The following is a 72,089-nucleotide window of genomic DNA, read 5'->3' as shown; positions in this document are numbered from 1 at the left end:
TCTGCACTTCCACGCATGCGCATGATGCATACAGCACCTCCGCGATCCTCCAGGAGCAGCTGGAGCATCGCACAGACGCTAGTACGCATGTGTGCGCCGCACGTGTGCACGAGGATGCCGCCGGCCCCGTTCCAACCGGTTGGAACGGGGCGAGAAACCTACCCCTGGTGCACACTATGTATGCATAGAAGGTGGCGCGCATGTGCAGACGAGGTACATTTGCGCTCACATTTTGAACCGGTAGGGAAGGTGAATCCCACCTCTGGTTGCCATCCTATGCTGTGTCTTTCAGTGTCATTTGGGCTAAATGAGTAATTCCAGGGCATCTTAGTTTTTGACTGCTTCATTACTGATCTTAGGAAGGTTCTGTTCTCTGTCCGCAGAGAGACTGAGATTGCTGAACAAGGTGAAAATATACATTTCCACAGTTGTTTGTTAAAAAAAAAACTTACTTCAAAAATATTTGTGCAGCAAGTGACATCAGATAAGTTGTCTTCATTAACAGTCCTTGTGCTATTATGGTGATGGTGGGTTATGAATATGCATATGTATTTCTTAGCAGCTTTAGATAGAGAGACTGGAAAAACAGTTAGAAATGCTAATATTGGTTTCACTCTTAGGCTACAGTGACAGAGACTTGCAAGGTGCCTTCCCTCCCCCCCTCCAGAGGTGGGTTCCTACCAGTTCACACCTATTCGGTAGAACCGGTTCGTCAAATCTACCAGACCGGTTAGAAGAGGTTCCACCAGTGGACCCAGAAAGCAGGCCACACCTACAGAAGAGGTTCCAAAAAAATTTGAAACCCACCACTGACACACACAGACAGACAGACAGACAGACAGACAGACAGACTGACACAGAGAGAGAGAGAGAGAAAGAGAAAGAAAGGAAGAAATAAAGAAAAAAAAAAAAGAGAGATGAAAGAAAAAAAGAAAAAAGGGACAGAGACAAAAGAAAGGAAAGAGAGAGAGAGAGAGAGAGAGAGAGAGAGAGAGAGAGAGAGAGAGAGAGAGAGAGAACACATGGCCGGCAAGCCACTCCCACAAAGGAGGCCACACCCACAGAGTAGGTTCCAAAAATTTTTGAAACCCACCCCTGACAAGAACCTATTTTGGATGAAGAACGATGGTTTGACTGAAACTTTGTAGAACAAAACCATTCTAAAATAATGTGGAAATATTTTGGATACACACCATCCGGAAACCCCTGGGAGGCAATGTGGCTTCTTTGACTAGCGTCTTTTTATGATATCTCTAGTTCTTAGGGCAAGGAAGAACATGGTCAAACTTCATTAGGAAATTCTTGCAGTATGTTATTAATTAGATTGAAAGTGTCCTTTTCTCCGCAGGGAAAAAACAAAGTGGGGGAAAATGGTTTCATGCATTACTTAAGATCAACATCTTGGCTCCTTTACAGAGTTTCCAAGTAGTTTCAGTGATATATTTTGCCTTTCAGAATATAACCCTTGGAAGGCGCAAAAACGGAAAGCGCTAAACTATTAGGAGATCGCTGGAAGTAGCGCACAAGTGACCTAATTCTTTTGATGAGGGGTTCCAACCACTTACCAAATGCATCTGGCAGAAGGAGGATAAAATCATTCTCAGACAGTTCACCATCCTCTAGACCTTTTTCCTTTTATTTTATTTTTTTTTAAAATCCCACAATTCCTGGAGCTTCAGATAAGTTGCGGTCTTTAAACAACAAGCTTAGGGCCAGACTTGAAATAGGAGAAGGAAATATCTTTGGGGGTATCTTCTTCAGCTGAAGAGATAGAATGACGTTCTGCGCACCTGCAAACCACATTCAGACTGAACGTGAAACTTTTCTGACCTTATGTATCAAAAATGTCTAGCTAGGGAAGCACGAAACATAGGAAGAAAAAGGAAGGGATCACAGGGAGAACATCCCAAAGTCTGGCTAGTTCAGTTATTAAGATGCAATTACAAATATTCTCCTTTATTGACTCAATTACCTGAAAACTAAGCATTTTCTCCCTCAAATAACATATATAGAATAATATTGCAGGGAGGCAGGGAGGGAAGCAAGGAGGGAAGGAGGGAGGGAAGGAAGGAGAGAAGGAGAGAAGAAAGGAAGGAAGGAAGGAAGGAGGGAAGAAAGGAGGGAATCTAAGAGAAAAGAAAGAAAGGAAGGAGGGAAGGAAGGAGAGAATGTATGAGAGAAAGAAGGGGGGAAGGAGAGAGGAAAGGGAGGGGGAAGGAGAAAAGGAGAAAAGAAAGGAGGGAAGGAAGGAGGGAAGAAGAGAAGGAGGGAGGGAAGGAAGGGGAGTGGCAGAGAAGAAACGAGGGAAGGAAAGAGGGAGGGAGGGAAGAAGATGCCTAACTTTTGATGTCTATAACGATTTTGTTATTATGGAAATGTCTCGAAAAGTAGTCAATTGTAAAGCAAAACAGTGGCGGATGTTGTATTGTCTTTTGCAATCTAGCTATTGGCTGTTGTAATTTTCTTTTACTAATAAAAAATAAAATGTTAAAAAAAAAGAATTATATTGCAAGATCCAGCTTAGTACTTTTAGTTTAGGCTAGAATATGCTGCTATATTCTTAACAGCTATGTTTTCAAAACAGTATTCAAAGACAGGCCTACTTACTGTGCATTACAATAAACCAACCTGGATGCAGTATACTATAGAACAGAACAGAACAGATCAGAACAGAACAATAGAGTTGGAAGGGACCTTATAGGTCATCTACTCCACCCACCCCCCAGCAGAAGACCATATACCATTTCTGACAAGTGGGTGTCCATTCACTTCTTGAAAGCCTCCAGTGATGAAGTACCCACAACCTCTGGAAGCAAGCTGTTCCATTTGTTGATTGTTTTCACTGTCAGAAAATGTGATCTTGATTAAATCCATCTGTTAATGCGATTTAGGATTGCATTGGCTGCTTGGTTGCCACCGCACACTGCTGGTGGTGCCACCGTACTATTTAATTGGTAGTCCACTAGGACTCCAAGATCCCTCTCACAGTTACTGCTATTAAGCCAGGTTGTTAAAATGGTATGTGGGAAAGATCTTAGGAGACAGAAGAAAGGACAACTTTCATGTAAAAGGTGCCTCATCTCATGGAGAGGATGGAAAAAATACTTTTAGTCTTGAAAGATCCTGTTAATGTAATCTCAAAATAAAAATTGAATTAGTACTAGTGTATTGTGCTTCTTTTAGCTTCCTCTCTGGACTACTTTGAAGGACACACATCAATCTTGCAAAGACTGAAAGCATTTCTCCCCCTTTTTCATTTTACTCTCTGGAGATCCAGGAGCAGTTCCTTCTAAAATACTTCTCAGCCCCCTCCTTTTTTGGGCTGAGATATCTTTTACATGAGTGTTGTCTAACCTAGGCTCTTCCTCCTACCCTCCCCCCCCAAAGTCATTCCCAAATACATTACAAGTGGCCAGTTTCTTAGGCTACATCCTCACGTCCCAGGAATTATATTTTTTTATACCAAGCCCTTATAATGCAGTTTGCTTCTTATTCTGACCACAGCTGAGAGGTTTCAAGTTGCCTTTAGCTATTCCAGTTTTCAAATATTGTTTCCCCCTAACTCCTCAACACAGTTTAGGATGCTTTTAGGATAGCAATAGCAGTTAGACTTATATACCGCTTCATAGGGCTTTCAGCCCTCTCTAAGTGGTTTACAGAGTCAGCATATTGCCCCCAACAACAATCCGGGTCCTCATTTTACCCACCTCGGAAGGATGGAAGGCTGAGTCAACCCTGAGCCGGTGAGATTTGAACAACCGAACTGCTGAACTGCAGTCAGCTGAAGTAGCCTGCAGTGCTGCATTTAACCACTGCGCCACCTTGGCTCTTATGATGTCCTTGATGATGCTGTCAAGAATTGGAACTTGTTCACTTCCTATGGGCCACTTTATCCTGCTGGGCCATATTCAATGTTCCCTCTAAGCTGCGTGGATGCGTGGGTGCGCACGTGGCAACAAAACACCGTATAGTGGTTTTTGTGAGACGCCTTCCACGATAATAGGAGAGGAGAGCCAGCCTGGAGACAGCAATCAGTTCTATGTCCACAAGGCAGAAAGTAGCTGAGAGAAGGGGCGTGGGGGTTGGGAGAAGGCGTGGGACGGGCTCCCAGCAGCGGCTGCTCGGATTTGCCATTTGAGAGAGAGAGGGGGGGAGGGAGAGAGGAAGGGAGAGAGGGAGGGAGAGGGTGAGCACGAGCGTGTGTATCCCTCCTTCCTTCAGCCCAACACTCTTGCTGGCATCCAGGCCAGACGAGAGGGACTGCAGAGGGTCTCCTCAAGTCTAGGGCAATGAGTCATTCGATGGGAAAGTTGCCTCTTGGAAGGAGTGACCCGGCTTGGCTCCCACTTCATCTCTCCTGCCTTGTCTCTCTTGTCTCTTTGCTTTTCCGTTCAGTCATTGGGTGGCAGATTGAAAGCAGGAGCCAAGCCAAATCATTCCTTCCAAGAGGCAAGTTTCCCATTGAATGACTCGCTACCCTAGACTCGGGGAGACCGGAAGTTCCGGAGGTCCTCCAGAGCCTGAGGGAAGCAGTTTTCACCTTCCCAGAAGCTTGAGGAAAGCCTCCAGAGGCTGGGGAAGGCGAAAATCCCCCCCTACTGTGGTGCAGGAGACCCACTAGGCCACACCCACCCAGCAACAGGGCAGACAACCCATTCCTGAAATTTTTGAAGCCCTCCCCTGGTGTGACCCATGTTTAGTCTAACAGATGCCTCTGACCTGTTAGTCAAGCAATTTGGCAAATAGCTAAGCCAATTATTCCAAGCATCTTCCTACCTTTGCCCAATTCTATCTCATTAAGGACAGCGATTGATTATTGTTTTTTTATCACCGACAGGTGATACTTTGCAAGGAAGACAACAAAGCTAGTGGAATCCAACATTTACTTTCATAACTAGTCGCACATAAAAACAGTAAAGATAGAACCATTTACCAACCTTCTTACTGAGGCAAAATAGGGGATTGGCAATGAAGAAAGCATAGTTGATGGCAGACATTTCTGTGTCCTAAGGATTGGAGGACAGAACTATAACACAGCATCTGGCTGTGTCCTTAGTCAAAAAAGGGACGCAGCAGGGAAATATCAATTCTGGCCTTAGCAATTGCTTGGAGAGAGTCCCAGAAATACTGCCAGATTGTGAGATTGTTCCTTCTGGAGGCTGGCAATTTTATTTATGAAGCTTGGAAACCTCTTGCCATAACGTATTGAAATAACAGGGAAGTTTTAAAGACTAAAACAGGAATATTTAATACTATGGGGACACTGCCTTAAGCATACTAAAAACTTTTCTCATACTAAAAACTTGCAAGATGAATTTATGTCTTATAAATGAGGCTATTAGAATTAGAGAGCGTCAGTTGCAAAATGGATCTATTACACTGTTAGGAGTTTCAGGCTAGTTTGTTACATGCTATTTTCCTGGACAAGGACCATTTCCTTCCACAAGTAGAAAAATAATTTTTAAAAGATTGCACGCTTTAAAATGTAACCCTAATATTTTCTGCCTTGAGGTGAATTACACTGGCTTATATAGTCTTATATGATTGTAACACCATATCCAGCTAGTGTTATACTAAAAAATGCAGTAAAATATTATCTCAGCTATGCTGCACTGCTTTCAGCAACTGTAAAACTATGTTGTTTTGCTTGTTTATTAAGCTTCGCAGTAGAGAAATATATTTCTGCTATTAAAATGTTAACAGAATCTTGAAATGAATCTATTGCTGTTGTCTTCGTCTTTACATGAGGTAGTTCTGTCGTGATTGTTCAGGAAATCCATGGTGCAAAAAATATAGAGTTATTGCCTTTATTATTTGCTTTGGGATTATTATTTGCTGTTAGTATTATTTGCCAAAAAGAAAGAATGGAGGAGAGAGGGAGGGAGGGAGAGAGTGGGAGGAAAAGAGGGAGGGAGGGAGGGAGGGAGGGAGGGGGAGAGGGAGAGGGAGAGGGAGAGGGAGAGGGAGAGGGAGAGGGAGAGGGAGAGAGAGAGAGAGAGAGAGAGAGAGAGAGAGAGAGAGAGAGAGAGAGAGAGAGAGAGAGAGAGAATTTTTAGCCAAATTGTAAATTGAAAAAATATAGAGTTATTGCCTTTATTATTTGCTTTGGGATTATTATTTGCTGTTAGTATTATTTACCAAAAAGAAAGAATGGAGGAGAGAGGGAGGGATGGAGAGAGCGGGAGGAAAAGAGGGAGGGAGGGAGGGAGGGAGGGAGAGAGAGAGAGAGAGAGAGAGAGAGAGAGAGAGAGAGAGAGAGAGAGAGAGAGAGAATTTTTAGCCAAATTGTAAATTGAAAAAATATAGAGTTATTGCCTTTATTATTTGCTTTGGGATTATTATTTGCTGTTAGTATTATTTACCAAAAAGAAAGAATGGAGGAGAGAGGGAGGGAGGGAGAGAGCGGGAGGAAAAGAGGGAGGGAGGGAGGGAGGGGGAGAGGGAGAGGGAGAGAGAGAGAGAGAGAAAGAGAGAGAGAGAGAGAGAGAGAGAGAGAGAGAGAGAGAGAGAGAGAGAGAGAGAGAGAGAGAGAGAGAGAGAGAGAGAGAATTTTTAGCCAAATTGTAAATTGAAAAAATATAAGTTATTGCCTTTATTATTTGCTTTGGGATTATTATTTGCTGTTAGTATTATTTGCCAAAAAGAAAGAATGGAGGAGAGAGGGAGGGAGGGAGAGAGCGGGAGGAAAAGAGGGAGGGAGGGAGGGAGGGAGGGGGAGAGGGAGAGGGAGAGGGAGAGGGAGAGAGAGAGAGAGAAAGAGAGAGAGAGAGAGAGAGAGAGAGAGAGAGAGAGAGAGAGAGAGAGAGAGAGAGAGAGAGAGAGAGAGAGAGAGAGAGAGAGAGAATTTTTAGCCAAATTGTAAATTGAAAAAATATAGAGTTATTGCCTTTATTATTTGCTTTGGGATTATTATTTGCTGTTAGTATTATTTGCCAAAAAGAAAGAATGGAGGAGAGAGGGAGGGATGAAGAGAGCGGGAGGAAAAGAGGGAGGGAGGGAGGGAGGGAGGGAGGGAGGGAGGGAGGGAGGGAGGGAGGGAGGGAGAGAGAGAGAGAGAGAGAGAGAGAGAGAGAGAGAGAGAGAGAGAGAGAGAATTTTTAGCCAAATTGTAAATTGAAAAAATATAGAGTTATTCCCTTTATTATTTGCTTTGGGATTATTATTTGCTGTTAGTATTATTTGCCAAAAAGAAAGAATGGAGGAGAGAGAGAGAGAATTTTTAGCCAAATTGTAAATTGAATGATAGATACTATACAGAAGTGGGATTCAGCCAGTTTGCACCGGTTCAGATGAATTGCCCGTTAACGTTTTGCACAGTTTGGAGAACTGGCTGCTCCCACCACTGGCTGACCCCACTTTGCCCTGCCCCACTCCTCCCAACCACTCCTTATCTCGCCTCACCTGCCTTGCCCAGTGCCTAGAGTCATGCCCTTGGCATAGCTGCTGCTGCTCTCTGACTCCCTCTCTCGCTCGCTTGCCTTAACCATGCGGCCCTGCCCACTTGCCTGTCTTCGCCATGGCCTACCACGCAGTGCCCGCTGTCCAGCTCTCTTCCTTCCCTGCCTTTCATCGCCAATTACCACTCCTCCTCATTCGCCTAGACTAAACCCACCCAGGTGCCTCGGCCTGATCCTACCCACTCCAGCAGCAATTTCTTTGGTACCTTCACCTGCTTGATCCGTGTATCACTTATATAAATTCATGGTCTGCGAACTGCTTTGGAATATATTGGAAAATAAAATAAAAACAATTTAGTATTATAGGACTGAAAGGAATTTGATGAAAAACAATCCAATGCTTTAGTGATTAAGATTTGAGTTGTGTACAGAGTCTCAGTACAGTATATACATTGTGCCTCCAATATGACTACTATATTAAAATCATAGTGAAATGCTGGTTGAGTAATAAAGTTTGGAGAAACTTGCCAATACCTCTTCCAATATCTGAAACTGTAGAAGTAATCAGGCTTTTTTATTGTGCTATTCTGTTGGATTTGAAATTCCCTTGAGTGGCACGGAGATTCCCTTGATCCATCACTGAGAGCTTTTGAACATATTTTCCAAGTTGATGTTTAAATATTATGTATAACTTAATGCTGTTTATAATTGCATCTTGATCACATCTTTTAAAATTCCCCCTGTTCTTTAAGCAGAAGAAAATGTAACATATGCCCTAACATGTTTAGGATTAGAATCTTAGCTTTAGTTGGAACATATGCTATATTTTTGTTTAGTTTGTAAAGTTTCTATATGTTTTATATCTTCTAATTGTAATTCTACTTGCATTTGACATCGTACAAGTATACTTCATTTTGATTTGTGAAGTAGCTGTTGCAAGGAAATCTGGCAAATTAGTTCTGCTCTAAGTAGTGCATTGCTTAATCATCATAGCACTGTTAGGAATTACCAGTTTAGCATTTCAAAGAAAAATATTTTCAAAATAAACAATAAGACATTGAAAAAAAAAGGATGTGGAGAACTGTAGATGAACAAAAATATTTGTAATTTACCATATTCTCATGGAGAGCTAATGGATTTTCAGTAATGAGGGAGGCTCCTGTTAATTTAATCTGACAATTGTGTGTTGGCAGATAAAAACTATTAACAAATAGCTAAATATTTTCCAGCAGAACCTTATTTTCCCTCCTTGAGTTTCATGTACTGTATGTCAATTTAATTACAGGAAACATAACAAAATAACTGTGTTTTATGGGTCTGCACAGACTTCAGTATTTGATTTCATCAAAATTTTGGTTATGACTCTATGATGGAAGATTTTACATCTTCTCAAAAATGTACTCTGCCAAGGCATCCATCATGCTTTCTCACCATTCTAAATTTGCTTTTGGGTAAAATTGGTAGTTGATATTTGGCTTGGTGTGATATGCCTGTTGATTTCCTTTCTTATTGTGCTTAATATCATGATAATAAAAATGTGTAATCAATAACCGGGTAAAATTATGAGAACACTGATATTAATCTTTAACAAATTTTTAAAGGCCTACATTTTATCTCTGTGCCCATATAGTTTCATACATGGTCATCATGTTTACATTGGCTGTTATTGAACTATGAATCTGTGGTTATTTGTCATAGCAATTATATCTCTTTTGGTGGCTTTAATCTTTTAACCTGCCATACCAACTCTGAACAATTATATTTTTGATAGGGTTGGAGCAATAAGAGGAGGAAATACAATATCACTACAGTGAACTTATTTTCTTGGGAAAAAATAAAGAAAAATAACAAAAGGAGCAGATCTGAAAGATAAAATGATTTAATTGTTTATGTTTATAATGTTAATTTTAAAGGAACATTCAAGAGCAAAACCAAGAAAAACTTTATTCTAATCAAACAGAATATGTAATTTTTTTCTAAAAAGGCAATTCAGTTTCCATATTGTTTACACGAATGTGAAAGACAGTGAATTAAGTGGTACCATTTGTACAGTAAAAGTTAAATAACCAAAATGCAGGGTGAAAGTGAGTTTTTGAAAAATAAATAAAGGACAGCTTCTGAAATAAGGCTCTGTGATTTGTAATAAAGAGCTCACTATAAGTATAACCCTTAAATCCAATCTTTTTTTTCCTGTTTTTGCTTCATCAGAATATAGCATAGCCATGCCTTTACCTAAAAAAAGGGAATACTGGGCAGAAAATATATATGAACACAGACAAAAATCTAGCACAATCTTGGTTTTCCACTTTGCAATCTGAGTTTGCTGACTTCAATTTATCAGAAATTCCTTTCTCCTTGAGGAGGAGCCAACGTCGCGACAATATGGATGTGTGGTCTCGATGCTCCAAGACCACAGCCGATACTTTTGCCGCTGGGTGGTCCAATCGGACCTAAACCATCCCGAAGAGATGGTGAAAAGGAAGAATACATCTTGCTGACCACAGGGACATCGCAAAGTCCCTGATTGATGCAAGAGAAATTCTTCAAGCCGGGGACAAAAAATCCAGCCAAGGCTGACGAAGTCAGGGCAGCTCCAAAATGGAAGGATACGGAAAGAGAAAGTGTTTCCAGCTGGTGAGGAACTTTTACCATTTTAAAAAGAGACTGCCTATTAAAAAACTTAAAATTAATTTAAATTGAAGAACAGAAGAAATAAGCAGTGGAATTAAATTTGGAATGGTTTTGGACAGGGGGTTATCTTACTTTTTAAATGCTATCTTCATGGATGGGATTTATGCAAGCCTTTTAAAACGAATGGATTAAGTTTTCTTCTTCTATTTTTTTTCTTTTATTATTCTCTGTAACCTATGGACTAAAATTTTCCTCTTTCATTACTGTTGGTGTTCTCCTAACTCATTTAAGAATTGGACTTTTTTAAAAACTTGAAATACAAAAAAGATACAAAAAACCAAAGAAAATTGCAACATAATACTGCTACTCGGAGGCTGTGTATTGGAAACAAAACATTCTTTTTTCTCTCACCGATTATTTTGGCTTGGCACTACAAAGTCTCATTGCTTGGTTATAGAGAGTGATAAGAAGGAAAGCATACACATGTCCCTTTGAAGTATATTTTTAACCAGAAAAAAAAGTGAAAACAAAACGTTATTATGAATCTATGCTTAATTTTATTAACCTTCCAAGCCAGAGCAGCTGTGTTTTTTAGTGGGAGATAATGGCAGAATTTCAACAGCAGAAAGGAATCTTAAGTCTGCAAAAGATATTCTCAGAAATACAGAAACTATGAAATACATATGAGAGGATAGAGAAGAAGCTGGAAGACTTAGAGCATCTAACACCAAAATATGATGAAGAAGTTGAGGATGTTTATCAAGTGGAAAACGTGGTGGTTAAAACCCCAAAAATTGAAGTGGAAAATGAATATAAAGAAATTAAATTTGCTGATATTTATGGCGATTGGTTTATTTCTGAAAATGGAAAGAGTGGAATACTGAAAGAGGAACTAAATGGAGGGGAAATTTATCCCAGAGGGCAAGATACAGAAGAAGAAAAAACAAAAGAATTTATGGACTTGATAGAAATTTTATTAGCAATATCACTTTCTTAAAAAAAGGTTTCATCAGAGCAAAACTCAACTGCTTGTTAAAATAAATTACACTATTTACAGAACGAATTGTTCCTCAAATATTAAATTTACAGAATGAAGTTCCTCATTTCAACTGCAATACTAACTTCAAATTCCATTTTTTAAAAGTGCTCTTCAATATTTTTAATGTTATAATGTTTTGTATCATTTTATTAAGTTAGTTAATTAACAGTTAAATAGCTGTGAATCAGGCTTGTGTATTTTTTTCCTTTAACTAAACTCTTTAATTCCCAATTTTAAAATTACTTATCTTTATTTTGTTTTGCAAAAGTCCAAGCAAATCTATTTCTCACAAGAATTTCTCACATTTATAACTTTCTAAGATCAAGGTTTTATTTAGCTTTTTGCTATTTATTTCAATTTCTAAAAATTCACTAACTCTTAACATTTTCTTTCATTCAGGATTGATGGCAAAGTTACCCAGCATGTTCAGACTTGTCAATCAAAGATCTCTAATAGCTTTAAAATAGTTAACAAGCAATTTCTGAATGTTTTTAGGAAAGGAACTTTGTGTATTTAACATCCTTTAAAAGATGCCAACTGTGGTTGCAAGCAAGAAGGCAGTTTCCGTTGTCTCCCAGTGCTCAGAACTTGCTGGGGATATGTCTTTTGGCATCCTTGCAATGAGTAACACGTGGCAATCATCTGTCTTCTTGTCCTGAGATGTTCCGATGTCTTCATTCTTCACTACTGTTGTCAGTTCTGCCTTTCTGCAGAGCTATCGTCAGCCCACCATTTTTTCCTCTGAAAGTCGCTAACATTGAAAGAGTAAACCCAGTGTTTGAATTCTCAGTCACCATGCAGTTGAATTTGCTCCACAAGCCATCGTGATACTGATACATAAGTAAGTAAGATATGAGTACGATCTTTTTTCAACAGAGTTTAATTTTAACAATATTATTCTGAGTCCTCGGGAGTGATCATCATATTAAATCAGTTAAATTATTTTCACACATAGTTCATACGATTATTAAAGCTCACTTCTACATAGGGTGCCCTGTTCCTCTCCTTCACTTCTTGTTACAATTACTTTATGTTTTGTTACTAATATAAATATTTCATTTATTTATCTATTTAGAAGATTTATTACCTACATAGTTTAGATAACTGAGTCTTTAAAAGCCCCCCCCCAAATATATTAACTACAGGTATGAAACAGTATGGAATCAAAAGAAATGACATTTCTAAGCAATGTACAGCTGGAATCAACCACAGACACGTTACCTATCCATAGCTGGCTTCATCTACCATTCTGGTTATAAAACAGATGCCTGGGGATCAGAGGTGGGTTCCTGCCAGTTGTAACCTCTTATATAGAGGAGGTTCCACAAATCTACCATGCCGTTTAGAACCCATTCCATCTCCCTCCCCCCACCCATCTGCACCATGCTTGCCCTGCCCACCGCTCACTGATTGGCTGGCTCACCAATCACCCTGCCTGCTTCTCAGAGTCCTATCTAAACCTTAAAGTCTTAACGTTGTCAATCCCTGGATTTGTTTTTTCTAAAGAGTTAGGGGTGCAAGGGTCTTGTAACTTGACAGCTTTAAGACTTGCACACTTCAATGCCAGAGTTTCTGATCCAACATGACCAGAGGAGGAATTCTGGGAGTTGAAGTCCACAAGTCGTAAAGCTGTCAAGTTTGAACACCCTGTTTTTTTTTCCTAAAGGGTTAGGGGTCTTGTAACTTGACAGCTTTAAGACTTGCGTGCTTCAAATGCCAGAGTTTCTGAGCCAACATTTTGGTTGCTAAGCAAGAGCGTTGTTCAGTGAGTTTCACCACATTGTACAAGTTGGCCATGCCCACCCAGTCACATGGCTGGCAAGCCACTCCCACAAAGCAGGCCACACCTACAGAAGAGGTTCTAAAAATTTTTGAAACCCACCACTGCTGGGGATAAAACTGATTTTTAAAACTTTCCACAAAGCTCAGAGGGCTGGGTCATTTAGTGGGTAGATATTGTCACAAAAAAGGCACACCTCTTAGGTCTCACGAAAGAGATCAAGCCACATCCTGTGAGAGCATGGGGGACAGACAGAACTATTAGGAAATAAGCCAGCACTGTGCTATATGGTAACTACTTTTATATTTTCCCATCTTTATGGCTTTGAACATTTGAACTGTCTACCTACTGCAAGAATCTTAGAATTAATACTGCATTTCCCATCTTAAGGGCACTTACGCAATGCTGACTTCTGAAGGACTTTTGACCATATTTATAAATTAATACATTTAATGGATTTATGACCAATTGTTAGCAACCATTCAAAGTGACAATTAACAATAACAAAAAAAGAGGACTTATGCCCTGGATTTGAAGTTCACATTTATTTATTTATTTATTTATTTATTTATTTATTTATTTGTTTGTTTGTTTGTTTGTTTGTTTGTTTGTTTGTTAGACTTATATACCGCTTCATAGGGCCTTCAGCCCTCTCTAAGCGGTTTACAATTTTTTTTTTAGCAAATTGAGTCAGCAACTTGCTCCCACAGTCTGGGTTCTCATTTCACCCACCTCGGAAGGATGTAAGGCTGAGTCGACCTTGAACCTGTGAGATTTGAACCGCTGAACTGCAGATCACAGTCAGCTGAAGTGGCCTGCAGTACTGCACCCTAACCACTGCGCCACCTCGGCTCTCAGCAACATGACTTCGGGCTCTCAGCAACATGGTCAAATTTATGGCCATTTTGCAGTGTCCTGCAGTTATATGACCACACAGGGTTTTACTGAAAACTGGCACTTTGTAGTGAACCATTGGTTCACTTAACAACCATAACATTTGCTTAGTGACCATGGACTCTGCTAATAGCAATAGCACATAGACTTATATACCACTTCCCAGTGCTTTACAGCCCTCTTTAAGCAGTTTACAGAGTCAGCATATTGCCCCCAACAATCTGAGTCCTCATTTTATGGACCTTGGAAGGATGGGAGGCTGAGTCAACCTCAAGCCAATCAGGATTGAGGGAATCGAACTCCTGGCAATGTGAGCAGAGTTAGCCTGCAATACTGCATTCTAACCACTATGCTACCACGGCTCTAATGACCACAGTGTTTTACTTAACAATTGCCACAAATGATAGGCTGCACCATGGTCATATATGAAGGATTATTTGTAAATGTCAATCAAGTAGATGTTCTTTGAAACCTACCTTATTGAAGATTTCTCTCCAAATTTGCATATCATGGGTTTGGCATCATTTGCAATGTGTCCTTTGTGTCCTGTATTCAAATGAAGCTCAACTTCATGTTGTACCGCTCTTGATGCATCTACATAGGTATTAATTTATGGATGACTGCAAATCACTTCCCATGTTCTCCACAAAAATAGCTTTGGAAATCTATTTAGCAAAGACTACACTATAAAGAATCTTGTTTCACTATAGACCAGTGGTGGTTTCAAAAATTGTTCGAACCTACTCTGTGGGTGTGGCCTCCTTTGTGGGAGTGGCTTGCCACCCATGTGACCGGATGGGAGTGGCTTGCCACCCATGTGACCGGATATGAAGATGCCGACGACACTTGTCAGAACCACCTTAAATTACCTCACACACAGCACTGGCATGCATAAGAATATGATGTAAACTTGTTTTTTAAAAGGCATCTTTGGTTTGCATTAAAACAACTTCAACGCACGCAATGTTCTGATTGTACCACACACGCGGTAGTCATCCTTACTTTTCACAGAGGCACTGAGTTTTATAAATATGAGCATGATAGTGTGGAATAATCATATCCAAGGACCAGTGGTGGGTTTCAAAAATTTTTGGAACCTCTTCTGTAGGTGTGGCCTGCTTTCCAAGTCCACTGGTGGAACCTCTTCTAACCGGTTTGGTAGATTTGACGAACTGGTTCTATCGAATAGGTGCGAACTGGTAGGAACCCACCTCCGCTATAGACCTTCACACTGTTTTTTCTCTTGAATATGTCATAATTGTTTTGCATTCAGCACATTAGCCATTGGGGAAAATGACTGCTACAGAATTCACACCAAAGTGTCCCATACATAAGCAAATGTCGAGACTCTGTCTACATTCATTTTCTGATGTGAGCCTTGGACAACATGATTCAGCTACTCTCTGGGGCAATTAGCTCATCTCTATGCCTCAGCAGTACACGATCCCTGATGACCCAGCCAGTCATGCACAGCTATTTTAGAAGACATTCCAATCACCTGGCTTTATTTATTTATTGGACATGAGAAAATAATAATAATAAGAGGGAAAAAATGGATCTCAGCTCCCTAAAATTATAAATGTCTCATGTACTAAACAAATGCAGACTTGAATGTAAGCATTGTCATACCATTGAATTATTAACTTTTAAGTCAGTTTATTTAAGAATGGAGAATATATAAGAAATACAACATCAATATGCAGTCCATATTTCTAAATAATTCTCTAAGTGGGTCTCTTGGCAGTAACATTTTCAGATGTTTTTAATTAGTGGAAAGTTAAATATCGTTTCCAACTTTGTCATATATATTTTTTTGGAAATTCAGAAGTGTGCAGTACTCATTTTTGTTCCTCCCCCTTTTGTTTCCTCTTAGTTCAAAGAATACATGCATATATAAAGACCAAATATGTGCAATAACGTTTGTTGAAAAGGGAGCCACTATAACTACTCATAGGAACCAACCTTGCAACCAACCATACTCCCAGTAATTTCCTGAATCCATAAACTATTCTTGAAGAATTGTATATGTGCTCCAACTGATGTGTGTGTGAACAAATTGGGAGTCTGATTGTGGGTATTCCAAAGGTTGGATGGCCTTGCCCAATCTAACTTCTTTCTAGCCTTTGATGCTCCTCTTTGTGGTTACAGACATGTTACCACAAAATAAAATAGTTAAGAGTTTCCACAGAAGTTTCATTTTTTTTACAAAGGAATCTAAAATTTCATTTCTTTTGCAAATGTTCTTAATCCTTTTATCCCCATTCACCTGAATCAGTGGGCAGGCAATTCCGGGTTCCTTTGAATTAAAGCCAACTCCTTTTGGATCAACATTTTGGATTTGCTTGACAGGGTTGTTGTGTTCACACGAAACTCTGATTGTCAATCAAGTTAAGTTTGTCATGTGAATAGGGAGCTGCATTCAGTGGGGCATATTCCTAGAAAAGTAATAGCAATAATAATAGATTTATAGATTTTTATAGATTTTAGATTTTATAGATTTTATTAACATTTGTAGGCCGCCCTTTTCCCTGAGGGGACTCAGGGCGGCTCACATAAAATCAGGGAGGGGGAATACAAACAATGACATAGACACATATAATAAAAGTAATAAGCAACATACATTCATCATTCGGGAGGGGCGGCTATCCTTGTCCCCAGGCCTGACGGGCTAGCCAGTTCTTAAGGGCTGTGCGGAAGGCCTGGACGGTGGAGAGGATACGAATCTCCACGGGGAGCTCATTCCAAAGGGTCGGGGCTACTACTGAGAAGGCCCTCCTCCTTGTAGTTGCCAGCCGGCACTGGCTGGCCGATGGAATACGGAGGAGGCCTAATCTATGAGATCTAATTGGTCGCAGGGAGGTAATTGGCAGAAGGCGGTCTCTCAATAGCAATAACAGTAGACTTATATACCGCTTCATAGGCCTTTCAGGCCTCTCTAAGCGGTTTACAGAGTCAGCATATTGCCCCCAACAACAATCTGGGTCCTCATTTTACCCACCTCGGAAGGATGGAAGGCTGAGTCAACCCTGAGCCGGTGAGATTTGAACCGCTGAACTGCTGATCTAGCAGTCAGCCTGCAGTGCTGCATTTAACCACTGTGCCACCTTGTATGCAAAGTATGCATTAATGTTAAAAATATAAATTTAACTTCACTGGGAGGTTGACATAACACAAGAGGAAATCTCAGAACGCAACAATCATTTATCCGAGATGTGGAAAAAGAATGTACCGAGCCAGGAAAATATCAACTCTTTTTGTTCTTTTTATTCCTCTGCTCTTGCTTTTGGAAATATTTACTGATCTTGCCATATCATGAAAAGCATCAGCAGGTGATGCGAGGGAGGCTTCGTGAGATCAGATAATGCTATAAATACTTTACAGGGGGATAAAGCACACAAACACAAACCATTTTAGATTTTTAAAAATGATTTACTCCAAATGTTTGACTTCTTCCCAGAATAAAGAAAGCGTAAATTTATATTACTGTAATTGAAATAAAAGAGAGGGGCTTTGAAAACAAATTGGAGGGGATTCCTAGTGTCTGCTAGGGCATTCCATGGCGAAAGACAAACACCCAACCATAAGTTTATATGAGCTGGGAATCCTGGGCATAAGGTTGAGAGCTGGCCTTCATTAGAGAAGCAGGCCATTAGTTGGAGGGAATGTTTAACACATCAGAAAAAAGGCCTAGTTTCCAAGCAAACTCTTCCTACTTAAAGCCAAAGGGACTTCAAAGCCCACATCTGCATTATGTTTTCCACATTTTTCGCTTTAGGTTCTTGCTTTCTATTTGCGTGCAACGCTGTCCAATACTTTGCTTGTAACCTTAGAGTCTGTGACACTGTGAGTTTGAATACTGTTATGATAGAGTTTTATAAGTACCTGAGTATTTCATAGCTTAAATAAAATATGGACAGTGATATAATATGCACAGATACACATTAATAGTCATGACATTTTAATGAGCCGCACTTCCTTACAAAAGGCCTGTAGTAGATTTAACATGACAACCGCAACCTCAGCAACAAATGTTGTTAAAGATTTAAATGTTCTGACTAAACTCTAGATGTAAAAACGATTGCAAGGCTACATTCATTTATTCAATAATCCTTACCTCAGAGTGAATGCAGAAAAAAATCTAGCTAAGAGAGCAGGGGTGTCAAACTCAAAACCCGAGGTGCTTAGATCTGGTCCACGGGGCCACCCTGGAAACAGCGAAGGTCTGGCCCATTGTGCCTCTGTGAGCAAAAATGGAGTTTGGGAGGTCTGCAGCCAAAAACAGAGCTCAAGAGTCCATTTTCACTAGCACAGCGCTTGGGCCACCACTAAAGTGACCAGATTTAAAATGGGTAAAGCGGGACACCATTGACGGGAGTGGGGGTAGGCTCAGAGCACCTGAGCTGTAAAAAAAAAAAGAGGGCTGTAAAAACCATGAAGCGTTACCCCTGCTGCCACCGCCACCTCCTCCACCATGCTTTTCAGGAGCTTCTGACGGCTGAGCCGCTTGGCCCGGGACCGAGCCTCCTCCTCGCCACGCTGCTGCCACCGGAAAGCCCCACCCCGCCTGAGGCCGCTGGACGGCTGTCGCAAAAACATCACGCGTTGGCGCGCGCACGCGCAGGAGGGGAGGGAGCTTCGCCCCTCATCGGGCGCTGCGAGTGAGCCGAGCAGAGGGAGGGAAACCACTGCCCTCTAAAGGCCACATTGGGAATGACACTTCAGAGAAATAAAAACTTTTTTTTTAACGGCGTCCTTTTTAATGATTCGGCGTCTTTTCTTTCTTTTGGAAAATCAGGACTTTTTGAACACGCCGCGGGACACGAGACAAATTTTGAAAAATTGTGACTGTCCCGCCAAAAGCAGGACGTCTGGTCACCTTAGCCACCACAGACACCCCCTCCCAGGAGTGAGCTGGCCACACCCACACTGGCCACACCCACACTGGCACCCTGAGGTCAAACGCAACCCTCATGGGGCCCTCAATGAAATCAAGTTTGATACCCCTGAGTTAGAGCCTGGGATGCCCTTCTCTGTAATGTTTGATCAAGAATAAGCTTCTAATGGAAGGAGCCAAGGCAATTCTTCTTCCCCCATGATAGGAGGACAGCCATGTTAGTCTACTGTAGCAAAAATTGAGGTGATGGTAGCATATTTTTTTCGACTAACAAAACATATTATAAAGCACCAGCCTTTGTGAGCTGCAGCTCACTTCATTATTTTAAGTCCCTCTGTATGTGTTTCTCTTTCTTTACTCTAATGCTTCACTGTGAATTTGATGAAGGTCAGGAAATGTTATACCTTTTAAAAAAAATCTTAGTCAAAAAAGATGCTACCAAAAGCCTTTGATTTTCTATTCTTGCTTCCGTACTATTCTGGCAAATTTCTAAGGCATACAAAAAAAAGAAAGGGTATTAAAGATTACTTCCTCCTGTCCGGGAATACCCAAGGACAGGATCCAACCTGAACCAAGTCTGCAAATGCTATGTTAAGAAACCGTGTTGCCACACTTTCTCTATTTTCTGGATTAACCTATTTTTTAGACATTGGATGTCCTGCCAGATAGGAATCTAAAACTTGCCACAATCTGGGCTTCCTCATTCCAGAGCGCCAACTCCCCTTTGAACAGCCTTATCCCTCTTCCACCAAATTTATTTTTTTCTTTAGTTCTCTTTTTGATTTACATTATTAAATTGTAGCAGAAAATGAGACAAGATCAGCTCTTTGTCAGAGGGAGAGGTTTATTTGCGCAAAGGTTCAGTAGTGATTGGTCAAACAAAATCGGAACCACGAAGGGCAGTTGTTTACAGTCTTTTATACTTTTAGCCAACATATCGATCATCCCAAAGTACCTGGCCTTCCTGTGTCACGTAGACCTCATACACAATCTCCCCAAACAGAGACAGGACATTCATTATTCATTTACCTCCCCATAGGGGGTATTGGTACCAATATCCTGTTTCATTTGTTTTAGTTAGGAGAAGCAAACAGAACAACTAATCTTAAAGGTAATCATTCCTTTTTCCCATTCCACATGGTAAAGAAACTTTAATACCCAAATAATCTGTCTAGTTATCAAATTCTCTTTTAAAATAGCATAAGCTTCTTCCTCTTTTTTTATGCCCATACTTTGCAAATTCTTTCTTTCCCTCACAGCTTTCTATTCTTTCATCCCCTGGGCTTATTCTTTATTTCTTTTTAGCCCTGTCATCCATTCCTCTGCTGCCTGCAGCCAGCCTGCTTTCTTGCCACTCATTATATCAACCAGCCCATTGGAAAGGAAAAAATTACTGTGTAAATCAGTGAAAATAATGCATTTAGAAACCTGCCACGTTCCAGACATCTCAATTTTTATTTGCCCTCTTCCTACTCCCCTGACCTCCAGCCAAAATCCAGAAACTTCCCTTCCTTTTTTGGCATTCAGCATGGAATCTGTTCCATAGCATGAGTTATTCTACGCAGCAAAAAATGCAGTAAAACAGAAATTATTGGGCAATCCTGTGATTACTCTGATTCGACTGGTCTCGCCTCTGCTTTTTTAAGACTTTCTATTTTTATTACATTTATTAGGATATAAAATACAAAAGGAAATGAAAATAGTGGGGAAATGAAAAAGGAAAAAGGGAAGGGAAAATGTGTAGAGTAGAGGAGAGAAAAGAATGAAAAGCAGTGACTTCCGACTCTTTTTAGGTGTTTTTAGAATATAATATCAGTGCAGCCTCAGCCTTTTACCTTTACATGCTAATCAGTGGTGGGTTTCAAAAATTGTTCGAACCAACTCTGTGGGTGTGGCTTCCTTTGTGGGAGTGGCTTGCCGCTCATGTGACCATATGGGAGTGGCTTGCCACCCATGTGACTGGATATGAAGATGCCGGCGACACTTGTCAGAACCACCTTAAATTACCTCACACACAGCACTGGCATGCATAAGAATATGATGTAAACTTGTTTTTTAAAAGGCATCTTTGGTTTGTGTTAAAACAACTTCAACACACGCAATGTTCTGATTGCACCACAAACGCAGTAGTCATCCTTACCTTTCACAGAGGCACTGAGTTTTATAAATATGAGCATGATAGTATAGATTAATCATATCCAAGGACCAGTGGTGGGTTTCAAAAATTTTGGGAACCTCTTCTGTAGGTGTGGCCTGCTTTCCGGGTCCACTGGTGGAACCTCTTTTAACCGGTTCGGTAGATTTGACGAACTGGTTCTATCGAATAGGTGAGAACTGGTAGGAACCCACCTCTGATGCTAATACAGACCAGCCATTTCTGTAACCTCAAACCTATCTAACCAGCAAAAGCCAAAGTCAACGTTTCATTTTTTTTCATCTCAAGCACAAAATCCAGAAGCGTCACCTCTGCTTTTTAATCTTCATTTTTTTTCTTTCTCCCTCCTTCCTGAACCAAATGCTGCTCTCAAAGAATTACAGCATCTTTCTATAAACAAAGATGTATTTTACTTATCATTCAAACAATATCAGTGTTCGCAAATAAGACAGGAGAAATGATAGAATTGTATGTAATTATAATATGAGAGAAGCAAAGTGGTATGGTATCTGGAATTCACCTGAAGAGACAGGAAGAAAAGCTGCACCTTCACGCCTTCATGCAAAAGCTATCTCAGCTTGCAGAAGAAGAGGGACTGTGGGAAATGTTTCATAGATTTATGGAGAGTAAAAGGAGAGGATGGAAGAAATACACTCAGACTTGCAAGATTTTGTTAATGCAACTTTACAATAAACAATGAGTTAATATTCATGGTTATGCTTCTTGTCTTGACTACCTTGAAAGGCTAACATGGGCCAAAAAAACCCAGGGTGAGGTTGAAGGGAATCTTCCAGAAGGAGACCATCTAACTTACGCACATTAATGAAGAACTAAGGAGAATGAAGAAGCTATTACAGTTAACTTTTCCTCAGTTCTTTCTTCAGCATAAAAGGATACAATTCTGATTAATCTGTGTAGAATTCAAGCGTAGTGACATTGGGGCCCAGGGCTGGCAAACTGTGAACATCTGTCCTCACTCAAACTTCAAACGTTAATCGAACTATGCAGAAAATAAGTTGCCCAGGCCTAATTTCTATATAGATAACCAGATGTCATACGGAGATCAAGAACAGGGAGAGACAGAAGTAATCCGATCGCCTCAATTTTGATACCTAAGATTTGAAGGGGTAATGAAATTAATAACAATCATAAACAAATACTCCATAGGACATATCAGGGGATGGACAGCTATGGCAACTTTACAATCGGTGGATTTCAACTCCCAGAGTTGGTTGGCTCAGGAATTCTGAGTGTTGAAGTCCAGAAGTCTTAAAGTTGCCATAGTTGCCCAACACATACAGAATACTTCATCAGCTATTCAGCAGTTCTTGTTCTCGACCATTATGTGGCAGCATTATCAAAGAAAACATCTGCCTGGGGTTTTTCCCTCCCCTTTGCTAAACTTCAATTATAGAATTCTGGTTTAATAGTTTTTCTAGATCAGGGGTCCCCAAACTTGGCAACTTTAAGACTATTCAAGGAGTTGAAGTCCACAAGTCTTAAAGTTGCCAAGTTTGAAGACCCCTGTTTTGGATTGTATCGCTGAATAGATAAGAGAGTTCTAAAGTATGTGATAAAAAGTATGTGAAAAAAAGAACTGGATGGCTTAGTTGCTTGGTGTCTTGGTATTTCACAGTTCCGGAGAGTTTTAGAACTCCAGGTGACTGGCTCTTTGACACAGAGCTGTATATGGCTTTAAAAATTTGATTACTGCTTGTAACCATTAAGGAGCTGTAGGTGAGGGCCTGGAAGTACCTATTATTAGACATTCAGGAGCACTTTAGGAAGTTAGAATTTTTTATCTTAGTGTGTGGGGGCATTAACTTTAAAACAACTTTATATACAAGATTAAGGGATAAATGGAGAGCAAAGTAAAAAAACAAGCCTATTTATTTGATTTCTAAAGAGAAAAGACTAGAAATGTGTTTTATTTATTAAAGGAAGAATAAACCCAAATTTATTAGAGAAGCAGATAACATTTAACTTACGTTTCTGTGAATCTTTCAGTGTGGCAGAAAGGTTGTTTTTTAACATTGTTACACTTGCAACCTCATAGTTCCATGTTTTTCCATGTTTGCTGTAATTGTAAGCATTCTGCAAGTAAAAAAAAGAAAGAAAAAAAGATAAAAGCTATAGAAAACTCTTATTATCCTATCCGTTGAGAGATTTGAATTTGATTTTATCAGAGAAGTATGTTGTCATTTCTAAATATTAAAATTCATTAATCAGCCAGTAGGATCATTAAAAACAGATGCTTTGAGGTGACCATAAGTACTTTGGTAGTTGTGTTTTTGAATTAATTATCATGCTTTATATTGGACCAATGTTTTGGGAGATTATTGTATGATTTGGACTTTATGCAAGAACAATAGCTGGAATAACTAAATAACAAATAGTTGGTTATTAGCTGGAATAACTCAATAACCAACAATTGGTTATTTATTGAAGTTCTAGAAGGATATTTTGACTGGGCACTATTTTAGGGGGTCTGAATAAAGTTCTCTTCATCTCACATATGAAGTAATGATGGTCTGCCATTTTCTTTTCATATTAACTGTTCCCTTCAGTCCTCTCATAGTGGAAAAATTTGTCCTCTAAGTATATTCTTATTGATTGAAACCATGGTTTCCTGTAAAAGATCTAGACAAATGCATCTTCACCATTAAAAAAATACTGTATCCATATATTTGACTTTGATGAATATATGGATACAGCTCTATAAACAATGACTATTTCTGATCTGAGGAAAAACTCAGGCAAAAGTTCAAATCTTTAAAATAGGGGAAAAAAGGCTAAGCTATATTGAACATAATGTTTTGAAAAGCTATAGTGTTGCAGTGGAATTTTTCCAAATTTAAAGTACTTCCCACTTCAGGAGCCAAGATATTCTTTAAGAAGAGGCAGAACAGTAAAGACACAACCAAAACCAATTTGCCCTGAGATCCTGAGGAACCAATGCTTGACTGAATTATATTTGTGTTGTGAAAGCTACACAAGTTTCTGGAACTTAGGAATTATGGTCCTATCAACCTCCAGAAAAAACAACAGCAACACCCATTTTAATAAAGAAGTGTTAAGAACGGGACAGGAGAAACAAGACTGCTGTGTCAGGAAGAGAAATTTGTGGTCCAATTTCTTTGGTTGGTTGTGGGGAGGTGTCACATGCCTGTGGTACATATTTTCAGCTTCGTCCAAATTGCTTTAGCAGAATTATCCTGGTAAATTCATTTACTTTAAGGCACATTACTTGGTTAAGATGAAGTCTTAAGGATTCTTTGGAACAATGTGCAAAAAAAATCACAATTTATTACAAGTATATTTATCCTAAGAATGATCCTACAGTCATTTGCTGTCATAAATGCGGTAATTATGGTAGGTAGGATCTTGTAACAGAATTATATGAAGAGGCGCAAAGGGAGGAATCTGAGGAATTAACTAGTTTATTTACTGTATGTAGAATTTCAAGATGCTGTACCTTCCTGCTCTTTTTCAATTCCCTGGAAAAATTTTCTGTTCTTATTAATGTAACTGAAATAAATGAAATGTTGATCTTTCTCATTTAGCTTTCTGACCCCTCTTCTTTTATTTTGTTTACCTCATTTGCAGATAATAGAGAAAGAGATATGGAATTTTTCCTCATTGTATCTTAATATGCCATTAAAACAAATACTATTTGGATCATATCCGACATACCATGATTAGATATAGGATCTCATCCCTGATGCCAGGTGTAAATGCAATTGTATATTTTCAGTCTTACTTTTCTAAATATAATCTCTCTTAATTTCCCTTGGACCAATACTGAAATAGGAGGTCAGCTGTAACAATCTTGTTGGTCTACACAGTAGCTACTTTAGGCAATGATATAGTAGTCGGTCAATATAAAGCAGTTGGTCAAAAGGGAGAAAGCCAAAGCTAATAACGTATTCTTACACAAAGATTAATCCAGAAGATTAATTTCAAAATATGAGTTTCTCCGTGTTTTCTTAGAGATTTTCTATCCTTTCAGAAGAAATTTAAGTCCGGAAAATTAATAGAGCTTACACAACCTGTTCTTCCTAGATGCTCAATATCACGCCAGCATCAAAAATGAAAAGGTTGTATCCAGACATGATGCGGTACCCTCAGAGGTGGGTTCCTACCAGTTCGCACCAGTTCGGTAGAACCGGTTCGTCAAATCTACCGAACCGGTTAGAAGAGGTTCCACCAGAAAGCAGGCCACACCTGTAGAAGAGGTTCCAAAATTTTTTGAAACCCACCACTGACACAGATACAGACGCAGATGCAGACACAGACACAGACACACACACACACACACGCAGGCAGGCAGGCAGACAGACAGACAGACAGACTCACACAGAGAGAGAAAGAGAAAGAAAGGAAGAAAGAAAGAAAGAAAGAAAGAAAGAAAGAAAGAAAAAAGAAAAAGTGAGGGAGAGATGAAAGAAAAAAAGGAAAAAGGGACAGAGAGACAAAAGGGAGGAAAGAGAGAGAGAGAGAGAAAGAAAGAAAGAAAGAAAGAAAGAAAGAAAGAAAGAAAGAAAGAAAGAAAAACATGGCCAGCAAGCCACTCCCACAAAGGAGGCCACACCCACAGAGTAGGTTCGAAAATTTTTTGAAACCCACCACTGAGTACCCTGCACATAAGAATATAAAAATAGATGCTGTTGGAGAAGAATTTAAGAAGAAGAAGAAGAGCCTTACTGGATCAGACCAATTTGGTTCAGCTTTCTTATTTTCATATAGCTGCCCAGATATATTCTGGTGGACGGGTAGCAGGATATAATATCTTCTCACTACTAGGTTAAAAGAGTGTACTACAAACAAACACACCATTTTGGAAAAAACCCATTGTTTTGTTGTATTTAATTACAATGACAATAAAGATTATACTTATATTTATTGTAGCATTGTTTACCATGAATTTGACTAGTACATATTTATTATATTCTGATATCTACAGCCACTTTTTGCAGTTTTAAAGAGCCCTCTCTTGTTAATCAGGTTTTACAGACATATGCAGCATTTATAAACAAAGCCCATAAAAGGTGAGATAGTGAAAAGTATGGAAAGAAGAATCCTTTTGAAGTATTCCCTGAAGGAATGAGGCAGGAGGCTCCTGAGGTAAGTTAACAGCAGTTTATTTGAACAGATCTGTACAGTAGACAGGTTAGCGGTAGACAGGGACCTCCCCCTGCTTGACAGCTATTTATATGGAGCTGTCAAGCAGGGAGGCCAATAGCTGCGCGACTTACAGCCCGCGCTCAGCCATGCTACGTCTTAGCCAATCAGGCACAGCCTAGCTGTTGCTGGCTGTCAGTCATAGCTATGAGGACTAAACACCTTTATCCTCAGCAGAGATATCTTTCTACATTGAATCATGACATGATTACAAAAAAGTTTATTTCTCTGAAATAAGTCTCATACTTAAAAACATACCCGTAGTCTGGGGTGGGTTCCTGCCAGTTCTAACCGCTTCTGTAGAAGAGGTTCCACAAATCTATAGTGCTGTTTAGAACCGGTTCCAGCTCCCTCCCCCCGCCCGTCCGCACATCATCAACATATAGAGCGAGAGGAGGAATTCTGGGATTTGAAGTCCACAAGTCTTAATGCTGTCACGTTTGAACAACCCTGGGTTTTTTTTCTAAAGGGTTAGGGGTGCAAGGGTCTTGTAACTTGAGAGCTTTAAGACTTGCGTACTTCAAATGCCAGAGTTTCTGAGCCAACATTTTGGTTGCTAAGCAAGAGCGTTGTTAAGTGAGTTTCACCACATTTTACAAGTTGGCCACGCCCACCCAGTCACATGGCAAGCTACTCCCACCCGGTCACATGGCAAGCCACTCCCACCTGGTCACATGGCTGGCAAGCCACTCCCACCCGGTCACATGGCTGGCAAGTCACTCCCACAAAGCAGGCCACACCTACAGAAGAGGTTCTAAAAAAATTTGAAACCCACCACTGCCCGTAGTATAAAATGGATGAAAAGTCTGTAAAAGAATTATAGATTCTTTTACACACACACACACACACACACACACACACGCACACACGTGTGTGTGTGTGTAAAAGAATCTAGAATTCTTGATGGTGCCTGTATCTATAAATTTATTTTGCTAATTCTAAAAAATATTTTTCTATTTATATGTAAGATTTTTGTTAATCAGTATTTTTTTTAATATAAATTAAACGTATACTAGCTTTACAAAAAAACAACAACCCTCAAACACAAGTCAAGAATCTTGGGGAATAAAAATTGTCTATCTCTGTGTGCAAATGAACTTGGGCAGTTTCTGTCTTCAAAAACAGTTTTTATACAGATATTATGATGATTATCTTCACTATTGAACACTAGGAGACACTATACAACCAGTTTAGTTCTTGTTAGTTCTTATACATTGTCCCTTCAACTCTGCATCAGGATTTGAACTCACAAATAAGATATGGGGGCTACCTATGCCCGTTGACTTTCAACAAGTACTAAACCAGTTGTGTAATGCTTCCAAATAGTCAGTAGTGAAGATACCGGGAACCACTATAATACAAAATCCATAAACCCTCCTCAAGGGGGAGATCTTGAAACTTTTGCTTTGAGGAAAATTAACATTTATGGGGCTCTAGTCGGAGAGCATAAACAAATAAGAAAAGAAGCCTGAACCATTCCTAGCATCTTAAGAATATTTTTAATTGAAGTACATTGATTAAATGTATCTGCAATCTTCCACTGTTACTTGAGTTTCTTGGTCTGGCTTTATATGTTGTAATTCTTGCAGACTTAGTGGAATTTGTTCTAGATGTTTTAGTAAAGAAAATGGTAGAAAAACTTACTCCTAATTTATATGTCTTATTTATCAGTGGAAAAGACATAACAAGGTATAGCATCTAAAGAACAGATATATTAACAGTTTCTGTTTGGGAGATTTTTCATCTGATTCCTGAATTGGAGGGAAAATAGCTCAAATCTACACTCTTGATACTTGATTAGATAATTATATTCATAAAAAACAGGAATAACTATTAACATTTGAGTAGGTTAATAAGTAGTTTATGAGTCCCTGGGACTCTCTGAGTTTGCAATATTTCATTACCCAAAAAGGCAATAGCATCAGTGAGAGTGAGTATTTACTCCCTATTTTTATACAGTAGCTTGCCTTGCCAATATTGGTTGAATTGTAGTATTCTTCTTGGCAGTTCCTTGATTGGGGTATTGTTTTCTACTTGATTGTTTGTCTGATGTTAATCCCTGTTTATTAGGATGTTAGCTGATGGAAAGGACATATTTTGGTCTTTTTTCCCCTTAACTTCTTTATTGTGTCTTTTGAATGTTCTATAAATGTGGTAAAGGACTGTAAAAGCACTATGAAGCGGTATATAAGTCCACGTGCTATTGCTATTTGCTGAAAATACCCAGTACTTTTGTGTTGCCATAATCTTGAATGACCTGGATAAAGGTGATTTTGTTTTCTTTGTTTAATCTTGTGTTTATTTTGGATAATAAATAAATAAATAAAGGAAATTCTATTGTGTGATTGGGAACGTATATATGAAACACTGGAACTTGGTTGAGTGAAGGTTAGCTATCATGACCTGATACTCCCAAGACATAAAAAAAAAAACAGTTAGAGGAATTCCTAAAGATACCTTCGCTTTCCAAGGTCCACTGTTGAACATACAGTGGAGAGAGAGAGTGTTCTGTGCTGTTCCCAAGCTGTGGAATGAGCTTCCCCAAGAGTTCAACTCAGCCCACACACTTTCAGGGAAAGGAGCCAAAACTTTCAAATTTAACTCCGCATTACTATCATCATGTAGACTTGTGTTTATGCTTCTCTGTTTCTCAGCAACTCTTCCTCATTGTTAATCCAGATGAGCAAAGTGACAGAAGGCATATCTGTAAGTGGCATTGAAAACACATTTGAACAGGGGTAAAATCAACTTACCTTCGCTACCGGTTTGCAAATGTGAGCGCGTACACATGCACAGAGCATCAAAAACAGGACATGATGATGTCCGGGCGGGTGGGCGGAGCCCTCTGCTCTCACCGCTACCAGTTTGCCTGAACCGGATAAAACTTGCTGAATAGCACCGCTGCATTTGACATTTTCACAAATGCTAGAAAGATTTAGGTGAGTTATAGGTGTTACCTAAAGCAGAGTAAGATACCTGTCCAAAGTGGAAGATTATTTTAGGTTGGGGACCAAAAGTAATATATTTGAACCCTTAAACACCTCAAACCGATCAATTGCAAGGGGCTAATCTATTGACAGTGTTGATGTAAGTTTCATTTGCAAGGCTAATTTCATTTTATATGAAACATAGAAATATTCATTTTATGCCAAAACATAGAATAAAAGAATGTGAACGAACGCTATTTCACCCACCTTATTTTTCCTGAATGTGTTACATTTTCAAAGCGGTAAATGAAGAACAACAATGACTACAATGCTTGCAAACTGTTTAAGAAAATGTTAACAGCTGTTTAGGCTATTAAAACCTTACATTTAAAATGCAGACATTTTGTTTCATTTGAGATCATTGGTTAAGCCAAATGGGTATAGCTTTTGCCTAACAAAAGAGCATTCATAAAGAAAAATACAGACTGTGTCTCCAGATATATGTATTTTGCAAATTCTGGATAAAATAGAATGGAAAAGAAGAAAATCCACTGGGATGCAAAATCAGCAAAACCTTAACCAACTAAACTAACAAGGAAGTGGTCAGGAGTACAAATTCAGCCTTCTACTCAAATTTTCTCAGCCTTATAGCCCTGTCCCAAGTTTTCAGCATCCCCTCCCACATCTTTCTTTCATTCCTCCCAGTAGGACAGAGACCAAGACACAACACAGACTGTTGAAAAAAAAAATTATTTCCAAAATTCTACAGGCCTGGCCCAGTGGCTTTGTACTCTGAAACATCTTCATGCTACCAAAACTGTGGTCATTTAAGGTCTACAAAGAACTAGCTTTCTTTATAGTTAGGACAGAATAAAATGTTCAGCAAGTGGCATTCATCTATTTCCCCTACTCAGCTTTATTTAAAAGCAATGGTCAGAATCCGCAATTCTACATGTACACTATTTACACAAAGATCAGCCGAGTAGTGTTTCTGAAGGCATTAAATTGATGAGAAAACTCCTGGCTTTACCACTGCCTTTTCAGTCTCAAAAAATATATGAACAAACCTATTCAATAGCAATAGCAGTAGACTTATATACCGCTTCATAGGCCTTTCAGGCCTCTCTAAGCGGTTTACAGAGAGTCAGCATATTGCCCCCAACAATCTGGGTCCTCATTTTACCCACCTCGGAAGGATGGAAGGCTGAGTCAACCCTGAGCCGGTGAGATTTGAACCGCTGACCTGCTGATCTAGCAGTAGCCTGCAGTGCTGCATTTAACCACTGCGCCACCTTGGCTCTTATTCATTAGATCACAAGGTCTTGCAATTCAATACAGCTGTCCATTGTTCTCTGATTGTAACCCCCCTATAACGCATAGTGTTCCAAAGTTTACTGCATGCAAAATATACCTGCTGTTGTCTGCCAGCTAAAGCAAATCAGTTTCAACACATGCCTGGCTATTGTACTGCTGAATCTAATTTCCAATTACACAGTTCCGTAGCCTGAAATTATTATATGGTTTTTTAGTGTTAAGGATCTCATCTTTCTAAATAGCGGTGTATATTATATTTCATTTATCAGTTGAATTTTAACTATAGTTAATAACTTTAGTAAATTTTATAGCAATTTCACCATGCCCTCTTTAACTTTATAGTCACTGTCCTCATAGATTCTAGGTTCCACCACAAAACCGCGGACGACAAAATCGTGCTCGACGAAAGCGCGTACGTGATGTCATCACAGCGTGACGAAAACATCGCGCTGTGATCGATAAATGTAAAAATAAAGCGAAAACCTTACCCTAACCCCCCCAAACCTAACCCTAACCCTAACCCTAAACCTAACCCTAAACCTAACCCTAAACCTAACCCTTAACCTAACGCTAAACCTAACGCTAACCCTTAACCTAACGCTAAACGTAACCCTAACACTCTAAACCTAACCCTAACCCTTAACCTAACCCTAACCCTAAACCTAACCCTTACCTTTATGTGAATCGGCTTGCTTTAATTTTATTTTTATTTCAATTTTTAATTTTTTTCGTCACGCTGTGATGACGTCAAATACGCGCTTTCATCGAGTGCGCTTTTGTGGACCGCGGTTTTGACGGGTCACGAGATTCTAGACAATATTTTTAGTTTTTATGTTAAAGTTTGCATATTTTACTTTATGCTAGTGAAATACCAAATAAATTGTATACAGTTTAGACAATTGCCTCTCCCCCTCTCCCTCCCCCACTCTCTCATGGATTTATAGAGCTGATCAACTCTTAACAGTATGACTGTATATCAGAAATGAGCAATAAAGAAAAAAAAAACCACATCTTTAAGAACCCAAAGCATAAAATATAAATAATCATCAAATGGGATAATTAGGCAATCAGAATAGAACAAAACAGAGCAACAAAGTTGGAAGGCAACTTCATTCAACTGGGCATAAATACCTGGGAAAAGGTAGGTTTTAAAAGCTAGCGAGAGAATCACGGGCCTCTTTTACTCTAGCTTTATGATTACTTGAGCAGAGTTAAGCAAGGGTTAAAAGGTGAAAAATTCCTTATGCAAAGGAGGCACGTGATTCTCTCGCCTCCTCCTGCAGAGGGCACTTTGTTTAGAGGTTTTTTTTAAACAGTTAAGCAGAGTCATTCACGTGGTGACTCTAGCAGCAACTATCCTAGCCTGGCTAGCCTAGAGCAGCTCTTGCCTTTTTCTTTTTGCATTTTCATCGTGGCGGACAAGAGGAGAGTTGAAAAAAGGTATGTGGGTTGGAGGGAGGGGGCAGGGGGGAGGAATTCAAAGTTATTTGTAAGTAATTGTAATTTGTTTTATTATAAGTAGTGTGTGCGTGTGTGTGCGTGTGTGTGTGTGTTTTACCCGCCTCTGGTGGCGCGCGGGCTGGCAGTTGTATTTTTTATTTTTTAAAGCCATGTCACCTCAGCCTGCCATAGAACGAAATATGTCCTGATTTATGGCCGGGAGGCACGCTGGCACTTTAAAGTGCATGCCACCGCCCAGGCCATACAGCCCGATTACTGTGCTTGATTGGCCAGCAAACTCACCTGACCTGAACCCCATAGAGAAAGATGAGAGACATGAGACCGAACAATGCAGAAGAGCTGAAGGCTGCTATTGAAGCATCCTGGTCTTCCATAACACCTCAGCAGTGCCACAGGCTGATAGCTTCCATGCTACGCCGCATTGAGGCAGTAATTGCTGCAAAAGGGACTCAAACCAAGTATTGAGTACATATGCATGCTTATACTTTTCAGAGGTCCGATATTGTTCTATGTACAATCCTTGTTTTATTGATTGCATGTAATATTCTAATTTTCTGAGATTGTGGATTTGGGGTTTTCATGAGCTATACGCATAATCATCACAATTATGACAAATCACGGCGTGAACTATCTTGCTTTGCATGTAATGAGTCTTATCTCATATATTAGTTTCATCTTTTAAGTTGCATTACTGAAATAAATGAACTTTTGCACGATATTCTAATTTTTCAAGTTTCACCTGTAGAGCAACTTGACAAGTGTTCATATTGTAGAAAAGTAAATATTGTACAATATAAGTTGATAGAATTTTAAATCCATTATTCCAAATTATTATACAAGGTTAATTACAATCAAGCTATGTGAGCAGCTATCCAACTAACCCAGTTTTCCAAGTAGAAATAAATTGCTTCAGTTTGGTTTTATTTTGTATCTTTACAAGCAAGGGCTCATCTGGCCTTGAGGCAGTTTGTACACAGTTGTCTTCAGATTGGCTCCACCCCCTGTAGTTGAAAACATGTAAATATTTAAATATTTAAATCCATAAGCAAGTTTATATTTCTAAAGTCCCAGAGAAATCCCTATTTTTAGCTATTTTTATCTCCATGGATTAGAAATGTACTGTATCTCAATCAGTAAATGTGGTTTGTTATCAGATAATAATATTTATCTTACCAGAAAGATTGCTTTCTTTACTGATGCCACCAAGATTAAACTAAATTGCCTGAAACATTATTGTAATTGTAAAAGAGATTAATTAAGATAGATAGCGCAGTACTTTGTCTATAAACTGTATGAACCATTATCCAATTCTATTTTATTTTATTTTTTGTATGGAAAAAGATAAGGTTGTTAATCATGTAATTATGACGAAGGTGTGTTATTATAATGGTGTAAAGCATTGTAATATTTAAAAGGAATGTAAGTAATTTCATTTGTTTGTAGGGACCTTAGTTGACTCTGAACTTAGTTGTTTTCTTACAGAAATTTCATTACCAAACTAGGTAACATCAGCAGAGCTGGAAGAGAGTGGGGTTTGCTCTCATTTTATATGCCAGCGGCTTGGTCTATCAGTGTTGTTGGAAATGGAGTTCCTTGAATAGGCTGTTGTTTCCTGTTACCTTGTTTGTCTAAGTTGGTAGAGCCGAGGTGGCGCAGTGGTTAAATGCAGCACTGCAGGCTACTTCAGCTGACTGCAGTTCTGCAGTTCGGCTGTTCAAAGCTCACCGGCTCAGGGTTGACTCAGCCTTCCATCCTTCCGAGGTGGGTAAAATGAGGACCCGGATTGTTGTTGGGGGCAATATGCTGACTCTGTAAACCGCTTAGAGAGGGCTGAAAGCCCTATGAAGCGGTATATAAGTCTAACTGCTATTGCTATTGCTATTGCTACCTTGATTGAGGCGTTATTTATTTCTTGATTATTGATCCAGTGCTAATCTTGGTGTTAAACTACATTCATAAGAGTCTTGATTGCTGGTGAGGAGATTTTTTGTTTGTTTTTTTGTTTCCCTTTTGGCTTTTTGATTGTCTCTTTTGAATGATATGTAGATGTTGCTTAGATCCATGTGCCTGTTGATGGAAGTGTCTTTGGATAATGCTGCCTCCTTTAGCTAAGAAACAGAGATGAACACCACCCCTAGAGTTGGATGTGACGGGACAGGGGAAACTTTTATCTTTACTTTATGGTGATTCTTATGGGTGAAAGGAATATGTTCCCTTCTTTTTGTGCACACATGGAATTTACGGGCTTTTTTTCATAGACACGTGGATAAAAAGGATGATATCTTAAGCCTCTCTATTACTAAAACATTCTTCCCACATTTATAATAACTGGGCACCACATAGCCCTATTTTTATTCCATAGAAGTACGTATGTACCTCCTATGGAAAATCAGTAGCACTTCACAATTAAGGATTCATTTGTTTGGGCCATTGTCCACAGAAATTTTTCTAAGCTTATTACTTTAGCATGGAATCATAGAAATAACACAAGTAAGACCTTTATTTTTTTTAAAATAGTAGTGTTAATTATACAAGGATATTTTTGATCTTGGTAAATTAAGATCTGGATTCTTCCAGAATTCCCTTAGCAGGCATGATCTAGATATTTTAATCTGTAATTTTTATATCACTGGTATCACTTGGTCTTGCTGGCTAAGACCAAGTACTCACGTGAAGGTAGGTACAAAGAAATGTGTAGAAGATATTTGTGTCATGGCTTTGACTAATGTGTCCAACATTATTTATGATCTTGTTGATCTTTTATATTTTACAGGTGATGTGTTGATGGAATCTTTTAAGCAGTGTTGTCATTATTTTGGAAGCTAAGGAAATATCTACCAATGATTCATTGCTCTAAAATAAACCCACCAGTAATTGCTCTGTCCTAACCATCCAAGCAGTTTCATACAATTATGACTTCATAGAAGAAGGAAAAGCCAAAAGTCACAGACCAATGCTATTGTGAAATAATGAGCAAATACTTGGGAACTTCATAAATATTCATATTATCTTTCATCCAAATATAGGATTAGGTTGATAAAAAAGATGAATGAGGCAAACAGCTACTGTTTATAATAGTCTGCTTGTTTATTTTCCAGGCAGAGAACAAATCAGCTGTAAATCACGCTTATTTAATTCAGACTGGTTGTCATAGTTCCATCAAATTAGATCTAGACTCTGGAATGTGAAGATGTAACATTTTCCATGAGTTTCGTGGTAACTCAGTCAAGGGAGCAGATGAAAACACACTATCAGTCTAAATCAAAGACACTAAACAGCCATTTCTGGGGAAACAGGACTTCTTAACATGCTTAATATGCACTCGTATGTGATCTGAAGTCTCTACCATAACCACTAAATCTGTATGGAATGGGATGCCCCTGAAAAAGAAATAATCTGTAGATCACTCAAGAAACACCTCAACCAAGTTCTGCCTGTGATTTTCTAAGAATCGAGAACTGTTATCTAGGACTCTGCGAATCTGTCAAAAGTGATGCTTCTAAATCAGGGGTGGGTTTCAACCGGTTCGCGGTGGTCGGCGAACCCGGAAGTATGTGTTCCATCAACACATCACCTGTAAAATATAAAAGATCAACAAGATCATAAATAATGTTGGACACATTAGTCAAAGCCATGATACAAATATCCTCTACACATTTCTTTGTACCTACCTACCAAGTGAGTACTTGGTCTTAGCCAGCAAGACCAAGTGATACCAGTGATATAAGCATTACAGATTAAAATATCTAGATCATGCCTGCTAAGGGAATTCTGGAAGAATCCACATCTTAATTTACCAAGATCAAAAATATCCTTGTATAATTAACACTACTATTTTTTAAAAAATAAAGGTCTTACTTGTGTTATTTCTATGATTCCATGTTAAAGTAATAAGCTTAGAAAAATTTCTGTGGACAATGGCCCAAACAAATGAATCCTTAATTGTGAAGTGCTACTGATTTTCCATAGAAGGTACATACGTACTTCTATGGAATAAAAATAGGGCTATGTGGTGCCCAGTTATTATAAATGTGGGAAGAATGTTTTAGTAATAGAGAGGCTTAAAATATCATCCTTTTCATCCACATGTCTATGAAAAAAGCCTGTAAATTCCATGTGTGCACAAAAAGAAGGGAACATATTCCTTTCACCTATAAGAATCACCATAAAGTAAAGATAAAAGTTTCCCCTATCCAGTCACATCCAACTCTAGGGGTGGGTTTCAACTGGTTCGCGGCAGTCCCCACGAACCGGTTGGTCGGCGAACCCGGAAGTAAGTAACTTCCGGGAACGGCGAAGGGCCCACCCGCCCGTCCACGCTCCTTACCCAGTTTTGACAAGTTCTGCGCTTCCACGCATGCGTAGGACGCATACAGCGCCTGCACGATCCTCCAGAAGCAGCTGGAGCATCACACAGATGCTAGTACGCATGCGTGCACCGCGCGCGTGCACGAGAACGCCGCCAGCCCCGTTCCAACCGAACCGGTTGGAACGGGGCGAGAAACCCATCCCTGTTCTAAATACACAGAAGGGCATTAAAAAGTACCTCTTTTCAGATTGTTAACCTAGCCACAACTTTTTCCAGGCTTGCACAGCTGCTTCGGAAGCTTCTCTCGGCTGTCTCCAGCTTGCCTTAAGCTAAACAGAGATGGCTGTGTTCCTGGAAAAAGATGTGGTCACTTTAAACATTCAGAAAGAGATGTTTCACAAAGCATCCTTAGGAAGGCTTTGCGCTGATGTTCCTCAATTTATCCTGGGCTCTGAGAAGTTCTAGCAGGTAGCCCTTTTGCTAAGGTGTTTTGAGTAATTTTTCCAGCGTTATTTATAATTAGTTCATTTAAAAAAAATATTTTATAGGTGATGTACCAATGAAATCTCTTAAACAGTGTTGTTTTAGGCAAAAGATGGGAATATTAGTACATTCTGTATGAGTAACACACAGTGGAAGGATGCTTAAAGTTAAGTAGCAATAGCAATAGCAGTTTATATACCGCTTCATAGGGTTTTCAGCCCTCTCTAAGCTGTTTACAGAGTCAGCATATTGCCCCCAACAATCCGGGTCCTCATTTCACCCACCTCGGAAGGATGGAAGGCTGAGTCAACCTTGAGCCGGTGAGATTAGAACCGCTGAACTGCAGATAACAGTCAGCTGAAGTGGCCTGCAGTACTGCACCCTAACCACTGCGCCACCTCTGCTCTTAAAGAGCTTAAAGATTAAGCTCTTTCTGGGCAATTTATTGGTCAAGGGCACAATTTTCTCTTTGGCTTATTTATTTATTTCCCCCTGTTAACCAAATTGTTGTGTTCATAGTCTCCACTCCGGTCCACCAGCTAGAGGGCGCCACCCCTTGTTCTGATTGGGTGAGCTGTTTGACAGCCTGATATACAAAGAGTGGGCTTGCTTGAAGTCAGCTGTTGTCGATAATTGAGTGGGCACTCTGTTAGATGCCTTGCCGGCAACCATTTGTTAGCAAATAAACATGTTAGCCTCACCTCCATTCTGTAAGCCCTCATTCTCAGGACAGAACACAAAGGACACTGCACTACATTCCACCAAGTAATGTAACTGGCGTTGATTTTAGCTTTGTGTCTAAGCTAGCTGCATATCTTGCCTGCGCTATACTGTGAATTCAGCCACAGGTTTATATGTTGCAAATGTATACTGTGGAAAGAGGCAAAGGATGAGTAGTTGTTCTTTTAAATTTCTAGTTTATTCAGAAATCTATAGCTCTTTGACTATGTCTACTGTATCACTCCATTATATTTACAAATGAAGTTTATACGAACTGCATTGGAAATCAATTCTGGGTTTAGTCTAAAGTACTTTCAAGTCCTAAACTTCAGTCAAGTTATTTGAAGAAACATTTTTATCTATAAGACTTTGCCTAGGCCTTAAGATAATTTGCAGATAGGATGAAAATGTTAAAATACCCAAGAAATGCATTGCCAACTAAAAAAAAAAAATTAACAACTATAAAATTAGCTATATACTCAGTCCTAGAGGAGTTCAACCCTGACTGCTCTTTAGAAGGCCAGATCCTGAAGATGAAATTCAAATACTTTGGCCACCTAATGAGAAGGAAGGACTCACTGGAGAATAGCCTAATGCTGGGAAAGATTGAGGGCCAAAGAAGAATGGGACGACATTCCCATTCTGGATTGAGTCACTGAAGCAGTCGGCATGAGCTTAAATGGATTCCAGAGGATAGTAGAGGACAGGAAGGCCTGGAGGAACATTGTCCATGGGGTTGTGATGGGTCGAACACAACCTCGCAACTAACAACAACAACATACTCATTAAGCTTATAGTTTTTTACCCTTAGACATGCCCACCCACCCAAATTCTTGTCCCACATGTTTGCTTAACTCCATTGCTTTGCTTTCGCGCTCCTCTCTGCCCACTAGCATATTACAGCACATAAATGGCAACAAGGAGGCTGAGTAAATTCTCTGTGCTGCTACACAGAGGCTGTCTCAGTCTTTGTAGCTAAGAAGCAGTTCAGGATATCAAATATGCAGGCCTTACATAGGGATACCTCTTAAAAGAGACTATGAACCAGTAGTGTGGAGTGACTGTAAATGTTCAGGCAGTGGACTATTTGTTTCTCTGGGATGCTTTGATTAGGTTGTACGCATTGATTAGGAGGTTGGGTTTGATGGCCTAAAGGTCTTCTAATTCTATTCTAATTGGTTGATTATGGGCCATCAAGTTAGCGTCAGCTCTTAGCAACCATATAGACATTGTCCAGAACGATCTATGACTCTATAGGTCAGCATTATGTTTTAACAAAAGGACGAGTCTCCTTTGGAATGCTATGAAAGAGGAAGATTCCAAATTTTACTCAACATAATTTTACATTTCAAATTTTCATATTCATTAGACTCAATCCTGAATTAACAAATCAGTAAAATCGCTACAGGAAGATTTAGAGAAGAATAAAGAAAGTAATAATTAAGAGAATAATTGGAGAAGGGATTATAAATTATCTTTCCCAGTAGCTTTCTGGATCACCAGTCTCTTAAGACCAATAGCAATAGCAACAGTACTTAAATTTATATACTGTTCCATAGTGTTTTACAGCACTTTCTGAGTGGTTTACAAAGTCAGCATATTGCTCCCAACAGTCTGGTTCCTTATTTTACAAACCTTGGAAGGATGGAAGGTTGTGTCACCTTCAAAGCCATCAGGATCAAACACCAGAATTTGGGCAGAGTTATCTTGCAATACTACTTTCTAACCACTGCCCCACCAGGGCTCCTTAACACTTTCAATAGCTTTCTACAGCTGAAAAGTCAAGTATCTTAGCTTAAATGTTCAGTGCTGCAAAATGCAGATAGAGGTCTACATGCACACATACATAACTTAAAAGTATGTGTGCATGTAGGAATGATTGGTCAATAAAATGTAAGGAGTGATTGGTCAATTTGCCTAAGATGCCTTGTATGGGTTGTGTCATCCATTCAACTCCTAATTTGAAACCACAGTGGATGTCATGTGAATGAGAACTGGATGTACTCAATTTTGCGCTCCCTCTACAATGAAAACTGGCAGGAATTTTTAAAAACTCCATGCTCTCCATTGGCTTATTCTGAACTTCTAGAAATTGCCCACATTTAATAAATATTAATAGGAAATGTTGAAAAGAATTTGTTCCCTTGGTAGGAAATTCAGAGTGACACAGCTGGAAGCCATTTGCTTAAAGTACTTAAATGTTCACCTTCCACATTTTCAAGAGTACCCAATAAAAATAAACATCTTTATTGATTCTTCCAAGTGAGCCAAGTAAGCATTTAAGTCCACAGTTAACTTTTTGTTCCCTTAAATACTATATGGGTCTAGCTAGCGGCAATGTAATGCAAGTCCATTTTTAATAATTAATTATTACTTATTAAGTGGAAACTTTTTTTATTTAAACATAGGTCTACTGCTACCCCATATGTTCTGCGCCTCTTCCAATTTCTTCTCTTTTCCTTAAAAAAAAATCCTAAATTTGGTCTGGAAGGGAATCACACCATGTCCCTGCTTTTACTTCTGTTTTGACTGTACTGTGCTTAGCTGTACACCAAATAAAAATAATTACTTATTTAGTCTTCTTCTGTAATGGATTTTTAAAATGAAATCAATGTGACATGTAAAATTATGGTTTAATATGTTGCATAGAAGTAATTTTTATTGAAGCTTGTAAAACTGATCATCAGAACTTGGCCAACAACATGTCAAGCTCATGTAAACAATTGTCACTCTCAGCTAAGCTCTATGAGCCTCATGATTTCCCTTTCAAAGGGAAACAATCAAAACCATTAAAAAAAGTGAAAGAATATTTTGGACATGTGATACGACACCCGGAAAAATATGCCATGATTAACTTAATCCTCCAGGGAAATATTGAAGGCAAATGAGGTCCAGGCAGAAGAAGAACATCGTGGCTTCAAAATCTAAGGGTTTGGTTTGGACAAAACTCAACAGCACTTTTTAGTGTGGCTGTTGATAAAAATAGGATTGTCAACCTAATTGCCAATGTCCGATGATAGATATGGCACAACAAGAAGAATGAGCCTCATGTAATAAAATAGAAGGCAGGGGATTTACCAAGTTCTCAGACCAAATCTAATAAATTCACACAGGTGTTACAAAGGGATATCTGTAACAAACAAACAAACAAAGTAGCAGCTGCATTATTATGGTTGAAGTTCGGCCCCTTTATATGTCTTGGAAGTCTGATTCAAGTAAAAAAGGGGATATAAGATATCATAAACAAAAGTGATTGCAGGCAGAAAATAAAAGGAATGGAAATCTAAGCAATTTCATTTTATATGAACTGTATTCACCATAACTCTCCTGCGCAAATAATCTTGCTTCTACTTATGCACATAAATTCATATATTGTCATTTGTACTTCCATTTTTTTCATCTCTGTTTTTGAGGATATCTTCTTTTTCATCCAACCATTACTTTCCGAGCCTGGCATTTAGACAAATCAGCCATCGGCAGGTACATAGAGATAAACAACATTCACACATCATTTGAAAAAGACAATAAAAAAAGCTAAAAAGGAAGTAAAAAGATCAAAGCACCTCTTCATAAGCATTCAGCACCCGGATAATCAAAGATTAACACCAGGTTTAATATTGCACCAACATTCAAGCATTAACTACCAACTCAGACAATCGGTAAGCGACAGCCTAATTAATTAAGAAACTACCAAGAAGAAAACAACATCTCCACCAATACTGACAAGGTAAACCACGGTATAATCTATAAGCAGAAAGAAAACCACTCTCCCTTCTAGCATTGAATATGTTACCTACAGTGGTGGGTTTCAAAATTTTTTGGAACCTCTTCTGTAGGTGAGGCCTGCTTTCCGGGTCCACTGGTGAAACCTCTTCTAACTGGTTCAGTAGATTTGACGAACCGGTTCTACCGAATAGGTGCAAACTGGTAGGAACCCACCTCTGGTTACCTAGTTGTATAATGAAATGTCTGCAAGAAAACAACCAAACTCAGAGAGAGAACCCCAAGGACTCTGTATGTCTCAACATTTCTCCATCCCTTCCCTTATCTTTAATAAACACTCTTCCAAGATATATAAAGCTATGTATCAATATCTAATGCAGCTGTTCCATACAGCTTTGACAAGCTCAAATAAATGAAAAATAGTAATAAACTATTTTTAAATTGTAAATTGTCTCTGAGAAACAAAATGTTCTAGATAAGATAAGATGAGATGAAATGAGATGAGATGAGATAATCTTTATTTTCCTCTTTTACTGTGGCCCACATTAACAATAAAATTATGTTGCCTGCTCTCAAAAGAAAGTATATATCCACCCATACACAACTTTAATGTGTATGGGTGGATATATATGTGTATAATGTGTGTGTATGTGTATACCAGTGGTGGGTTTCAAAAATTGTTTGAACCTACTCTGTGGGTGTGGCCTCCTTTGTGGGAGTGGCTTGCCACCCATGTGACCGGATGAGAGTGACTTTCCGCCCATGAAACCGGATATGAAGATGCCGACGACACTTGTCAGAACCACCTTAAATCACCTCACACACAGCCCTGGCATGCATAAGAATATGATGTAAACTTGTTTTTTAAAAAGCATCTTTGGTTTGCGTTAAAACAACTTCAACACACGCAATGTTCTGATTGCACCACAAACGCAGTAGTCATCCTTACCTTTCACAGAGGCACTGAGTTTTATAAATAGGAGCATGATAGTGTAGAATAATCATATCCAAGGACCAGTGGTGGGTTTCAAAAAATTTTGGAACCTCTTCTGTAGGTGTGGCCTGCTTTCCGGGTCCACTGGTGGAACCTCTTCTAACCGGTTCGGTAGATTTGACGAACTGGTTCTACCGAATAGGTGCGAACTGGTAGGAACCCACCTCTGGTGTATACATACAAAACAATACAAATATGCACACCTACACCCATCTCTCCTGCCCCCCTCAATATATTAATCACGTTCTGTTTTCAATGCATCATAGAAAGAGGAAACTTGAGAGTTCACAAGATTGATACTATATACAGTATAGAACAAAACTGTGACTGAATCTGGATGTTCTGCTTTGGAAACCACAGTCTACACTTCAAATTAAAAGTGGGCTGACAAATCAACAAAAGTTACTTTTTCTGTTGTAGCTGTATGATTATAGACATTTTTTGGTAACATCACTTTAAAACAAAATGGTTGTGATTATTCCTTAATCCTTAGGTAGTCATAATCAACTTCATGCCTTCTTTTTTTTATTCCAGCAGCTGATTTTTGCTTGATTTGACTAGTGTGTGTACTAAAATCTTCTGGGCAGGCACACTTTTTCAATAAACGAGCCACTTCTTCGTTACTGTAACTTGCATCTCCATACCACAAAGCATCCGCTGTGCGCAGATGTGCTATAATTGTTTCCAGGCAAAATGTTGCTTTATTGTTTAAGAAAATGGCAAAGAATTGTAAACAACTTAGAATCAGTATGAATTTTTTTTTTAATTGAGCCTACAGTTCCTTCTGCAGAGCATGAGAGCTACCAGTTTGATTGTAATAAATGGCCTAATCTTAGTTTCTCCTCATTTAATCTCTATGACCGCTGATCGTTTCCAGAGGGTTGTATCAGAACAAATAAACCAGGGGTGGGTTGCTGCCGGTGTTACTGGCGGTTCGCTGCGCGTGCATACCAGTGATAGGATATACGACCGGTACACACCGGTACAGGCATACTGGTGCCTACTGGAAGCACCAGGTACCGTTCCAATACGGTGCTCCAGAGGGCCCACCCGCCTGCGCTCTTTACCTGTATTTGAGCTGTTTGGGGCTTCCGCTCAGGCACATGGAGCATACGGTGCCTGCGTGACGCTCCGCCAAGCAGCTGGAGCATCACAGAGGCATCACGTAGTGTTGCGGGTGGTAAGTACGCATGCGCACACTGTGTATGTGTGCGTGCATACTGTGCACATTCATGTAGTGGATGCCCAGTCCTGTTGAACCGTACCGGTTGCACCGGGATCCGGAACCCACCACTGGCGTATGCGCAGTTACCTGTAAATATTTCTGCGAATGCGCAGAACGTTAAAAAAGGAGAGAAAAAAACATGCAACAGCGACTGGGGAACCGGTTCGGAGACATGGCCAGCCTGGGTCGCTGCTGGTTCTGTGACCCAGGCCAACATTCCACTGGTGAACTGGTGCGAACCCGTAGCAACCCACATCCTGACCTCCAGGGTGAGGTTTTCTCCTGTCCTCCTGACCTTCCATAAGAGCCCAAAGTCCTGGTTCTGGGGACCCAAGGGTGAGTGCCACACTGGAGGTGGCTATTACACTAATTGCAGATCCCATCTCTCTCCCTGCTCCCTCCCACCCATTTTAAAATTTGTATTGCTGTACTTTCATTATTTATTGTTTCATTGGTTATATTTACATTTTTTATAATTTTACATGCTGTACTGTTGTCAGCTGACCAGAGTATCCTCAGGATGAGATGGGTGGCAAATATGTGTAATGATAAATAAATAAATAAATAAATAAATAAATAAATAAATAAATAAACTGAATTTAAAAGCCTGCCACATTGTTCTTGGCATGGGAAAAACAAGTACTCTGGACCAGTGGTGGGTTTCAAAAATTGTTCGAACCTACTCTGTGGGTGTGGCCTCCTTTGTGGGAGTGGCTTGCCCCCATGTGACCAGTAGGAGTGGCTTGCCGCCCATGTGATTGAATATGAAGATGCCGATGACACTTTTCAGAACCACCTTAAATTACCTCACACACAGCACTGGCATGCATAAGAATATGATGTAAACTTGTTTTTTAAAAGGCTTGCGTTAAAACAACTTCAACACACGCAATGTTCTGATTGCACCACAAACGCAGTAGTCATCCTTACCTTTCACAGAGTTTTATAAATATGAGCATGATAATGTAGAATAATCGTATCCAAGGTCCGCTGGTGGGTTTCAAAAATTTTTGGAACCCCTTCTGTATGTGTGGCCTGCTTTCTGGGTCCACTGGTGAAACCTCTTGTAACCAGTTCGGTAGATTTGACGAACCGGTTCTACCAAATAGGTGAGAACTGGTAGGAACCCACCTCTGCTCTGGACCATCTTCCATGCTTCCCTAAGTTGTGATTGCTGTGGCTATGATCAGCTGTTTCAGAAAATAGGCCATACTTCTCCCATTGTTGAAAAATTCTTAGTTAAAAACTAGGTTAGTTGTACTGTGTATTATTTTCCATTCCTTACCTTCTGTTTTAGTGTTAGAGAGTATCTTTTGGGTATCAATTCCTTCAAAATGTACTCTCATTTCCTAAAATGTAGTGCCTGATAATCCAACACAGCCAAGTGAAGTTTTTGGTAGTTAATATCTTAAAAAAAAAAAAGATAGATAGCCCAATGGATGTACAATGGAGTAGCTTCTTTTTAAACTGAGAAGCTGTGCCTAAATTCAGAGAACTCCGAGGCTCAAATGGAAATTTGCCATTCCGTTCTATTTAAATGGAAGAATAAAGTGGAATCCTGGTAGTAATAACAGTGATGAGACCATCCGGAAGCTCAGGAGCTGATTTGATTCATCCTTCACATTGCATCATTGGAGAAGAACGTTTTTATTCCCAAATGTATTTGTCATCTGTCAGAGGACTCCAGTTCTGGTTGCATTAGATGAAGTGATATGTCTTGAATGAAGCAATATGGAAATGTTGCTGACAACTTGAAGACTTTTTTTTCCAAATAAGGCCTATCATGGATGGTTTTCAAAGAAGGGGAAGAAGACCTCTTTTTTATATGTGAAATTGGCTAATAAGAATCAGTGTGTTTTTTGTTTAAGAATAAAAGCAGTATTTCCCACCCCCTCCCCCAGGGCACATGTTAGTGATTAAAATAATGAATTTCTCAATGTTTTAATTTTGTATTTTGCTAAACAAACACATGTATGAAGTTTACTTATTACAGTGTACCAAAATATTTCCCTAGTCTTATGAACAGAACTATAATCTCAATTTAAATGTTACTTTCTTGTTACCATACATTTCTAATTAAGATAAAAAATTCATTGGAATGTGCTGGCCAATTGAAATGTATATTTCCATGATAAAGATGAGATCTCAAGTCATTACCATATTAAACCGGTTGCAAAAGAACCTTAATTCTTAAAGTCTCCCCATTATCTTGAAACAGCTGTCCATCCATCCATTTGTCTGCTACAGATTCTCTCCAGAAAGCTAAATACTTACAGAGATTTGGGGCAAAACTTCACAGATTAAGCTGTGTCCATGTGATGGACTTTTGGGTGTGGGGGCAAAATCTTGAACTTTCAACTGGGTGGAGAAAACCAGGAAGCTTTCAGATTCGGGTTTTCTCAGATGTGTCAACATGGCTCTCTTAATAAATTGGAACTTTGAGTAATACTTTGCCTTGGACTCTGATTTAATTTTTTATGATATTTGGAACCCTGACACCAGCAGTCTCTTGCAACAACCATTTATAAACTGTAGACCCAAAAGACCATTCTATACCTGTGAAGGTTATTGGGAAAAAGCCTTTAAAATGTTATCAAATTTCATTTTAACCCAAGGGAAATGAGCTATTAAAATGATGGTTCATTTGATATACATTGATGCCAAGGGTATTGATTGAATGGCCCAAATAATTCATAAGTTGCATTATTTATAATGCAATGTTATGTTTCTAGAACAATTTGTATATGTATTCATTATGAGCCATATACTTCATCTACTTTAATTAAAAAATTAACTAAAAAGAATCTTTTCCATTACACTTTTCTTACTAAATCCAGAAGTCAGATAAAATTCTAACTGCAATCTTATTGGTGACTCCCTCTTTTGAGTCTATTATTTTATGCAGAAATGGAGAGCAGATGTCCCCAATTAAAAAGCTATTTCACACTTGCTATAAACCTAGCTGTTGAAAGTGCCAATAATTTAAAACATCTTCACGGGCATTTATGAAGTGCATTCCATAGGCAACCTTCTCTTGATTACAAATCAGAAAGAAATAACAAAATGTTCTTAAAATCCAGAATTTGAACAGTTTCTCCCACACGTATACTGAAAATAAAATAGAAGTATTGGGAAAGATCTGGGCAATTGATAATTCGCCAAATTTGCTTGAGATTATTATTAATTAATGAAAATACCAGCTATTATTAGCAACCTCGTCGAAACTAAATAAATGTCAAATCCATTTTGCTACCAGCCTACAGTATAAAACAGGAGCAATCCAGGCCATTATACATTTATAAGGGATTGTGTTTCATGTGAAGGGTCCAGTTGTGCAAGTTAGTTTTAATGAGATGAAAAAAGAAAATCTTGATCCAGTTCCAGGGTGAGTTGCTCATAGTGCCTCAAAATAATAATAATAAATTTAAAAAAATCCCACTGACTAATTCTACAAGGAGTTTAATGTCAAGTGAGTCTCACTGCGTTCTGCAAGGATGAGTACTGAATTTCAGCCTTAATTAGATAAAGTTGGTAAAAATTCAAAAGAGATTTTGCCAGGAACGAGTTTTTATTCATAGACACTGGGACTAATGACACAGTGCGAATAGTAATGGTATGTTGGAAAAACAACGGGCGTAAAGAGTATTAGAAATGAATCGCAAGTTTAGGCTACTCAGAATGCTGGCAGGCTTAATCAAAAAAGCTGGAGAAATCGATTTATTATGAAACAGCCTTATGATGCTGAAGAAATGAATGTGATTTATTGAAGCATATTTCATATGACATTATGTTCTGAAAGGACTGTGAAGTAGCGTCTCCAAAAGAAATTTGACCACATGTTCCTTCTTTCTTGATTCATCATTCAATTTATTATTTAACATTCTGCAAATATTGTTCAGATGAGATTGCTCATCTCTTAAATCTCCCTTTAATCAATCCTATTGATGTTACTCTTGTTAAGACAAACATCTGGGTACCCACTTCAAAGAGATTTTCCACCCCAAACCAGAATATGCTTTTCTTGGGCACAGAGAACTATGCAAAGGGATTCCAGGACTAAGGAGCCTTTATTTCTTCTGGGTCCTTGATTTTCTGCTTGGGGTTGTTTTTTTTTGAGGGGGGTATGATGTGGGGAACATGAGCTATAGCCAGTCCTATATGAACAGCCAATAAGCCAGCACATTTAATTAATTTATTGAGAAAATTTTTTACTCCACCCACTAGTGGCATTTGCGTTACTCAGAGCAGCTTGCAGCAATTAAAAAGAAATCAATTCTATTTTTTTAAGAAGGAGATGCATTGGGCAGATAAAGACATTCTAAAATTAGTGTCTATCACCCCTTTCCAAATTGCTGGCAAAGCAATTGCTCACCAAAACAGGAAAGCTTTAACCGATTAACAAAAAACAGGAAAGCTTGATGGAATGAACTCTCAGAATTTTTGGCTAAGAAAAATTCCACCCCGTTGAATGAATGCTAGGCTCTTGTTTGCCTTGCGAGGTAGTCCAGTCGCAAGACACACTCAGGAGCAAAATAGAGCACTAGCTCTGTTTTTATTGCAAGGTGACAGTTAACACAGAGGTGGGGAACTACGGCCTTTTATGACCTATGGACTTCAACTCCCAGAATTCTTAAGCCAACATGGCTGGCTCAGGAATTCTGGGAGTTGAAGCCCACAAATCATAAAGGGGCCTGCGGTTACAGAATGTCGCAGGTGTGAAAATACTTCTCCTCTTTTGGACTCAAAATTCATATATCAGACCAATGTGCATGTTGCAGTTCTTCCTTCTGTCTCCCAAGGTCATTTCCATACACCATTTACAGATCTGCAGAAGACAAATTTACGCCTTGATGCTTTTATCAAGCTTGTTCCTCTCCCCACCTTGGCCTTCAACTTCTTGCACTGTGGTTTACACTAAAAATAAATTGACACATTTTAAATATGAAAAAATAAAAACTAGGCTTGATGTTTTCTTTCTGCCTTGATTAGGAAGAGAAAGAAATGCTTCTCCATTTATCTCTATGTGAGAGCTTTAGAAAATGCAGTGGACTCAGAGGTGGGTTCCTACTGGTTCGCACCTAATCGGTAGAACCGGTTCGTCAAATCTACCGAACCGGTTAGAAGCGGTTCCACCAGTGGACCTGGAAAGCAGGTCACACCTATAGAAGAGGTTCCAAATTTTTTTGAAACCCACCACTGACACACACACACACACACACACACACACACACACACACACACACAGAGAGAGAGAGAGACAGACAGACAGACAGTCAGTCAGACACAGAGAGAGAAAGAGAAAGAAAGGAAAAAATAAATAAATAAATAAATAAAAAAGAAAGAGTGAGAGAGAGATGAAAGAAAAAAAGAAAAAAGGGACAGAGAGACAAAAGGAAGGAAGGAAGGAAAGAGAGAGAGAGAGAGAGAGAGAAAGGCCGGCAAGCCACTCCCACCAGGTCACATGGCCAGCAAGCCACTCCCACAAAGGAGGCCACAACCACAGAGTAGGTTCCAAAGTTTTTTGAACCCCACCACTGAGTGGACTGTATACTATTCTAAGGAATAAACATGAGGAAGAAAACGATCAGTACTTATGCAAATTATCCAAATATCTTGATTTTGAAATGCCATATTCTTGCAGTGGTGCTGTCATGTTTATCTTTGAATGTGAAACTTAATCTTCCATGTTCAGAATATTAACTGTCTTGTATAAGTGTCCTAACATTTGCGCGCTCCGCCCAATGCACAAATACATGCTTCCCCTTTACCCAATTGCAGATGTTTTCAACAAATTGATCATATCTGAAACAAATCAGTCCATTTTCATGGGTTGAGGAAATAAAGGTAGCCATTGGCATAATCACAATTGTGCCCAGAACTATGGCTGAAAGTTGTTATGACTGTTAAACTGGTCACTACATGACTTGACCAGATTTTACGACCTTTTGAAGCCATTGTTAAGCGAATGTGACAGTTGTTAAGCAATCATGGTAGAGGTTAAGCGAATGGTTGTGAAGGAATCAATTTTACCCCAAAATTGGGTAAATATTTTGCAAGAAACCAGAAATAAATACTGGAAACTAGCAAAAAAAATGTCAAAAATTGTGATCACATCACCATAGGATGTTGCAAATGGCCATAAAAGTGATCCAAATGCCAAGCGCCCAAAAAGCAATCACATGACTGTGGGGCGGGCACTGCTGTAACTTCAACATTTGATCATAGGTAGCTTTTTTTGGGGATGGAGGCTCATGATTTCAAACAGTTGCTATGTGACTAGCCATAAATCAAGAACTACCTGTATATGATTAATGTTAGTAGTGGTAATGCATTCCCCCTCAGAACCTGAAATAGATGTGATCCAAGATACCTCATTGTCACCCAAAACAGGCCTGTCCATTTGATTTCTTTCCTTGTCAGAACCAGTGACATGCGGTGAGGTTTATGGCTGGTGAGGCAGCAATTCTTTTTAGACTTGTGGACTTCAACTCCCAGAATTCCACAGCCAGGCATGCTCAGTTCTGATTTAAAGCGACAGCATTTGTTTTTCTCCTTTGCTAAATAAGTTTCCTTCTTTCTTTTTCTTTTTCTTCTCCCTTCCCCTCCTCCCTCCCTCTCCCCTCTCTCAAACACACACACACACACACACACACACACACAAGTTGCACCGGGAGGATGAAGTTTGAATTCCTCACCAAGGTGGCGCAGTGGTTAAATGCAGCATTGCAGGCTACTGCTAGATCAGCAGGTCAGCGGTTCAAATCTCACCGGCTCAGGGTTGACTCAGCCTTCCATCCTTCCGAGGTGGGTAAAATGAGGACCCAGATTGTTGGGGGCAATATGCTGACTCTCTGTAAACCGCTTAGAGAGGCCTGAAAGGCCTATGAAGCGGTATATAAGTCTACTGCTATTGCTACCCTCCTTCCGATCCATGCATACCTTTTCCAGCTGTTTCAGAGAGGATTTCAACTCTGCTCTTGCCTGTCATCATGAAAAGAAAAAAAATGTAAAAGGAAAAAGGCAAGAGCTGAGGTCAGGCTGGGCTAGTTGCTGCCAGAGTCACCGTGGATGACTCTGCTTAACTGTTTAAAAAAGCCTCTAAAAAACGCCCTCTACAGGAGGAGGCAGGAAAATGATGTGCCTCACCTACGTCAGGAATTTTTTGGCTTTTAACCCTTGCTTAACTCTGCTCGAGTGATCATAAAAAGACAGACTAGATGAGACACGTCGTTCTCCTGCCTCCTCCTGTAGAGGGCGTTTTTAGAGGCTTTTTTTAAACAGTTAAGCAGAGTCATCCATAGTGACTCTGGCAGCAACTAGCTCAGCCTGACCTCAGCTCTTGCCTTTTTCCTTTTACATTTTTTTTCTTTTCATGATGACAGTGGTGAGGCTCTGCCTCCCTTGCCTCCCCTGACTGCACGTCCCTGGTCAGAACCTAAGCAAATATACCCTTGTTAATTCCCTGCCTTTTGGTGAGTTTGACATGAAAAGCTAAGGAAGGGCGAAGGACGGGGAATTCAGCAGAAGGATACAGTGTTTGCAGAATGTGTCATCCCGAAAATTGTGCTCCACCATTGGTGTTTTGTGACAAATATAGACCAGACATTTGTGCTCTGGAATCTTTTGTTTATTAATGGAGATGCAGTAAAACTGCCTGTGGCTCCTGAGCCCAGTTTTGCACCAAGATAGAATCTAAATTTCGTCCATTTCAAGGCTGGAAAATGGATACAAAATACGAGCACTGTCTTAATTCAGAATCGTTCTCAGCAAATGAGAAGAGACGGTTAGTAGTTACCTCACAGTCTCTGCTTTATGTATCCAAGGGGGGGAAAATGGCATGAGCTATTGAAAGCAACTGGAAAAAAAACCCTGCTGGGCTTAGTTTACTTGCTCCAGTATTAAAGCCATTCTGACAAGTTTGGGTGGCAAAGAAGATTGCAGCAGTCAGCTGCACACCTGGTGTTCATTTTTTGGTACGCCGTGGAAGTAAACTCTGAAACTCCAAGTTGTGATAAGCGTATTCTGTTACTTATAGAAAGTGAGTGAAAGAAGAAGGCAAGCTTCACACCGCCTCCCTCAAGGAATATGCCATTAGCGTCAAACATTCTTGCACAGCGAGGCACCGGTTTAAAACGTGGGGCCATTATTCTGTATCAGCAAATTATATTTATGTCTAAGATTAGACATATTGCCAAAGATTCCTGTGCTGTACTTTAAAAGGAAATGAAATATAAATGAAAATTCTATCAAAGTTCAAAATGTATTCCTGAAGGGATATGATATCAAAGCATATGAACGTCATATAAGAAAGCAGATTTTCATTTTGTTAAATTCCTTCCTCAATGTAACTAACTAAGTAACTAAGAAAAAAATCTTGCCATAAAGAATGTGTGGGACAGAATTCTTATTCTTCTTGTTTGTTTTGTCCAATCAATATCATTCTTTTTTTTCCCTTTCTTCCTTTTGGCAAAGGATGATTAACCTATGGGCCACTAGATGGCAGCAAGGAGTTGCAATTTTCAACCTCTCTTGGCTAGCCTCTAGGGCAGGGGTGTCAAACTCGATTTCATTGAGGGCCGCATCAGGGTAGTGTTTGGCCTGGGGGGCTAGGAGTGTGTGGCCATGGGAGGGGGGGGCAGATCGATGTCACTTGTGTCAAGGGCACCTGTGGGGGCAGCTGCTAAGGCAGGACTTCCATCAGAACCTCCCGCCCTCTCATTATAATCTCCTTCCTTCCTTCCTTCCTTCCTTCCTTCCTTCCTTCCTTCCTTCCTCTCTCCCTCCCTCCCTCCCTCCCTCCATTCCTCCATTCCTCCCTCCGTTCCTTCCACCCTTCCCTCTTCATTCTCCTTTCTTCTTCCTTCCCCTCTTTCTTTCTTTTTCCTTCCTTGCTCTCTTTCCATCTTTCCTTCCTTTTCTTTATCTTTCCTCTTCCCCTTTCTCCTTTCCTGTCCCTTTTTTGGATGCTCAAATGCAAAAGGGGAAACATTTCTCCTTTTGCTTTTAGTTTTCGTTTGCTTTACTACTCCTCTGGATGCAAAACAGAGCTTTGGGGGTGGGTTTTATGCATGGCTCTCCCTGGCCCCATTTTTGGCCACAACAACCTCCTGCAGCCCTCTGCCAGCAAAAATGGACCCAGGGGGCACACAGAGCCCCTGTGGGCCCTTTTTTGGCCATGATGGCACGCAGCCTTCCTGAGCTCCATTTTTGCTGGCAGAGGCACTGCAAACTGGTCCTTTGCTGTTTACAGGATGGCCCCGCGGGCCAGATCTAAGCGCCCCATGAGCTGAATCTGGCCTTTGATACCCCTACCTCTGGAACGAGCTCCCTGTTGAGATCCGGACCCTTACTACCCTCCAGGCCTTCCGCAAAGCCACCAAGTCCTGGCTGTTCCAGCAGGCTGGGCGGGGGGGGGGGGGGGCTGAGAAGCATCTACCTCCACGGAAATTGTGAATGTTGGTTTTGTTTTTAATATGTTGTCTTTGTCTCGTTCCCCCCTTTCCCTTGTCTTTTGTGAGCCGCCCGGAGTCCTCCGGGAATGGGCGGCATACAAGATAAATAAATAAATAAATAAATAAATAAATAAATAAATAAATAAATAAATAAATAAATAAATAAATAAATAAATAAATAAATAAATAAATAAATAAAATAAATAAATACTCTAGTGGTTGTCTGAAATTGTTTAATCCAGAAGCAGGCAATGCACAAGGGGTTTGGGTATGTGCAAAAGAGGGTTTTTATATACTATACTGCATGAATTTTTCCCCCAGGCTGGGGACATGTGCATAGGCAAGCACATGTCTCTTGGTGGAATACTCAATCAGATTATGTCCAGCTGCTATGTGTGTTATTTTGGTTGTTTACATTTTGTATTTAACACACTGTAGTTGCTCATAATGAAACCACCTGGAATCATAAAAATAAGATCAATTAAAACAATAAATAAATGTGTATATATCAGGGGTGGGTTCCTGCCAGATCTAACCTCTTCTATAGAAGAGGTTCCACAAATCTACAGTGTCGTTTAGAACCAGTTCCAGCTCCCTCCCCCCACCCGTCCGCACATCATCAAGATGAAGATGAAGAGCAAGATGAGGAATTCTGGGAGTTGAAGTCCACAAGTCTTAAAGCTGTCAAGTTTACCCCTGGGTTTTTCTCTCTCTAAAAGGTTAGGGGTGCAAGGGTCTTGTAACTTCACAGCTTTAAGACTGGCGTGCTTCAAATGCCAGAGTTTCTGAGCCAACATTTTGGTTGCTAAGCAAGAGCATTGTTAAGTGAGTTTCACCTCATTTTACAAGTTGGCCACGCCCACCCAGTCACATGGCTGGCAAGCCACTCCCACCCAGTCACATGGCTGGCAAGCCACTCCCACAAAGCAGGCCATACCTACAGAAGAGGTTCTAAATATACTGGTATATATGTATGAACGTGGTCATATTTTTGAATGTGTTACAAGTCATTCTCAACTTAGAACCATTGTTAACCCCAGAATTACGGTCGTAAGTCATGCCAATCATTAAGGAATCTTCACCCACTGTCTGCTAATTTTAGGATAGCCCACAGTGAGTCTGCATTGAGGTGAAGGCAGCATAGTTAGGATGTCTTCTACAAATGATTGGCAGGGTCTTGGCAAGCAAGCAAGCATCTTAAAAATATCAGCTATACAGAGAATATTAGGAAGCAATCTTAGCTTACTGTTTCTACTCGTAATGCCTCTGGGGAATCAATCAAAGGACTTACACTTCTGGAGCTGCAGCTTTTGACTTTTATATTATGGATGCCAAAAAAAAAAAGGCATAAATTTTGTCAGTTGTATATTCTTCTCTAAATCAACATCTGGATTGGAGTATGATACCTCGTTCGACCCTTTCCTAATGGCAGAGTATTGCAAAGAAAATCTTTAGGAAGGAGTGATAGATCCCAGCTTCCAGGAGACCCACTGCATAGTGCTACAATATTGGCAACGGTGAAATGGAAGTCATAAAAAAACCCAAATCTCCCTCCACCCCGCTCTAGATCTGAAAAACTGAGCTAACTTTTTAAAAATTGAAACTTAGTTCATCCCTCGTCTAGTGACAGGGAATGAATAAGATTTTCTTTTTACCACTTGTATCACCACTCCAGGTCCAGTGAGATATCAAAAGGGGCCTTCTTCGGATGCATTTTGGGGAGGGGGGTCTCCTCTGTGCCTTGGTGCAACCTGGTGAACTAAGGACCAATAATGGATCTGTGAGAAGGGAGAAGCTACTCTGACCTATGGTGATCATATCTGGGAAATTTCCCAAGCTCCTTTTGAAAACGGAATATCCCTCCATTATATAATTAGGAAAGAAAGACCAAGAGATTCCATGTGTTGGAAATCAAAAGTACTTTTACTAATTACAAATGGTTAGCGAGCAGTTGCGAAGCGAAGTCTGTTTAATTAGGCGCGAAAGCAATTGATATATAGAATAGTCCATTCCCCACCCCTTGGGATCATAGCCAATCATAAGTCCTTCAAGTGTCAGGTGTGAGATAACTTCAAAAGGCATCACGAAGATGGAATGTCGGGGCCGTTGGTCCAGGCGGGAAGCACCCACGCATGCGTAGTCCAACCATCCAGTAACTACTAGAACATTCCTCCAGCACATCGAATAACCCCACCCAAATACCAAACCCTCCCTCCCCGTTTCATGACAGCTGAAGCAGTAGCAAGGCAGAAGCTGACATCATCCTTGAATAAAATCCAGCCTGGGGCTGTCGAAGTATCCAGCCCCACTTTAATTGTGTATGTTGTTGTATTTTAAATTTTGTATTGTCTTATTTATCCCCCTTCCCTTTTTATTGTAAGCCGCCCGGAGTCCTTCGGGAATGGGCGGCATACAAGACCAATAAAACCAAACCAAACCAAACCATTCATTCAGCAACTCTTCAAAGTTACGAAAGCACTGAACGAAAGGATTTATGACTGGTCCCAGATGTTCTGACTGCTGCAGCACCCCTGCGGTCACACATAAAAAATTAGGGCGCTTGGCAACCGTCTTCCACTTACAACTGGCTGCAGTATCCCACACTCACATGATTGGCAACCTTCTCTGCCAGCTCCCCCAACACAAAATCAACATGGAAGCCAGCAAGAAAGGTCTTCAATTGTTTGAGTAAGTCTCCCACCCATTGGCCTTTCTTTACTCGTATACACTGTGGCCTATTTTCCCCTTTGGTTGCTTACACCCACCAGTGCTGTTCTTCTCTGAGCATCCCTGCACTAACATCCCTATATGCATCCAACATCCTTTAACCTCATCTATCTTGAGGTTATGCCACATTTTAGCTCCCCTCCTCCCAACTTGCACGCCTCCTGCATTAGATCTCCCAGGGCCACACCCACTCCCTTGCAGCACTCCCAACTCCTTACTTGGAAGTCCTTTCACGTCCTGCTTAATGGGCTCTGTGTTTTGGGGTTATGACGATAGCTTGGACTGCCTGGATGCCATTGCCAAGTGTTGAGTTTTATGTGACGTAGCGCTTCGTGATCACAATACTTAATAATTGCTAAGTTTCTATTATCTTCTAGCGAAAACTTGTAAAAGTTTCCACTAGAAGATAAAAACTTGTAAAAGTTTTTAATATTTTTTTTTAAAGAAACCAAATGCAAGAATGTCCCTTTGGTTAAATCAGTGGTTACCACTGTTTCTAATATTTTCTAGAGCTGTATTGACCAGTAATGCTATAGTAGGATATAATATCCGATTACAATATCTGCCTTGTAAATAGAAAGTGGTTGGTTTGAAACCATTCTCTCCCAAGTGACAGCAAAAAGCTTTGAAAAATAAATGCTCTGAAGAATTATCTTTTCATGTAAACACTATGAAGAATTCAGAACTCAGCAAATAAACTGACTTATCTAATTTGTTGTAATTGGAAGTTATCTTAACCTCCCTGGGGACAGGACACTGAATAACGAAAGGACACTGTGAAAATGAAATTCAGGATGAGTTTTATTCTCTGAAAAGAAGTGACCGGTTATGACATTAGGGCTGGAAAGGAAAGGGGTTGGCAATAAACACAGCCATGGCTTTGGGGGTGAAAAGGCTTGTTTTGGCAATTCTCAGATTTTTTTGCTGGCTATTTTCTGTTCGAAATATTGCCCAGGATTCTCAGAAGTTAAAAGAGCTACTGTGGGGTTTTTTAAAAGGTGTTTATGGGAGAAGGCTCAACAGGTTAATGGAGTGTGGTTGGCTTTTTTAAATATGGGAAATATGGCAACATGTCAACAATTGTATGAATTGTGAATCTTCTTGGGAAAGAAAATATTATTGTTGTCAGGTTGTGTTAAGTTCCTCCCCTTTGTTAGCTTAGTAACATTAGAGCCAAGGTGGCGCAGTTAGCTTAGAGCCAAGGTGGCGCAGTGGTTAAATGCAGCACTGCAGGCTACTGCTAGATCAGCAGGTCAGCGGTTCAAATCTCACCGGCTCAGGGTTGACTCAGCCTTCCATCCTTCCGAGGTGGGTAAAATGAGGACCCAGATTGTTGGGGGCAATATGCTGACTCTCTGTAAACCGCTTAGAGAGGCCTGAAAGGCCTATGAAGCGGTATATAAGTCTACTGCTATTGCTATTACTGCTATTTAGTCTTATAAGTCTTTGCCATATATTTGTGCAAATTAAGTATTTATGTTTCTAAAACTTTATATGTTATTAATGTATTGTTCACTGAACATGTATTAAGGGAACACGTCAATAAGAATGTTAAATTATTTTAAAACCTTACTTCAGTGCAGAATTCATAGCCAAATTAATAAAAACTATTTGATTTGAACATCAATCAATTTCATAGCTTGTTTTCTTAAACTCATATGGAATGCGAAAGGTGCTTGGTATGTTAGAAACAGTTAATGAGTAAGCCATGATTGATCTTTTATTATAGCAGCATTAAAATTCAATTAATAAAATCTACTCATGTTGCTTTAGTTTATTTTTCTGGGTATCCCATTCCTTTTTTGACACCATGTTTCCATCCCAATGTCCATACTCTGCCCTCAGCAGATCATGTCGAGGATTCTGTCTCTTGTTGGTGTGTACACCAATCCAGAGAGTGGTTTTGCATGGATAGCAGAGGTGGGTTCCTACCAGTTCGCACCTATTCGGTAGAACCGGTTCGTCAAATCTACCGAACCGGTTAGAAGAGGTTCCACCAGTGGACCCGGAAAGCAGGCCACACCTACAGAAGAGGTTCCAAATTTTTTTGAAACCCACCACTGGTCCTTGGATATGATTATTCTACACTATCATGCTCATATTTAGAAAACTCAGTGCCTCTGTGAAAGGTAAGGATGACTACTGTGTTTGTGGTGCGATCAGAACATTGCGTGTGTTGAAGATGTTTTAACGCAAACCAAAGATGCCTTTTAAAAAACAAGCTTACATCATATTCTTATGCATGCCAGTGCTGTGTGTGGGGTAATTTAAGGTGGTTCTGACAAGTGTCGTCAGCATCTTCATATCCGGTCACATGGGCGGCAAGCCACTCCCATCCGGTCACATGGGCAGCAAGACACTCCCACAAAGGAGGCCACACCCACAGAATAGGTTCAAACAATTTTTGAAACCCACCACTGATGGATAGTACCATTTCTGCTAGATAGCCAACAGTTGGCCAACAAAAGTATAAACAGAATGATAAAAGACAACCCAAACTATTGAACTTAGAGAGCTTATAAAATTATTCACGCATCCACACTTCCTGAAGAAAGTGTCTCTTTGAAATGAAATAAATAATAAAACAATCACTAAAACCGAAGAGGAATGAATAAACAATGAGTGAATGAAGTTTTTTTTATTTGTTTGTTTGTTTATATCTATCCTGCTTTTATTATTTTTAAAATAACTCAAGGCAGCAAACATATCCAACACATCTCCAATATTCAGCTCTGTAATAGCCCATCTGCTATGTTAACCTGGTACAAGGCAGAATGGTTAAATATCAAATTAAAAGAGGGTTTCCCCCCACATATCTTTACATCATTCCTCTGCTCCAACATTTGCTTGAATGGCCCCCTTTCCCCATCAAATCAATTGATTTGATTTTGATTTTCCCTTTATTTGTATGCCGCCCTTCTCCCTGGGGGGACTCAGGGCGGCTCACAGTTCAAAAAAAAAAGGGGGGGAAGGACAAACAATGTTCCAACATGAAGACAATACAATATATTAAAAAGAAAACACAACAGTCACACAATTCGAGTGGGGTTAGAATCTTAACCCCAGGCCAGCCGGGACAGCCAGATCTTTAAAGCGGCGCGGAAGGATTGGAGGGTGGTGAGGGTCCGAATCTCCACGGGGAGTTCGTTCCAGAGGGTCGGAGCAGCCACCAAGAAGGCTCTCCTCCGGGTAGTTGCCAGTCTACACTGGCTGGATGATGGAATTCGGAGGAGGCCTAATCTATGCGATCGTATCGGTCTAGTGGAGGTAATCGGCAGTAGGCGGTCTCTCAGTACATTATGCTAATATTTGCTAACACCCCAGGAGCAGAGACTTTATCCCCCTAGGGTTGGTCATATGGAAAAAATGAAAACAACTAGGAGCTTGAGAGTGGAAAAAACCTTTCTGATAGTACAGGGCGGGGCATAACCTTTTCCTAGGGGGTCACAGCAACACTTGTAATAACAACACAAATAATTCATACACCATTCGAAAGCCCATCAAAAACTGAGTTTATTGACACGATTTAATAGTCAGTATGACCACCATTAGCCCTTCGAACAGCATTCAAACGAGGTGGATAAGAACACAACAAATCTTCAAACAGTTCCGTTCGATTTTCCAGATTTTTCAACACAGTTTCCAAATTCATTCTCAAAGTTTCAACCGAAACAAATTTAACATTTAATAGCTCATTCAATTCAGTTTTTTATGGGCTTTAAAATGAGGTGTCGCGGAAGTTGTAAACTGCTGTCGATCTTGCTGTGACTCCCTAGGAAAAGGTTATGCCCCGCCCTCTGGAAAATCTGGAAAATCGAACGGAACTGTTTGAAGATTTGTTGTGTTCTTATCCACCTCGTTTGAATGCTGTTCGAAGGGCTAATGGTGGTCATACTGACTATTAAATCGTGTCAATAAACTCAGTTTTTGATGGGCTTTCGAATGGTGTATGAATTATTTGTGTTGTTATTACAAGTGTTGCTGTGACCCCCTAGGAAAAGGTTATGCCCCGCCCTGTAGTCAGATGGGCTTGTGTCTCCCCTTGAGTTAATTGATGCGACACAATGATGTCTGCAGCCAGAAGACCTGCATTGTGCAGCAACAAGAATGGGGAAGACGTCATGCCCTCATCATGTAATGATTAAAGCAGAGCTCCAATGTAAATTGCTCAGGGTATGCAATCAGGCAAGAATGCGCTGCTCCCTGTCAGGAAGGCTTAAGTAAAGTTTTCAACTGGCAGCCCTGTAAAGATCTTTTAGGCACACTTTCATTAAGTAGTGGAAAGGGATACCGGGGGGGGGGGGGCAAACATGAAGTTTTTGCATCTTGCCAAGGGTTCAGGAGTCTCCATTCGCCTGAGCCGCACTTGGTCTGAGGACAGTTGTTAAAGGAAACATGGCAGCGATTACGTTTTCGTAAAATCCCTTTGCTCCTTTGAGATTGAGCTACAAATTATTATTTTTTTTAAAAAACCAAACACCCGGTGTAGAAATACGTTTCGAAGTCAATTTCTACATGTGCGAAATGGATCAGGGAGTAGGTATCTGCTCCCACATCCAGAGCCAGAGTGGGTCATGACTTCTCATGTATTGAAAGAAAACATTCTCCATTTAAAGACCTTGCCTGCTTTCCCTCATCTGTCTTCAATCTTTCCCACCATATTATTCCTCTGCTTAAGGCTAGAATTGAATTCAGGGATTTTCTGTACTGTACTGTATTTGTGACTTCTGCCCCTCTGCCAGAAAAGAACACTATGAGGAGCAGTGTTGGGTCAGTCACTTGGGTCGGGGGAGGCATATCTTCTGGTAGAAAGATTAAGTACAGTTATATACCTGTATAATAGCATATCCAGAGGTGGGTTCCTACCAGTTCGCACCTATTCGGTAGAACCGGTTCATCAAATCTACCGAACTGGTTAGAGGAGGTTCCACCAGTGGACCCGGAAAGCAGGCCACACCTACAGAAGAGGTTCCAAATTTTTTTGAAACCCACCACTGGTCCTTGGATATGATTATTCTACACTATCATGCTCATATTTATAAAACTCAGTGCCTCTGTGAAAGGTAAGAATGACTACTGCGTTTGTGGTGCAATCAGAACATTGCGTGTGTTGAAGTTGTTTTAACGCAAACCAAAGATGCCTTTTAAAAAAACAAGCTTACATCATATTCTTATGCATGTCAGTGCTGTGTGAGAGATAATTTAAGGTGGTTCTGACAAGTGTCGTCGGCATCTTCATATCCAGTCACATGGGTGGCAAGCCACTCCCATCTGGTCACATGGGTGGCAAGCCACTCCCACAAAGAAGGCCACACCCACAGAGTAGGTTCGAACAATTTTTGAAACCTACCACTGAGTATATCCCAAACAATTAAGCTTGGCCTTATTATTATTATGCCAGAGATTGAACTGATATGACCTAGGGGTGATTTGCAATGTTCCGGATGCTAATATAATGCCCATGGAATGAGGCGTAAAACATACAAGTATGTATGTATGTACCATATTTTTCAGAGTATAAGACACACCTTCCCCCCCTAAAAGAGCATGGAAATGTTGGTATGTTTTATGCACCGAATACAGCCATTTTTGGCCTCCCTAAGCCCCGCCCCTGCATCCCATATTTGTGACAAATGGGCAAAAAACAGGCTGGTTTTTTGCAAAAAAGGAGGTGTTTTTGCCTTCCCAGTCCCCAGGAGCATTCTTCAGGCTTCAGCAGGGCTGGGGGAAGCCAAAACGCCTCCATTTTTGTGAAAAACTGGCATTTTTGCCTTCCCCCAGCCCTGCAGTGGCTGCAGTGGGGCCGGGGAGGACAAAAACGTTTTCTCTTACTTACCTCTTTGAAATCTTGGTGCGTCTTATATACCGGTGCGCCTTATAGTCTTAAAAATACGGAATGACTTATTAGTATATGGCACACAGATTCTGCCATTCCAGGGCTGAAATTGATTCTCATATTTCTTTCCCCTGTCATTTATCATCATTAGGGTTAGGGTTAGGGTTAGGGTTAGGGTTAGGGTTAGGGTTAGGGTTAGGGTTAGGGTTAGGGTTAGGGTTAGGGTTAGGGTTAGGGTTAGGGTTAGGGTTAGGGTTAGGGTTAGGGTTAGGGTTAGGGTTAGGGTTAGGGTTAGGGTTAGAGTTAGGAAGTGAGGAATACAGTAAACCATAGGGTGAAGAATCTATGCCTTGCTAGAATGCTTGTAAGTAATAATACTATTCAGGATTTACCATAAAACTATGTATCTAGAATGATTTCAATATGGTGCCTTTTTGAATATCTTTAGGTAACTTCCATATCTCTTTATTTGTATCCATTATCCACCTCTGTAAATTTACTCTATTACATCCTAACTTACCTATCTATTAGTGGTGGAATACGACTGGCACGCTCCAGTACGGGGGTACCGGTGCCTGCTGCGAGCACCAGGTACCGTTCTGGTATGGTGCTTCGGAGTGCCCACCCGCCTGCCCGTACTTCTTACTGGTATTTGAGCCAATCGGGCTTCCGTGCACGCAGCATACGGCGCCTTTGCGATGCTCTGCCAAGCAGCTGGAGCGTCGTGGGTGGTAAGTATGCATGTGTGCGCTGTGTGCATGCTGCACACGTGCATGTGGTTGACACCAAGCCCCATGGGATCCGGAACTCACCACTGCTATCTATCCATCCTTGCACCCACCTAGGCTTATATGTTGCTCCAAAGACACCATACACTGTTCTACCATTTCTAAACTTGACGCTAGGTCCCAACTGCTAGTTTTCTGGGCAATGGACTCCTGGATTTAATTGTGCCTGAAGTGCTGCTCTAGATTAGAAGGCTTCTTATGCTGTGAATAATTGTACCAGTTGTGACCTTGCATAGGGGATTCAAATAAGTTGGCTAGCATTATAATACTGGAATCAGTACATTCCTCAGTAAGTCAAGCTGAAGCATAGAGGTAATGAGACAGGCCTCTCTGGAGCTTTATCCAAATGGATTTTCCATCACGGAATTTCCACCATGCACCACGCATTAGGCCAACAAAAGCAAAAATATATCAAAGGTGGTTTTGGTCTCATAGTTACAAACACTTTGCTAGCTGCTTTTAGTTAGAAGACTCCTGGTAAAAGCATCTTTGAGGTCCCATAAAATAACGTTCTATCACTGAAGAAAAGGAACATCCAAAAACTAAAGCCAAATAAATACATGAGGATGTGTAGAAATAAAAATCAAAATCAAAGGATATAAAAATACAATTATTCAGTTTGGGCTACCCCGTGAACATAAGTTAGATTGATTCTAGTTTATAGGTTAATTGCTAATGATATCCTTTTTTTCCCCTGAGACAGGAAATGACTGGATCACAAGGGTATATTTAATTTTTTAGGAACAGAGAATATATTTTGAAAAGGGGCCTGTTACTATGATTAAAGAACAGATGTGCTTTCCATGTATGCATTTTGTGGGCCACAATCCAATAAAAATTTATTTAATTCCTTCTACATGAATGTATCTCAATATATAGATCTAAATCAGCCCTGAATTGTTCCTTGTCATTATGGATTCCGACACATGTTATGTGGTGTTTCTATGCTCATGTCAATTTTGCTGTAGGTTTCTCAAGTGATTAATACAAATCTCCAAACTTATATGCCTTGGGTAAATGTGGAAGTTTAAGAACGTTTATGATAGTCTCTGCAGAGTTACACTAAAGTAAAATCCCAAAAATCAGGAGGCTGTCTTGAGCTCATAGGATGTGGCCAAAAACACAGATAGACAGATCGTGGTAGTCTGGTAGATTAGTTTGCTGATTTTTCTTGACTTCTACATATGTTATGTGTATATATATATATATATATATATATATATATATATGTATATGTATATGTATATGTATATGTATATGTATATGTATATGTATATGTATATGTATATGTATATGTATATGTATATGTATATGTATATGTATATGTATATATATATATATATATATATATATATATATATATATATATATGTTTGATATACCGTTTATTTATGTAAATAAATAAATGTTTAACACCTGAAAACACACACACACACACACCACACACACACACACATGCACACACACACACACACGCACACACACACACACCAGAGGTGGTATTCAGCAGGTTCTCACCAGTTCTGGAGAACCGGTAGCGGAAATTTTGAGTAGTTCAGAGAATCGGTAAATATCACCTCTGACTGGCCCTGCCCCCATCTATTTTCTGCCTCCCAAGTCCCAGCTGATCAGGAGGGAATGGGGATTTTGCCGTAACCTTCCCCTGGAGTGGGGAGAGAATGGAGATTTTACAGTATCCTTCCCCTTCCACGCCCACCAAACCACTACCACATAACTGGTAAACAAAATTGAATCCCACCACTGATGCATATGCATAACTGTTCTGACCCCCCCACCTTGTCCGTTCAAAAACGAAAGCCACACAGAACTTCAAAGGAATATTTTTATCAGTCCCGGCTCTTGCTGGCTGCGAGCCCAAAATAAACACAGATAAATGCTCTGGCAAAAGTCCTCACTTGTTTTGTTTTGACCTTGCACTTCCCCTCCCCTGTGGTTGTAAGCCGCCCTGAGTCCCCTCAGGGAAAGGGCGGCATATAAATCCCAATAAAACCAAAAAACCAAAAAACACTCAGAAACTGCTACAAAACAGGATTATATAAATCAAGTCACTTATCCAAGTGCTTTTTCTCGATGGTTGCACACAAACGGAGAGCTTGACTAGAACAGAAATGGAACGGAATGGAACGTTGACTTCTGCAACCAGGGCGTGGCACCATCCGTCTTTTATCCGCAGGAGGAGATCCTAACGAGCCACAGCTGCTCGTTATCCTCTCCTGTGAGTCAGTCAGCCCGTCTCCTGCGTGCATCCCGAAACAACTCACAGGAGGTTTCTGCCGAGTCACAACACATAACTATGTATGTGCATGTGTGAGCTTGCGTTTTAGACATGTATTTAATCAAAATACCCGATCCACTGCTGCTACCTGGTCCTCCAGAACTACCTCTCTCCAGAAAGACATGCTATCAAAGTTCCTCCAGTGTCTGCAATTCTCACCAATACAGCCAGCTTCATTGCTGCTGCTGTGCTGTGCCACTGGCTGCCAAATAGCTAAACAGCTTTTCAAACTCACTTCAGCTGTGCTCTTAACAGTCTCATAAATTCCATAAAATTTAATAGCTGGCTCCTGTGAACTGGCATGAGTTGTCTTCTGCACACCACTGAATACTCATACAGACGATATTGATACAGGTAAAACGTAAATGGGAAAGATGTGGGTTTACATTCTGACTTTCACAAGGTTCCTTGGCTAGTGTTGATCCAGTTGGTCTTTGAGGCTCCTCCACCTAAGAAAGAAATCATGCGATGCCAGGTCATGCCTTCCCACAAGCTTATAGTCTTGGCACACACTGATTTTCTGAATATTATATTATTATTCCTGCTGTGAAAAGATACACAGGAGCTATATTGGACTACACCACTTCCACAACAGAGGTGTTTTTTTTTTAAAAAAAAATAAATAAATTATTATTCCTGGTTTTCTCGTTGAAATTCAACTACTAAAAATACTCTTTTGCTCATTCTATTCATTCTTGTGGATGGGGACAGTATAATATCCAACCCCAAAAAGATGTTGCTTTATTCAGAATCTGTTTTTTCCAAGCTACTAGAATTCCAAAACTAGGGTGGGGGGGGAAGACTTTTATTGAAAAAGATTTTACCTTATACTATCATATATTGCTTTTATTATTTGCTGCTCTCTTATCTAGTTTCAGTTATTTATGAAATTAATGATACATTGACAAGGGGTACTTTGTATATCCGTGCATCAGAGGTGGGTTCCTACCAACTCACACCTATTCGGTAGAACCGGTTCGTCAAATCTACCGAACTGGTTAGAAGAGGTTCCACCAGTGGACCCGGAAAGCAGGCCACACCTACAGAAGAGGTTCCAAAAAATTTTTAAACCCACCACTGGTCCTTGGATATGGTTATTCTACACTATCAGGCTCATATTTATAAAACTCAGTGCCTCTGTGAAAGGTAAGGATGACTACTGCGTTTGTGGTGCAATCAGAACATTGCGTGTGTTGAAGTTGTTTTAACGCAAACCAAAGATGCCTTTTAAAAAACAAGTTTACATCATATTCTGATGCATGCCAGTGCTGTGTGTGAGGTAATTTAAGGGGGTTCTGACAAGTGTCGTCGGCATCTTCATATCTGGTCACATGGGTGGCAAGCCACTCCCATCCGGTCACATGGGCAGCAAGCCACTCCCACAAATGAGGCCGCATGTACATATAATTCACCAGAGATCAGGCCTCACTCAAATGGCAACTCTATTCAAATCACAGCGTTTTGCTTCTCCATAATAGTATGAACAAGTCATTTCTATAAAGATCTATCAGTCTAATCTGTAAAACTCAAAGTCAGAGTTTACATTCTTTTCCACGTCAAGCATGAAGTTCAGAAGCGGTTTCCATGCGGAAACAAGAGTACTTCTGTCCTTTTCTTTAGTCAAGGTAGTGAAAGTATTGGGACTTGAGCTTGACATCCCTGCTATAGTTCATCTAGGTTTTCCTCATTCTGGAACTTCAAGATAGCCCTCATTTAATGCACTTCTTGTGAGATTCACAGTTATATTAATTTGATAAACAAACCAGTGGTGGGTTTCAAAATTTTTTTGAACCTACTCTGTGGGTGTGGCCTCCTTTGTGGGAGTGGCTTGCTGGCCATGTGATCTGGTGGGAGTGGCTTGCCGGCCATGTGTTTTTTTTTTTCTTTCTTTCTTTCTTTCTTTCTTTCTTTCTTTCTTTCTTTCTTTCTTTCTTTCTTTCTCTCTCTCTCTCTCTCTCTTTCCTTCCTTTTGTCTCTCTGTCCCTTTTTCCTTTTTTCTTTCATCTCTCACTATTCCTTCCTTCCTTCCTTCCTTCCTTCCTCCCTCCCTCCCTCCCTCCCTCCCTCCCTCCGCTTTCTCTCTGTGTGTGAGTCTGTGTGTGTGTGTGTGTGTGTGTGTGTGTGTGTGTGTCAGTGGTGGGTTTCAAAAATTTTTGGAACCTCTTCTGTAGGTGTGGCCTGTTTTCTGGGTCCACTGGTGGAACCTCTTCTAACCGGTTCGGTAGATTTGACGAACCGGTTCTACCGAACTGGTGGGAACTGGTAGGAACCCACTTCTGAAACAAACACATACAAATATAAAACCTGGCACATAGGATATCGTCAACTGCCAGTATCCAGCTAGTGTGTGCATTTGCAACATTGCAATCTAGACTGATCAAATCTTTGCTATTTTTCTCATATCCTTTTCCTAGAATCTACACAGTGTGTTCTGGTAGCAGCCAATTCTAAATAAGCAATCGGAAAAGCAACGTTATGCTTTTCAAGGGAAAAAGTTAGGTAGCCCCATTGCATTGTTTTTCCGCAAATGAACCCCAAAAACCTACCGCTTCTCACAGTACAGTTAATCACCCAGCTATGGCTGCTCAAACACTGCTGAATGTCAGGCTCGTTTTTCAAGAGGGGTCTTGTAATGGAAACACAGAACAATTAGATATTCTTTTAGTGATCTTATTTTTTTTTTTAAAAAAAATCTGAATGTGGAAAAAAGCAGACAGGAATAAGCATGCAGGCCTACTGAAAATTAGTCTGCTAGAAAATATGCAGCTGTCTCTTCCTTTTTCACACTGCCTTCTGGATAGTGTCCCTGTTTTAACATTTTTTTTGAGGCAACTCTGGGATATAAACAACATTGTTTGTTCCCCTCCTCCCTGTAGTGTCTATACAAACCCAGAACCAGAGTTTCTCATTTGGGGTTCGGTAGAACTTTAGGGTTTGAGAAGTCAGGAGGGTTTTCCTGGAGAGCATGGTTTACTTTAATAGCAATAGCAATAGCAGTTGGACTTATATACCGCTTCATAGGGCTTTCAGCCCTCTCTAAGCGGTTTACAGAGTCAGCATATCGCCCCCACAGTCTGGGTCCTCCTTTCACCCACCTCGGAAGGATGGAAGGCTGAGTCAACCTTGAGCTGGTGAGATTAGAACCGCTGAACTGTAGATAACAGTCAGCTGAAGTGGCCTGCAGTACTGCACCCTAACCACTGCGCCACCTCGGCCACAATAGCAATAGCAGTTAGACTTATATACCGCTTCATAGGGCTTTCAGCCCTCTCTAAGCGGTTTACAGAGTCAGCATATCGCCCCCACAGTCTGGGTCCTCCTTTCACCCACCTCGGAAGGATGGAAGGCTGAGTCAACCTTGAACCGGTGAGATTAGAACCGCTGAACTGCAGATAACAGTCAGCTGAAGTGGCCTGCAGTACTGCACCCTAACCACTGTGCCACCTCGGCTCTCAGAGACCAAACAGAAAACTTGCAACCTCCAATACTGGGATGGCCTGCTGGAGCATACACAAGCTGAGGAGTGAGCCAAGGTAAGAAGTGAGGAGTTGGGAGGAGAGGACAGAAATGAGCAACAGGTAGTGAGAAAGGGAGAGGGGGAGAGACAGATGTTCCTTGGGCTTCCAAGTCAGGGCACTTCTTGCTGGAATGCACCTGCTTTTCTTCAGACACAGGAACCCATGGGGGAGTGTCTCAGATAGATGCCAGATATCTGGGGCTGAGTTGGCCTGGACACTATGAGTCAGCATGAGCAGCAGCATGAGTCACCCACATAAATATGGGGGAGATGAGGAAAGGAGGGAATGTGGCAGGGGAAAGGAAAAAGTTTAATTCTTTATTTTTAGTTTAGGAATACTGTTAATGTAAACATACAGGTCTTCTTCTGGCCTGCCAGCGGCAAGCGAAGCTGGCAGCAGATTTCGACAGTGAGGAGGTTGGGGAGGAGCAGGGGCCAGTTCTGGAGTCTGGGGAAGGCTCTGATGAGGGCTCTGTGTCGCAGGCACAGAGGGGGCCAGAGGCGTATGCTAGTTATCAGCTGCCTTCGGAGTTAGGCATCAGTGAGGCAGACGAACAGCTGGATCCTGTCCCCAGTGTGCACATGCACAGAGTTGGCAGATGAAGGGAACAGTTAAAGAAAAGGTGTCGACTTGGGAGTAAGGCCACAGGTGGACAATGAATGGTCCCTTCAGAGCAGTGGTGGGATTCAAGTAATTTAACAACTGGTTCTCTGCCCTAATAATTTTGTCCAACAACCAGTTCACCAAACTGCTCAGAAAGTTAACAACCGATTCTCCCGAAGTGGTGCGAACTGGCTGAATCCCACCACTGCTTCAGAGGAAATGGAGGAGGAGCGAAGGGGGAGTGGAGTTTGCAGGAGACAATTAGTTTGCTTAATTGGTTCATGACTCTCCAGACTCCTTGCCAAGTTTTGCAGATATCGGCCTCGCAGCTCTCCAAGGCAGATAAGATCTGTGACTGTAAATCCTCCCTTGAAAGACTTTGCTGGATGTGAATGAGCAGAGTTCACAGTTAATTAATAAAAGGGGTTTTTATCAGGGGAAGGAGTTTGCTTCAGGCTCTTGGGAAGCCTCGGTCAAAACAGGACTATACATGGAATCAATATAATCATGTTGTAACTTATGGCCTATATTTGAGCCTGAATGTACAAGGATTCCCCTAGGACAGAAAATTATTTTTTAGGGTTCCTCCAGGTTCAAAAGGTTGAGAAAGGCTGACTGAAATAAAACACAGCACAAGTCATTTAGGAGAACTGATTGCCCAGTTTTTAAGTGTTGGCTTTCAATTGTGGTACAAGAATGTTCATATGAGATTTACAGCATCACAAAGTTAATAAAGATGGGAATTGTCAACAAGAAGAGAAAAAATACAAAAATATGAGGAATATTGTTGAATTATTTTTATGCTTACTGTACCAGTGGTGAGATTCGGTTCTCTGCCCTAATCACCATCTGGGTAGGTGGGGCTTGGTGGTCATGTGACTGGGTGGGCGTAGCCAACTCAAGGTCTCTCGGGTCGATGGACGCTTCACCTTAGCTGTTACAATGTAGCAGGGGTTAACCGGAGAGGCAGTTTCTGTAAGCAGGGCAATAAAGATTAGGCTAGAAACAACACCAGAATGTTTCCTTCCTGCCTTCCTTACAGGATTAGCCCTGTGAAGTGGGAAAAAACAAAAGGAGATTTCTTCCAACAACCGGTTCTCTGAACTACTTAGAAAGTTACCAAGCGGTTCTCCCGAATAGGTGCGAACTGGCTGAATCCCACCACTGTACTGTACATATTCTTTTGGGTGACTAGATAGCTAAAGATTTTAATACCCGCTCGTCACTCTTTTGCATAAATAGATATCCTACTAAAAACTGCTTATAAGACATGCTTCCAATGTGAAAAATATTCCATTATTCATGATCCTATTTCTTAATATATTTCTGAAGAAAGAATGATGCATCTGGCGATAAAAAAGACACAGTCTTGGAAAAGTACTTAAGAAAAAAAAATCCACATATTTAGATTAACTATTATTTAGAAACATAATGTTTCCAACTGGACGCTGTTGGTATAAATATCTTGCAATTTGTCTCAAAATATGATAATCTGGAAGATACAAGGCTGCTTTTTATTTAGGGCTGAATAAATACAGTGGGGACTAATTACTAAAACTGACATTTAATATATCAAGGGATTTGCAGAATTTTGGAAAGATTCCAACAGTTTTTATCCAGAACAATTGCCCTCTGTCCCTCTCGAGAATTGCTAAGCCTTTCATCTTGCTCTCTAATTTCATGAACTTGATGATAATATTGCTTCTTACATATAATCATCTCTTCCCTAGGATGTGGCCCTTAAACCTGCCCCCAGGTATGGAGTCTCCTTTCCTTGGTTTTCATTAGCAAAACCATCACAGACCCTTTAACAATGGCTCTAAAATTCCCTAGTGGTTCATGAACATCCATAGCCCTTTTTCTAACAAAGCTTCTTTGAAAATTGCAAACAGAGATTGGGATATACAGGTATATTGGTCTTATGTCTTTTCTTGAATCTAGATGCATTAGGCACTTTGAGCTATGAGGAACCATTGCAGTGTGGGTGGAGAGTGGGGGGAGGAGGGAGGATGGACAGGCAGACATATTTTTTCTGGACATACAGTTTTAGGTATGTCATATCCTTTTATAATTACTAAGCAGTTATTAAATAGCAACCCCCCTGGTGTTTGACAGAATCTTGATTATGGATCTGTTAAATTCATATTTGGCATCAAATGTAGGAAATTCATACAAGCGATTGGAGATCCAAGCCTATAATTGAAGTAGAGCAGTTCAGGATCCTAAAATCCCACATGGCTTCACATATAAAAGCAGGATGGGAAAAGACATTTTCATAGCATTTTGCATCCTACCACTTCCATCCAAAACAAATTCTATGACTCACTGAGTTGCATAGGTTAAACACTCAATGTCCATTTTAGTTCAGGCATTTTTCATTCACTTATTAACTGACATAATAGTTTGGAAAGGCAGTTAGCAGTAATGGTCTATTTGGCAGCTAAAGTCGAGTGCATCATATACTTTCTTTCCATTGTTGTTGGAAAGAAAGTGAAGCAGAAATAGGATTCCAAAAACCATTGGCTTTTTCAAGGATTTCTTACTTATAACAAGTGGCTCATTTGTACAAAATGGTTGTAGAACAGGGGTGGGTTTCTCGCCCCGTTCCAACCGGTTCGGTTGGAACGAGGCCGGCGGCGTCCTTGCGCACGCACGTGGTGCGCGCATGCGTACTAGCGTCTGTGCGATGCTCCAGCTGCTCCTGGAGGATCGCGCAGGCGCTGTATGAGTTCTGCGCATGCGTGGAAGCGCAGAATGCGTAAAAACCGGGTAAGGAGCAGGCGCGGGTGTGCGGGCGCGTGCGGGCGCGGGGGGGGCTTCGCCGTTCCCGGAAGCTACTTACTTCCGGGTTCGGCGACCAACCGGATTGCAGGGACCGGTGCAATCCGGTTGAAACCCACCCCTGTTGTAGAAGAAACAGAAAATGCAATCTCTTGTGGTGTTTGTCAGATTGTAATTTACACACTTTGAATATGCTGCCATTTTGGAATTCATAATAACATATGAAAGTTTTTTTAAAAAAATGTCCCGATGGATCACAAAATGGGCTCACCTAATTTGGAGAGAGATTTTCCAGAGGCCAACCACATGCTGATGGGAAACAAGAAAGATCAAAGCTGTCTCTTGCTGCTGCAGCTGGTAATAATAAGCTTCCTGCTTTGGAAGCTAGATAGATTATTGCCATCTTCTTATTTAGCATTGGGAAAGTTTAGTTTAGTTTAGTTTAGTCCCACTCCGAAGGACTCCGGGCGGCTTACAATAAAACAAGGGAGGGGGATAATACACAAAACAACATATTAAAATATACAACAGTCACAATTTCCGAGGGGCTGGATATTTCGAGAGCCCCCCGGCCTGCTGGAGCAGCCAGGACTTAACAGCTTTGCGGAAGGCCGGGAGGGTAGTAAGGGTCTGGATCTCCACGGGGAGATCGTTCCAGAGGGCTGGAGCTGCGACAGAGAAGACTCTCCCCCGGGGAGTCGCCAGCCGACATTGGCTGGCAGATGGGATCCGGAGGAGACCTAACCTGTGTGATCTAATCGGTCTATGGGAGGTGATCGGCAGGAGGCGGTCTCTCAGGTACCCAGGTCTGATGCCATGAAGGGCTTTATAGGTAACGACCAGCGCCTTGAAGCGGATCCGGAGACTAATGGGTAACCAGTGCAGCTCGTGGAGGATAGGTGTGACGTGGGTGTACCTGGGTGTACCCACGATCACTTGCACAGCTGCGTTCTGGACCAGC

This window comes from Thamnophis sirtalis, unplaced genomic scaffold, assembly GCF_051295495.1.
Source record: "Thamnophis sirtalis isolate CommonGarterSnake01/CBP01778 unplaced genomic scaffold, rThaSir2_p1.2 scaffold_6, whole genome shotgun sequence".
Lineage (NCBI taxonomy): Eukaryota > Metazoa > Chordata > Lepidosauria > Squamata > Natricidae > Thamnophis > Thamnophis sirtalis.
The sequence above is the reverse complement of the archived record's forward strand: the minus strand, read 5'-3'. Positions refer to the sequence as shown.